The 51,874-nt window shown below is 44.9% G+C and overlaps 1 protein-coding gene and 1 long non-coding RNA gene across 3 annotated transcripts; one reads left to right on the forward strand and one right to left on the reverse strand.

The window, feature by feature from the left end:
- Positions 1 to 3,760: 3,760 nt before the first annotated feature.
- LOC135899223 (glutamate receptor ionotropic, kainate 2-like) lies at positions 3,761 to 49,333 on the reverse strand. 2 transcript variants are annotated; one of them, XM_065428490.1, is made up of 16 exons: positions 49,228 to 49,333; positions 37,317 to 37,456; positions 35,194 to 35,357; positions 32,878 to 33,142; positions 31,915 to 32,093; positions 31,003 to 31,056; positions 28,616 to 28,777; positions 22,622 to 22,780; positions 20,088 to 20,192; positions 19,714 to 19,827; positions 17,876 to 18,085; positions 16,409 to 16,969; positions 13,900 to 14,125; positions 11,015 to 11,286; positions 9,340 to 9,575; positions 3,761 to 7,864 (listed from the first exon to the last, which is right to left on the reverse strand). In XM_065428490.1, exons 2-15 carry the CDS (start codon positions 37,399 to 37,401, stop codon positions 9,390 to 9,392), a joined length of 2,742 nt encoding a protein of 913 aa, XP_065284562.1. In that variant the 5' UTR covers positions 37,402 to 37,456; positions 49,228 to 49,333; the 3' UTR covers positions 3,761 to 7,864; positions 9,340 to 9,389. The 2 variants fall into 2 exon arrangements, with proteins under 2 accessions (XP_065284562.1, XP_065284561.1); XM_065428489.2 differs by lacking the exon at positions 49,228 to 49,333 and adding an exon at positions 47,169 to 47,425.
- Positions 11,259 to 49,284, forward strand: LOC135899224 (uncharacterized). Its single transcript, XR_010563562.1, has 3 exons — positions 11,259 to 11,319; positions 35,164 to 35,368; positions 49,157 to 49,284. It is a non-coding gene; the product is annotated as an uncharacterized lncRNA (long non-coding RNA).
- Positions 49,334 to 51,874: the final 2,541 nt, after the last annotated feature.

Raw genomic sequence — 51,874 nt, forward strand, 5'->3', positions numbered from 1 at the left:
CCGGAGACCCTGGTTCGATTCCCAGCCCATCTTGCAAGAGTTGAACCAAAGCCACCTAGAAACAAGCGCAGCTGCTTATATACCGCCACGACGCCGCGAGCGACGGCGCGAGTCGGAGCCCCGTTTCTCCTCTCGTGACATCACGGTGTCACGTGGTCAGCCTTGAAGGCGACGCCGCGAGCGACGGCGCGAGTTGGAGCCCCGTTTCTTCTCTGTCGTGACGTCACGGTGTCACGTGGTATGGCATGGGGTCAAAGGTAATTGAAGGCGACACCGCCGCGCCTGAGGAGCTGGGTTGAGCTCTAGTAATATGCTTCGCATAAAACACTTGCATCATCCTGAACAACCCCATCTAGGGCCATAGTCCTCAATCCTCTGATGTCTCTATTAGCAAGCTTACTTTTATCTAGAAAGAATTAATTAATAAAACACTTTATTTAGTGAGCTTTTTCAGCGCATTCTGAAATTTGAGACCGAAATCACTGCATCGACAGGCAGTGGGCAAGTGCCGTCAGCGCCTTCGCAAAGAGGGAGGGGCCATATGGGAACGCTGGCATGATGAGCGGCATCGGAGCCAGCTCTAGAAAAAGACGACGACGAACACGAGGAACGGGCGCCTAAAAGCTGTGTCGTAAAGCGTGCAAATGATGTCTGGTTGTCATCCTCTAGCACTCAAGATGAACCGTCACCGCGCAACTTCACAACACTGGCGTCAGGCGACCATGGCGTGTCACAAACATGGCCTCGCTGATTCTATTGACTTGGCATAAACTATACTGTTCCTCGTTACGTCGCCAGATACGAACTCTGTCAGAGCTTGAAAATGCAGTCCATCTAACCTGATTATCTTCTTCACTTTGTTGACCTTCCTTACGAGCATCTTCATTTAGTTATTTTTCAATTCCCTCGGCTCTTTTTCACTTAATTTTCGCAAAGTGCGTGTCTGTTGCAGTGGTTACCAAATACGCGAAACGGTAAGCTACCACTCAAGCCTTACCGGCTGCCTGCGTTACTCATGTGGCAGGCGTTCTTCCACACGACGTGGACGCTCAATATGGCTATCTTCAAGAGCTTATCGCGGACTTCGCTCACCGCTTTCTCTCCAATGTAATCGCTGACACTGCTCTCTTGTGCTAGAAACAACACAAACACTCAACGACCTTGATGAAGTCTCTACCACACTTTAGCCTACATGTTGTCGGTGTACATTTCCACTGTTCACGGGAATAGGGATGTGACACTTCCTTTGGTGACATTCGCGAGCAATTTCTCGCGCTACGACGCCGCTCAAGAGTAATCACTCTTCCATTTTGTCGACAGAAACATGTTGTCCTTCCTCTGATTATATTTGCGACTTAAGATGCGACCGCTGAATATGCTGATGGTGGTGTCGACCTGAATGATCACACAGGTGGTACGAGCTCGCTCGTGCCCCACTTATCGCTTGACAGCAGCACCAAACATATTTATGCGACAGTCTCACCTGGATCGCCAGCTCATCACCAGACATGGTGGCGCTTGACGGCTGCCCTCGTTCCGCCCAGCACAATGTCGAGTGCTGTGACAACGTCTGCTTTATTTTGTGCGTCCATGATTTGGTGAGAGAGCACTTAAGGCATGACAGGGCAAATCCGTTTTTTACAACTTTAGTACGCTTGGATTAAACGTTTCGCAACGGGTTTGAAGATCTAGGGGAGTACAGCCAGCACTTCCCGGAAACGTCAAGGAAATGCCTAGAAATTGTACTGCGCTAGTTCTAGGCCATTCTGTAGTAAAATTTAACCCTCCTCCTGTTGCGTTAAAATTGATCGCTGAATGTGGTAACAGATTCAAATTCATCCCTACTACATTAAATCAGATAATTCTGTACGTAATAAAATACCTAATAATACGATCATCTGACGCATGCTCTAAATATGCGTCAATCTTGCTCAGGTATAGATCACCAAGGGTAGAGGCAACCTTGGAACGAATGCAAATTCCTTATTCTGATTCAACTCCTCTGTTCAAGTCGCTAAAGTTGAAGTTGATTACATTACTCCCCACAATGCTAAACATTCGCCCTATCCATACCTAAATACTATGCTAGAAGACTTCATCGCACGCCTATAAACAAAGACCATGATAGCGACTGATGCTTTCGTCTGTGAATAGAAGGCAAGTGGGGCCATTGTATCACCATACATGACTGTCTTTTTCCTATTAGACTACCCGACTTCGCGTCTATCTTTCAGGCTGAATTATTGGCGATTGTTTTAGCTTTACGTAAATTATCATCCTCTCTGTCACAGCCGTAATATAGCCGTAATTTTAACCAATTGTCTGCGTGTCTGCTCTTCGCTATCCACACCGAATTTGTCAAATGCCTTAGGAGAAGTCTATTCACCCGTCTCAAGACATTTACGTCTAGTTCGTTTAGTGTGGGACACAGGCCACGAATGTTTAGCCTCAAACGATTGCGCAGATACACTCGCAGTAGGATCCCATGATGTTCCTGCAATTCCAATTACGCCAACGTCGACCTTCATCACTGCGGCGCTATTCAGAAAATTTACTACCACAGGTGACTTTTCCCGCCTGGCTCCCGCCTTCACCTTCGCCTTATCTGTAGCCTATTGCCTGTAGCCTATGTATTTCTAGACACTGAATGGGCGTGGGTGGCGGAATACAAGGCGTCAGCGCCCTTTACTCCATGTGCTTAGGCAGCGTGAAATTGATGTTGGTGCAGCGCAAGAAACCAAGATTCCATCTACTAGTGACGCCACCCTTGCCCTACAAAATTTTCTTTCAGGTTACGAAGTGTACGTTAGGCAAGCATGTGGTTCTTCCGCTGGATGATTTTTTTTAGTTTGGAAACAGTTGAATCATTCTTAATTGTCGCTACGTGCTGATGGGGAAAGCTGCCTTACATGGTATGACCTCTCTTGTAGTTCCTGTAATGGGCGTTTTATTTGGACATGCTCTCTTAAAAGCGAATGACCGGAACGCCATCTTCATCTATATTACTCTGCTGGTGGACACTGGCAGAGATCTGGTAATGTTCGGAGACTTTAGTTGTGCTTGTCACAGCAGAGATCGTTCATACCTAACGAATCGCTATGATGCCGGTGCTGCTATGCTTCACCTATATATTGCATGACCACAAAATTTTAGACGTGGCAACGTACACGTTTTATTCAGTTATTTGCACACTTTGAAGGCGTCTTTTATGATCGACTTGATCGTTTGTATGTTTCCGCAAATCTCTTGTTTCGCATGGGCAACTATGCTATGGAGCCTGTATTTCTCACAGACCATTGTCTAGTAATCTAGTACATTGGCATCATTCAACTAGCTGCCAGCCTAATTTCATACTTAACATCAATTGTCATGTCTAGTTTGAAACACCATAAACACCAATTAGGGTTTTTATATGGTAAATTTATTGCTCTAACACACGTTGAGCAATAGATGTCAAATCAGCTGAAGTTTCGATTTTATTATTTCTATCCACGCGTTTCTGAGAAGCCGCAAATTTCCCACAATTTTCCGTCCGGCTTTCTACGAAGACAATCCCTGTACCCAAGAAGTGTAAGCAAAAAACCTTCTCCTGTAGTCATGACCAATGTCCTTACGTTTACTTCAAAACGGCGTTCCCCTTTGAGGCTTACTCACCTGGCCAAGTGGTATCCGCAATCGGTTCCTGAGTTGGTTAACTCCTGATCAGATGAAGCAAATATTTGAATGAATGGCATGCAAGTAAATGACTGCGTATTCAAACTGGAGTGAACGGAAAACTTTATTTACATTCAAATACAAAGAAAACTGAACAACCAGCTGTCATTGCCTTCGAACAATGAATCTCTTGAGCACAGCTTTTTGGTGCACGCGCCACACCTGAAGGATAAACCCGGCGCATTATATAACAAATTCGTTTCTATTCACGGCGAAATACGCGCAACTAGAAAGCAAACTCGGTCATACAAGCCGATGTTGGCTCAACAAGCACAAATAACTGCCGTGATTCACATCTGCAAGCAACTGCCGAGATGTGAGTGTAATCCCGTTTTCCACAACACTTCAAATTATGTACAGCGGTGCTTTGCTGGCACCATATTCGGCCGCTTTTCGCAGGTAGCACTAAGCTGATGGAATGGATTGAAAATAGACACAGCTTAGCACCGTACTGTGGTCCTTTCATATGGCGGACACAACACCAGCTGAAGACATCTACTCGACTGCGGTTTCCCTTCGGAAAACGCACGGGTAGCTTCATGCGAGAAAGGAAAACACACGTTTACACAGATTTCCAAAATAAGGAGACACTGGGTCTTCAGAAATAACAGAGCTATTCCTTCAACGTCGGTTTCCCAACGTGCAAAGTTTACGAACTCAAGCACTGCAACAGCGCACACATTTTTTTTTCATTACAATCACTTGTATCTGAGATTTTGCACCTATGGTAAACGATGTGCACTCAACACAACTGTTCTCACTATTTGTCACGCATGTCTGTCATCATGAAACTATCGGCGAATAAACAACAAAACGTCCACAATAACCAATTAATATCTGTTTCTATCGCTTTTTCCATCTCTCAAAGTTCTTTAGGAGCGATGAGTCAGACACGTAAGAAATTCACGTTTACACGAATCATATTTATAGATACGATAATGGTTGAAGAGAAACGTAGTTCTTTAAGCCAGCCATACTTCTGGATGTCTCACCTAATATTTCAAGAATTGCTAGTTCCAATGACAACTCCCTGGATTATCTGGTAGGGGCATATCGGCATTTTCGCATTCATTTAAGCAGTGATTGAAACTGCTAAAAAGTAGATGCATGTTCATCCAAGCAGCAATCACAACCGAAAGCTTCAAGGCAGCAGTTTTGTTACTGCTCCACATAATGGCACAACATTTTACGCTCCACCATGAACTACATAAATACCATGAACCTACATAAACCTACAGGTCTACATAGACATGTATGCAAATGCATGAAAACGAACAAGGTGGCAATAAAATGCACATTAGCATTCATTAAACATATGCTGGTAACAGAAACAATATAGGAATCATATGACATCATAGGAAAAGAATCGTAGATAAACAGCACTACGTACATCTGAAAACCACTGAATTACTTCCTTCCTGTCAAAGATATATATTACCTCCGTAAAAAAAAGGAGCTATATTTCCGCTGTCAATAAAAAGCTCGATGATGGTACAAAGACATATCCAGCAGCTTTAAACCTCTGCCAACAAATCCAAGCAAACTTACTACCAAATTTTAAGCAAATGATTTTTTTAATTAGTGGCGGAAAGCAATTTTCCACCATTTGAATTAAATACTCAGTACATGCAGTCCCTAGAACCAACATAAGAAATATCTTCTGTATTTTCGCGAGTGACGGCGAACACCTTTGTGTGAAGCTCCGCACTACAACTACAACCTTCGAACAACTTTAGTACGGTGTATAATAGACGGCCCCAGTTGAGCTGTCCTCAGATTTTTACTTCTTTCACACGTCGTGGAAAAGATTACGAAGGAACGATATGCAAACAACAACAATTGTGGTCATAAATCTGATCATTTCGAACTCAATGCTTTTTGAAGCATATTAGTGTCTAACCTAAAGTTTCTGTGCTGTTTAGTTCAGTATCGAGCTTTGGTCAGAGTGCTTTCATTTTCAAAACCAAGACCAATATTCGTATTTCATGATTAAATCAAAGCCCGAACCTAGCGGTATAGGATGAGGAATGTTGTTTCTCGAGTTCTTTGCGAGACCATTGTGACATTCGGAGACCTCTTGTCAAATGGCTTTCTCTTTGTAGAACTGCGCTCAAAGAAAGACAACTATCGACTGATGCTAAACTCATCTTTCAGTTCGCTCGTACAGCGTAAAAAACAACATGGATGACAGAGAAGCCCACAGGGACAGTGATGCTAAATACAGCGTCACCGTGATTCCGTAACTGAATATCACGGATACTTCGGTTACACCCGCATAGCCTTCGGAAATATCACCTTTTTTTCCTGTCATAAACTGTGGTCTTCTAGCGTGCCGCCCCCCAAAACTTTGCCGGAAAGTAAATTAAGTTCAAATAAGAATAAATGTTCCCGACGCACCATGCACGAATTAGACCTTTTGCTGTTAAAACTAGATATAACTACCTTCAGCTGGTAGAGTGTCAGTCAATAGCACTTGTATCAGTGCCTGACCTTTCACAAACCCATTAGCAATAAATGAAGTGAATGACTGAGCAAAATCTTTATTGAAGTGTTCATATTCGGAATCTGGCAGATCATTGTTGAATGGTTGACTTTCATATGCATGAGAAAATTAAAAACTGATTTTGTCATTACCGAGCGACTGAAAAACAGCTCGTAGAACACACTCTTAGGTGAGAGGGCTCGAAAGCCTAAAGGTGATGGCCGTGTCACTCCTAAAAATTCTTCCAGCGTACATTTGTTGCTTTGTTGCAGAAGAAGAATACATAGAAGGGGCAATGTCTTATCACTGGCTCTTGAACAACTTCAGTTTTGCTGCCTTAACACCACCAGCGCATTGAGCCCAATCGCGTTGAAATTGACTCATTCGCTTTGCCCTGCGGCTTTGTGTGCAACATTCATTGGTGCATGCAACAACGGCTGATCTTACCGATCAGCTCTTCCTTTGCCCCGATCAGACAATAGCACAGCTTCTTCCTTTTGTTGCCCTTATGTTTATAAGGACAGGCAGAGATTACTCTGCCTGTCCTTATACACACACAGGCCTTCACACATTAATCACACAGGCCTGCCTGGCCTGTGTGATTAATGTGCGAAAGCGGCGCTCATGCTGTCGTCACATTTTGAGCGTCCTGTGATACGGTAACGGTATACGCGCGATGAGGGAAACAGCTATTGCCGCTTGGGTAAGTATTTTCAGAAATAAATTAAAACAAAGAGAAAAAGAACAGTGACTTTCCCAATCCGACGAGGCGTTCCATCGCAAACATGCCTTCTTCCTCGTCAACAAGGTATAACCCCAAAGCAGCTGCGGAAATATTTCGTTGGAACAACGAGGGTCGTCTATTTCTCTTCTGTAGGTCACTTTTTTACGACCGTTTGCGAGTCGCATAAAATGAAGTAACAAGCACACAACAGGTCACAACAAATGTCTTTGTCAATTGTCGTATATCTGCCCTAGCCAAACCGTATGTTTTTGATCGATTGGTACAGCGCAGATGGTATCCTCAATATTCAGCACCTATAGGCCTTACGCAGTACTTCGCAAATTCGCTTCTCCATGCAGTGAGTCTGACCCAACCAAGGGGAGAGAACGTCGCGCGACACGCAAGAACAAAGCTAGACCGTGCAATTGATGGCCCCATTCCAGGCACGCCTCTATCTCTTTATCGCCTGGCTTGCAACTCTCAGCATCAATAGTCTGGCCAGCGCGGCGTCTACCACATCGATTAAGGCTCTATAAACATGTGCGAAAAACTGCTTGCAGAATTTCGCGTAAGAGCTGGCGTATAAAGATTATTTCTCTTACTCCGAAAATAAAGTATGCTTAAATAGACTCCGGACTCAAAACGCCAAAGTCAACCAAAAAGAAAACTACGCTTTTCGGTTCCCAGTGACAGCTGAAGATGCAGACGTAGTAACTCGAAAGGACTTTACACTACTGCGGCAATACGTAACAGTGCGCAAGTTCAACGTCGAAGTGTTGGATAAAGGAAGAGGTAAAGTGCGAGGCGCGCGACAGGCCCTAGGAGAGAGAGATAGAAGGGAGAGTACGCCGAAGTGCTAACGATGACCGCTACGGCTTGAAGTCTAGACTTCGGTACCGACGGTGTCCTCGGGTCGGTAACTTCTAGGGGAATCCCGGACAGGGCTGTGGTGAAGGAAGAGAGAAAAAGAAAAAGCTTCGTCATTTCTTTCTGATCTCGTGTTTCCGGTAGAACTGCTGCACCAGATCAGCGCGACATTAGTAAACAAATGTTATGACTTAGACTCAGCCTTGAGCCAACTTGTCAACAATTATGGTGACTAAGGAACGCCTTTGTGTCTGAACTCTAAGGCAAGGCCTCGAACAGGACAAGACTATAGCTGCAATATGTTAGCGACGAGTTGAGGCAGTGCACTCGTTCTCATCTGGTCCCTTACAACGTTCCGTACTACATGTGCATTTGGTCTAATTTTCGTTCTAGGAGGGTATGCACTTTTTGCGATCTACAGATTTTAATAATGGTTAAATTTTTTATATAAAGTCGAGCATTCATAATTATTTGTCTCTCCACCTACGTTTATCTAACTTTCACATTGCGATGCTGGTTTTCGTCAATCGACGCAAGTACATGCTCCTCCATTTCTTTCTTTCATTTAACTTTGACACCATTGCGTGTTAGTGCGACGCCATGTTTAATCTTATATTCTTGCTTACATACGCTCTGAGATGAGACGGTTACTGACACACGCACTAAAACACCCAGTCTGCGACTTACCATGTTTACCACATTTCGCATTAAAAATCACATGACTCCCCTGCCCCCAACACACATATACGCACGAACGTCCACCCACCTATGTTCAGACATACAACTAAAGTGCAACCAAGGTTGACAACCGCCGTCATAGCTAATTTCCGATTTTCGGCGTGCTGAACTTCTCTGCGAAAACGCACATGCGGCGAGGAGGGGGAACCAATAAGAACGCAGATCGTTAAGCACGTCAATGTGGCCTGCCAGCTTAACTTTTGTTTCGATAAGGTAATGAATTAACTCAAGCGAAAAAGCTTTCCCGGAAACAGTTTCCAACTTGTTTTATTTTGTTTTCACCGAAGCGAACTGACGCCAAGAATAATTCGATCCTCCGCTCGGTGCTTGCAAATGCGAAAATGCAGCACTCAGTGCAAGTGAAACGCTGGCACGAAGTTGGCATTTGCAAAACTCGCAGCTGCGAGAAACAACGCAGCGTAAAATCGCACCATGTGAAACAGGCTAGAAGAATACAGCGTGCGCCCGCGGAACGCGGAGGGTCGGTCCCTCAAGTGGGGCGATGAGCAAACGCCCTCACCGGTCATCATCATCAGCAGCAGCAGCAGCAGCAGCCTGGTTAAGCCCACTGCAGAGCAAAGGCCTCTCCCATGCTTCTCCAAATACCGCGGTCATGTGCTAATTGTGGCCATGTTGTCCCTGCAAACTTCTTAATCTCATCCGCCCACCTAACTTTCTGCCGCCCCCTGCTACGCTTCCCGTCCCTTGGAATCCAGTCCGTAACCCTTAATGACCATCGGTTGCCTTCCCTCCTCATTACATGTCCTGCCCATTTCTTTCTCTTAGTTTCAGCTAAGGCGTCATTAATGCTCACCCGTAGCAGGTGCTGAACTTCTCTTCGGGCGCGCCCCGGGGCTCGTCCTGTCAGGAGAAGCTGTCCTTGGAGACGACAGCGCCGTAGCCCGTCAAGGGCATGAACGGCAGCCCGTTCTCGCCGCTGCCGGCGCCCGGCGGCACGCCCCGGTCGTCGCCCTTGGTGCGCACGGGCTTCTTCCCGCCGCACGTCAGCGTGAACCGCAGCTCGCGGCACAGTTCCGAGCACAGGGGCTCCTGCGACGAGGCAGCGTTGTTACGGCCAGCAAGGAGCGATGAAATGTCCGTAGAGAAACAACGTGGAAACACTTTATCATTCGAGCCACGGATGTCGTACTGTGCTATAAACGTGAGGGTTTTCGCCGCTCAACTTACTTTCCCGAATGCGTTGGGTCGTTTGACGGCAACTATACTTTTTTTTTCTTGTATAGCGCGTGTTAAGAGGAAGCTTTAGCTCAGGCCCAACTGAGACTCCACATATTCAAGTACAAGTAAAACGCAGAAACACTTTTCTGGGATAACCAACTGGCCGATTTGAAGTAAAGTTATTGCATTTGAGAGTGAAAATACATTCTAGTGACTATTGCAAGCGGAATTTTGATTTAGGGCTTGAATGTTTTAAGAGCTTGAAAAAATTGATGATGTAAAAAATTGAAGCATGAAGTGGACGGATTTGTAGCTCTCCACCGAAAATAGACATCGCATTTTTGTGAACTGCATCGCATTTAAACTAGACAAATTTCATATCAATTTATATCTTAGGTGAAGTTGTTATATTTTTTACAAGCATGGTGGAGAAGTCTTCATCTCAATGTAGTTGTCTATTTGAGAATCACGTATAATGCATCATTTTTTTTTCGCTTTAGCTGTACTATTAGGTGCAATTTGCAGAATTCTGATATACTGTTTTGAATTGATGAGTTGCACAACTCTCAAGTCGTAAACTTGATAGCCTCGTTTTCTGGAAATTCGCGATTTTCAACTATGATTATGAAAAACTTAACGGCCTAAATAAGACCTTCGCTACCAGCAGTCACGAAAGCATAACATTTTTTCTAAATGATACAGACATCATTAAATCTGATGCAATGGTTACCGAGAAAACGAATTCTTCTTCCCCATGCCTTTGGATTGGAGCTCCCGAGATTCCTCTTAAGAGTTGCATGATAGCTAGTTTTTGCAAACCTCAACTTATCACGAAGACAACTAAAATTTCTCCAAAAACGTGCGAGATTAGATGTAGCGGGTGGTTGCCGGTTCTTTGTCTGTTAGGAGTCAAAGACGATTAAACATCCATGCCGATTGGTCGCACCTGAGTAGCCGAAAATCGCGAATTCCTTTTGAGCCACACCGCGCAAAACCAAGCAAGTTTGCTACCATTCTCGTTCGCGGTTCGCAACAAGCACAGTTCATTTTTGACCCAGGCGATTTCAGCAGCGAACAGTTAATTTCTTCCGCACTCGCACGAAATAATTTTTGTAACGACGAAAGACACATGACACCAGGGTGGCAGCAAGGAAATGGCTATGTGCGTTGATGTTGCAGAACCCCATTTAACGCTTAATGGCACTATGCTTGAAAGACGGTTTTTTTTTTTAGGAGCGTTGTGCTATCGTTCCCAGTAGCAGGATGCCTTCCCTACGCGGAGAGCCCCCCGAGAGGTGGCAATGGCGTACCCTCTCCTCGGGCAGCGCCTTGCTAGAGCGCCAAACGAACTCGACGATTGCCGTGATGCAGGCGATGCAGGATCCGGTCAACAGGACGACGAAGACGCCGCCCACGTTCGCCAGGCCCAGGGCCGAGGTGCCCTTGGACGCGCTTGCCTCCTCCTTGGGGCACTTTTTGACGATGTGCCGCTTCTTCCACCAACGCTCCTTGAGCACGTGCAGGGTGCCACTCTCCTGAAGCTGCAGGATCGCCTGGGACAGCATCGTGCGGTACGGGGACCCTGCACGCGCACGTGGCCAGCACACGTCACACGGTATCTGCGTTCCTCGCTAGCTGCGCTTGCGAAGTTAGATTCAGACGTTCGACGCACTCTTTGCAGAGGTGTTGTGGACTATTATTACATCTCTATAGATACTTCCTTTTAATTATGCATAGCACATAAGTATTATACAGAAATTATTATCGGAAACTTCAAGGTCATTATTTATTCATTAATTTATTGTACGCTCAGGCCACACAATGGATTAAAGAGGGGAGAGGCTGTCATCACACATTTAAGGAAAGAAACACAAAATAAAGCAGGAGAACGCAGTGAGCAAATAAACAATCATGTCATAAAATAAATTATTCCCACAACTGAAATGGTGCCTTTAGACGTACAAAAAAAAGGAGACACAATAGAATGCGTGAACTGGACCGGCATGAGCACAAAGAAATTTTATTTAGATTATGCTGGCCAGCGATCTGCGGAAGCGATCAGCGTCTGTAATACTGAGTACCGAAGCAGGAAAGTAGTTCCCAGTTGTGACATACATTAGGAACGAAGAACTGGGAAGAAGTGACAGTTTTATGAGGCGCGATGCTAAGAGAGCTAGTCTGATGCAATGTGCGTTGAATACGCTATTATTGTGATACATTTTATGAAAGAGACGCAGGCGTGGTAGATTTTGTCGAGTAGCGAGTAAAGGAAGGATTAGACTGAATTTCATGCTGGTTACGCTGACAATGCGATGACAGTCGGACATAATGAAGCGACCTAAGCGATTCTTCACCACTCCAAGTTTATTGGTTAGTGTAACCTGACCGGCGTCCCACACTGATGAGGTATATTTCAGGTTAGGGCGAATATAAGTGATGTATAGTTGCCTTTTGAAAGCTGCAAGAGCAAGCGAAGAATTCCGTCTTAGAAAACCAATCATGGGATTGGTTTTACATATGATTGAGTCAACACGTAGTTTTGAAGAACGATTGTCAGTGATGTGAACTTCGATGTGATAACCGTATAAAGACTGCATAGTCACACCATATAAAATCGGGTCGGCTGTATCAGAGAGGCAGCCGCAGTGGGGTACGACGTGAAACGTCTACTGCGTGCGTCAGAGAGTGTATAAGCACTAGGATGCAGAATAGACGTGATGAATTGCACAAGCTACATTTATTCAGTCACTGGAATGCTTACATGCTCATACTATATTATAGCTAGAAGGATCATTAGGGTCTAATTTTGCAACCGTACTCTCTTCCTATTCGTACTGGGAAGGTTTGCTTTGCAGAGGGTGTTTGGGCACTATGGTAATGACCGCCCCCACTGGTAGCGCCCGATATTGCCTCGAGCGCACTCGAGGCCGCCGCTGGACTTCTAGATGGTTGGAGCGTCTGCGCTTGTTCTCCCTATCGTTCCAGCGAGGTCAAGTGGGTTGGGGCTTGCTGCCTGAGTCCCTTCGTGCCATTTCTGGACCATGCGTGTCGAAAGCAGGAGAACCCTAAGGGAATTTTTTTTGCAGCAAATTGCACACTTAAATTCCTTATAACTCCTGATGTGCACGGGCTTGAGTTCTAGGAAATATACGGAACACGGGGGCATAGTCACCACTCTCTCAAAAGCGACCCCTCCTGCACGAACCGACAAACGTACTGCTGAGCTACGCCTCTGCGAACGACGACCGAGAGGCGAAATCTAGCTCTGATTGCGTCATCCGTGGCGTGATCACGGCGTCATCTGTGCACGCGACACAAGCATGATGGAGTATTGGCTTCTTTCCTTTACTCAACGATACCAGGGTGACGCATGACAGTTATTCGCGCATTAGAGAGCTTTCTTATTTATGATACTGTTCGTGGTGCTCCTACGGTCTAACCTTGCAATGGTGCTCGCTCCCTATTCTGTCCGTTTGGTCAAGTAGCTCTCTCTGTCTTGCTACCCGAGTCTGTTCATGCCATTTATGGATTCTACGTGTCGAAAGAGAGGGCGCCATAGCCGAGCAAGTGTGAAATTTCTGCAAAATGTTGCCCACTTGTAGGCTTAATAACTCCTGATAGGCACAGGCTTCAGGTTGATGGATTACGCCTACTGTAACTGAGTGAATTCTCTCAAACGCGACCACTTCCGCAAGTATCGACAAACGTACTGCCGAGCTACGCCTCTCTGAACGGACGAGCGAGAGGCGAAATTTAGGTCCGATGTGGTCCTGCGAGACGCAGCAAGAGTCTTAAATGGTGTTTACTTTCTTGCAGAACAAACTTATCAAGGCAGTGCGTTTCTTTTTTTTTACGATCTCGTCATTTGTGTGTGCTTAATTCTGCAAGAAAATGAATCCATACCAACTCGCCCAACTTTCTATTATACTTACATAGGATTATCTTTTCGATTACCGGGGTTGACTCAAGTTCACGTACTATCCAACCACAGACCGCTGCTATAAAACAGAACGGTTCAAGAAATAAATTGCGAGGAAGGTGAGAAAACTATGGAAGCGGGGCCAATACAAAGTAATACGAAAAAGAGCGGAGCTCAAAAGTGATGGTACGGTACGAGTTTAGCGCCGGGAACTATTTCGACGGCCCAGCGTTGGAGAGCCCAGTTCCAGCTGGGACACGCGCTGCGTAAGCTCACCAGGCGGCGTGGCAATGCCGTAGCCCTTGTTGTCGAGGAGCGAGCCGATTTGGGTGAGATCGCAGTTCCTCTCGATGGCGTACTCGATGGATGTGGACTCCATCAGGTAGGCGTATTTTCCGCGACGCACTCGTTCTATGCCCTTGTAGTTGGATTCGGTAAACACGCTGGGCCGTGCGGCCTGCATCACGTGCCACATCTTCTTGTAGGTGGGGAACTCGGATTCCTGCGCAAAAGTGAGAGGCAGTGCGTGCAAGTTCTCTCTTGAAGTAATCTCGCACAATGTATACGGAATGTGACATTGCAGTTCGAAAAGTGCCGTAGATTTATCGTGCACTTACAAAAAGGCTTCGTTTTGCGAAACCGTCAACGATGTGCTGCACTAGACAAATGACGTCAATGACCTAGCGGCATTTAGCCTGGCTGCCTTCGCACGAGTATATTGTTGACGTCCGTGAGAGTGCATCAGTGTAAGATTGTACCAGTGACGCCGCTTCTGCAGTCACAAGCAATATGGCCTTTTGTTGACTTACCTTTCTTTTCACAAGTAGCGTCACAATCACTAACATATACTCTGGTATCATATACGTTTTTTAGACATGCGACTTATGACATGAATATAAATAGAGCGATTGGCGATTTGCAGTATGAACAGCACCCAGAAGGACCTAAAAGCATTGAGCAGCAATCTCCACAGTGGAAAACTGCAATTTATAAAATGAAGATAGAGAAAACACAGATGGGAGCGCAGTTAGGAGGAGACAATTGACTGGTGCTTATTCATAAATCCAAACGAAGAATATAACGCAGAGTATAACGATAGGTTTGTTGTTTGAAATGAAAAATAAAAAGACAACATTATACGCATGCTTTTGTAACATGTACAGATATATACCGAGTGTTCAGCGAGTACTTTCATAAATGTTCAAAAATTGCCAATGCATATAGCACATTCTAGTACATGAGCTGCTTTACTCAAAGAGGCGGACATTACTTGCACAAGGTATTGAAATGCGTAATCGACTAATTAACAAAATATTACTAATATTTTCAACTAATTGTCTTATGTCACATACTGCAATTTACAAATTCTAGCCGGGGACTTCGCAAGACGGATACACTTGGAATGAATTCTCAGGATGATACCAGTTCCTAGATATTAATTCCCGAGCTTTGCTGGGAAATGCGTTGGCATTCCAGCTACTTTTGTGCCTCAGTGCATAAAACGACGTTTTGTTAAGAAAGTAAGTGGAACGATAGTGCACTTTTAGCGCCAATTTGACGGCGCATAATTCTTAAACGGTGTCATTCACTCCAGAGACGCCGACTACGCGGGGGCTCGGGGGCCTAGGGGCCCGAGCCCACTCCGAAGTTTTCTGGGTGGGGAGGGGGGGAGGGGCGAGCCCTTCTGCCGGAAATGCCGAACCCTACTCCCCCCCCCCCCCACCCCTTCCGCTCCCCTGAAGTTTTAGAGTTCTGTTACCCACATCATCTGAGGTTTCCTTGGAGTTGCCTCTACCTTCCCACTTATAATTTTATTGCGGCTCAAAGCTTAATGCATCGTTGTCGATGCGGATGTGCACAGCATTTAATTTATGCTTTGCCTTAATTTCTACGACTCCTGACAAAAAATATGACAAGCGCATTCGAAGCACCAGCGCAGGCTACCTCATCTGTATTTTTCACTTAAGCATGTTTTTAAACTTCCCCTGTGAGCGCTATGCACAGACACAACATATGTAAATATATGCACAGGACAAAGTTTATTATATTCGTAAAAAAAGAAAGAAGTAGCTAACTAATAATTATTTGTGATGGTATGGATAGCCTATGCCTAGAGAATGAATATGTTGCTGTATGTTCTCCTCGCTTCAAATTGCTTTGCATGCTTTTTTGACCCTGATAAAAAAACTGCAGGCTATACTGATCCCTTCAGCAGAATCTTTCATCAACGGCATGCGAAATGTACGTGAATGCTATGTCTCACTATTGCTTCACTTTCCGTCCGCAATGCTAACGACTCACGAAAAAAAAACTCTTCTAAAATTTGTAACCTTTATCGTAGGCACTTGCATGCAGAGGTTTTATACACATATATATATATATATATATATATATATATATATATATATATATATATATATATATATATATATATATATACGATGGAAGGGTTCGGAAAGCTGGTCGGGCCCTCAGCCTTCCCCTCCTCCGTAATATATCGAAGCTTTCCGCCTATGAACTATGAAGAGCACAATTCTTTCCAAGTGTATGTGTCCTGCATTCTCACCCGCTATAATTTGTAAATCTCAATATGGGCTATATTTAGCTAAAAAGTTAATTAGTGAATTTTTCATAAAGAGTCGATCATGCATTTCAATTTTTTTGACCAGCTCATGGTCTAGAATTGTGCCGTCTGCCACAGGTAAACTTTAAACGTTTCTGAAAGCGTTCGCCGAAACACCGCGCGTGTATCGAACAAAGCCCCTATACAAAAGGGCACACGCACCTTAAAGAAGGCCTGGGTGGATCCCGACTGCAGGCACCCGTACTGGATGCTCGTCTGCTTGGCCAGGTCCGCGACGCTTTCGATCGGAGATACGAGTCGTTCGACGGTCAGGAAGGCGGCCAAATTGGCCGTGTACGAGGAGACCATGATGAGCGTGAAGAACCACCACATGCCGGCCGCCACCCGCGTCGACAGCGCACGCGGGGTCACGTCGCATCCCTGCTGCATCAGGCAGCCAATGGTGAACCACAGGGTGTTCCATATGGTGAAACGGTTCTCTAGCTCGGCGGGCCTAGGGTCGCACGGGTGTGGGTTCACCCACTCGTACGGGCTGAACCGCGCCACCACAAAGAGAAAGAGGGAGACGCCCAGGAATGCGGTGGACATGTATATCCACACCTCCAGCGAGAGCGGCGCCAAGAAAGAGAACAGCCACGGAGGCTTCTTGTCCGCTTTCTTGTAGAGAATGCTGATGCCCAGGTTCATGAACGGCATCGTGAAGTCCACCACCTCCTCCCGTACGTACGTGATGGTCAGGTCGGCGATGGCCAAGTCTGCCTTCTGCAAGAGGGTCACAGAAGGGTGTCTTGGGGCCTCACACAAGAGACGGGGCGACATACTGCGGGGCTGCGTGGCGCCATGCTCGTGCGTACACAATGGGGAGCAACGCACTATATGTAGTTCGCAGTAAGAACGTTGAGCGACAGCTGACCAATTTGCGTCGTCATCGGCATGCTCATGAAAATTACACTACACCGACAACGATCCATTAGAGCTTATAATTAACATAATTCTGTAAATTATGTTTTTGTGACGCCTGTTATTCAGGGATAACGAATGGAACATTCAAATTAACTGTGTTGGGCGCCAAGATGTGCATTAGGAGCCAGGACTTGATCGGGAGCTGAAGTATATGAAGAGGTTGGAAAACAGGTTTATATAGAGGCATTTGGTGACAACTGCACAGTTATTCTTGTAACCGATTTTCTTCTTTACTGCCCTCTCTTTTTAATCCTTTGCAAATTTCCTTTGCGTATCTTTAGGCAGTTCAGCCACATTTTCATTTGATACTTCGCTACATTAGCCTTCACGGAGTTGTTCGCTATGTAGTGCTCGAACTCAGTTTGGTGTCTCTTGAGCTTCGCTGTTATGCGTACCGGGAGCGCTCTGGTCATTTTTTCTTTTCTTTTCGGAAAGGTACGGTATACCATGGCTTATAACTTTCGTTTCGTCGTAAGCTCATCTTTCTTTCTTACTCATCGGTTTAGGTATATTGTGGCCATGCGCCTAGTCGTTATTGTGTTAGAGTTTTTTGCGAGTACAGTAAATATGCTCCACGCATACAGATGAATACCGCTCGAAGGGACACTGTCGTCCCGTCACATGCAGTAGATTACAGGCTTCCCGAGACCGGTGGAAGAAGGCAGAAAGGACACTTCGCGGCCAACGTATATGCGAGGAACGAACCCCTTGCAGAAGCTCCCCGATCATGCCGTTCCACTCGTTCTTGTCGTCTCGCCTGCCATGCGCCTTGTCAGCCACCTCACGAATCTTGTACTTGATGTTGATGTCCGGCAGCTTGGCGATCTCGTCGAGCAAATCGATACAGTAGCCCTCGTACTTAGCGTTGCCCTCCAGCTCCTGGTGGTTCTCTTTCAGCATTGTGTACGGGGGTTGCTAGACACAGGGGGCAAAAAATGGTTTTCACTTATCTTGTATCGCGAGTGCACCTTCAGACAGATAGGGCACCGTAAAAGTGCTACATCGGAAAGTCGCTTGCAAAAGTATAATGATAATAGAAAAAGAAGGAACGTCGTTTTTGACAACGTCAGAAGACGTCTACTGGACGTTTGAAATAAATATTGACGACCTATTTGTACAGCAGGATGTGGAGGTTGTCTGGACGTACGTTGCAGCAAGTATGATTGCTATGCAAGTATTCAGCGCAAGCAGTTTGCGATATAGCATGAAGGCACATTCGAAGATAAAAGCACTGCAAGACGCTTCACCGCAGAAACGTTCTCTAAACTACACGCACATCATCGAAATAGCAAATTATTGTGATCATTGGACTTTTTACTTGTACCAGTGAATTTGTACTCGAACCTTATAGGAATATTGTTAACTTCATTTTTCTTAACATACGGCTTGAATGTAGTATTATGAAAGAAACACGACAGCAAACAACATTACATTGGTTCTGTTCAGCTACATAGCATTTGCATCTTTTTAAAGTGAGCCCCAAGTTAAGTCAAACACCCTGTATTATGCGAACTGCTACGCTTACACTAGTACTATCCATTGGGCGTTCTTTTTCTTCCTTCTTCTTTATTTGCATTTTAGGCAACTGTTTTCTTGCCCCTGCGTTATGGGTATGCTATTATCAAACCACCGCTCCAGTAATAACCCTGCCGAAGGGTTGATAGTATGAAGAAATAAAATAAATGGTGAACAAACAAATGCTTAATTCCTGGCATTAATGTCAGAGTTCTGTAATATCGTTTGTAATACTCCCTTTTCCTAATTTCTGAGCCTGAAATAGAAAGACTTTGCCTACGTGGAACAAGAATCTCTTCACGGCGTCGATTTGTCTCGTGGAGAAGAGCCGGAGATATCAAGCGGAATTGTTAAAGTCTATTCCTTTAATATGAGCCCCAATTATAATGCACTGCTTTGTGATATCTCCTTGGTGTTTCACCTGAAGCCATTCGTTCATTTGCACTGCCTATAAAGCAAGCTTTCAGACTTTTCATTAAAAGAAACGGTTAGAATGGCCCTCATCATATTTGCTCTTCTCCCATTTATATTGATACCGAGATTACTCAATTTCCAAAATGTAACAAACTTAATAGGTCCAAGGTTAACTCAAACCAGAGGTCAATAAAGTTAATCCGACACTACAATATAAGCGTGCGTGTCGGCTTTTCTTTGTAACCAATTATCGGCATTTTGTAGGTTTTACCGTAAATAGGTGCTCGAGCACCTTTCAGTGATTTTATAAGTTGACTAAGATGCTTCACTCACCGAACGGCGCTAAACTTGGTCTCGTGACCACGCAATTTATACCTCGCCACCATTCAGTAAATATAAATACGTTTCTCAAACATCTTCTCAACGGCTAGAAAACTGGCCGAAAGTAGCATTCATATTTAGCGACACGCAACAAGCCATAGCCACAGTGCACAAACAAGGAAAGCCACAGAGGGAGAAAAACAGGGCCACGTGTGCATTGCGAGGTTTTTCAGAAATGTTTAATAGAAAAAAGGAAGGTTCACTCATACAAGTGTAAAGAAAAGAAAACGTACCACGAGCGTGGTGACTATAAGTGTCTTGTTCATAAGGTGCAGGCGGGCCTCTTCGAGGTGCCGTGAGTAGTTCGTGGTGATGTTGATGCCGCCGTGCATTGTCCATTCGCCGGCCTGAAATTTGCACGGAGGTCGATTAAAACGCGCAGAGCGGACGGCTCGAGATGCGCATCATCATGAATATCTGCTATGAAAAAAAAATTCAACAGCTTCTGATTTGGGGTCCCTTGATTTATCTTTTCAATGTAATAGCCATGAAAGTAGCTATATTCAGCGCTTGCGAACCAATCATAAGATTAAAGCATTCGAAAAAGATGATTTATTACTATCAGCGATCCCGTCCGTCCCATGTACCCGTTTTGAGACGAACTTACCTCACGGAGCCCATTGTGAGTGATTTCCATGACGGTGAGCCTCATATCCGTCCGGTGGCCATTGGGATTAAATCTGATGTTGCCAGTTAGGCCTTGAATGTTAATCTGTAGTGCAAATGAAATCACGCTAGGTCAGCCAAACACAGGGCTATTTCTTTGTTCGTAGGGGGGGGGGGGAGGGGGGGTGCTGAAGCACGACCCTCACTATTGGTGCACAAAAAAGTACGGCATGCTAAGTCTGTGTCAAATACTGCGGCAAAAAAGTTTGTAGAATGTCAAAATCCGTTATATATACATATATTTTGTATGTGACCCTACTGCCTTTCTCCATGCCATCCTGTGACCCACGTAAAACATTATGCTCGATCGTAATGCGATAAGACATGACTCGTTATACTAGAGGCTACAGCATTAAAGAAATGCTGATGCAGTAGGCGCGTCTTGTGCCGAGCGAATAATCGGATAACACTGTAATCAGACATCATGACGCCACAACAAATGTGATATCTGGCGACTCAAATACCGCGCGCGGCTGCTGTCGCCCGCTCTAACCAATGAGACCTCTTATCTCCTGGCTCACCCACGCATGGGCTTCGCTGTGCGCTCTTTTATTCGCCCACTGCTTATTCTTCATACCCTCTCTCCTATTTACCCTCTCCAGTTTGTCGTGAGATAACGCCATCAGTTCAACCATCCGTAGTGCGTCAGGCGTAGACAATGCTGCCGCTAAAACGCTAAAGAAAAAAGCCCACACCATGCCCGGCAACTGCTAAGTAAGCCGTGCAATGTACTGTGCCGTCAGATTAAAGAAATTGCGCAGCCCGATTCGCCAAGAATGCTTTTTTCGTCTTCTAAAGCATGGGCGAATGCCCTGCCAGCCGCAGTAGGCAAGCTCACCCATTCTTACATAATCCCGGCCCATAAAAATACCGTAGTACTAGCGCGCACTGATTCACCGGCTCACTTTTCACGTTCAGTATGCTTTACAGCACAGGGTCTACGCCAGAAGTACGCCGATTTCTCATGTTTCAGAGCACCATGTGTAAAAAATACATAAAATTGCAATCGAAGAGCTCAATACACATTGCCACATTGACGCAATATATTGCAACTATTTAGCAACGGACTCGCAGTGAATATTTATTGGTCCTTCAAGTGGTGCATAGTTTCCGCGATATTGCTCTTGCTCAGAATGTTAACTCCTTGCCTACTCTAAAGGAAAACTTCTGTGCGAAGAAACGACACGTTTGAGCCAGCCGGCTTCCCTTCTACCATTGCCAGAAGGAAGCTATGAAACTTGAGTAATCCCGTTAAAGAAGAAAAAAATAGAGTCAATGCTCAGTACATTCATTCAATATTGTTCAAAAGCCGCAGGGACTGAGTGAACCGCCAATAGCGTTTGTGTGAATTTACGGCGATAAATTCCCCAAAAAGTGTTTTAGACAATACCGATAGTTTTTATTTTTATGGCCCTGACACACCTGTTGTCTTAGCATACGAGCTCTACGGCCAGGCGGAAATATCTGCCGCTGCCTAATTTACACTTAAACTACTATTTAACAGAAATGCATTAATTATCTTTGTATTGGTGTCTTAGGGACAATTGTTTATATGGCGAATTTGAATGCAGACACATTTTAATGTACTCTCATTTTTAAGGACCTTGAACACCTCGCATTATTCCACATATTTATGATCGAATTTCAAGGGTAAATCTAGGCAATATCGAGACTGAGCACAGCGGTGGCGCAGAAAAGGCGAGGCCGCTATCATGTCAGACCGGAACGCCCCGTAACGACAAGCGCTAGGAAGTTGGAAACCGAACGTCTCGGCTGGTCACACCAGCTACTGGCAGGCGCAACGCTTTGCCTGACAAACATGTGCCACTCTGTGTCGGGTCAGGATTGGCCGCGGCATGCGGTCACTCAAACTTCGCGCCGCACTTCTCAATGGGGCGCTGCCGTATTACGCCCAGCGGGACGCGTTCAGTCTCGAGTTTACTTCGAGTCAGCTTCGATTTTGATGACGAATGTCTCAAATTACGTGGGATCTTTTGTATCTCAAAAAAAGTCTATGCCACAATATGTGACGACCTACAACTTTTCCCTATAAACAACTGCCACCAAGTTAAATAAAGAAGTTACCAAATTTTTGTTAATTAGACTTTTTTAGAACGACAGAAAGCTGGGCTAGTTGGTAAGGATTCATAATGCAAAGAAGGGGTAAGGCGTGCAGACACGGACACAAGAGGAGAGAAGTGGACAACACGAACGCACACTATCAGCTGAAGGAAGCACTGAGGCGAAAAAAAGAAAGAAGGCACGAAACTCATCTGCTTTTCAGAGTAACTTGAGCCGCAGCAAAGTATTTCCGCCTTGCCGTAGAACAAGTATGCGAAGGCGGTAGGTGCCTAACGGCAATTGCTATTTCATTTAAAAAGATTTGTATTGTCTGAAAAAACACCGTATTTCATAACAGCGATTTATAGACTGAATGCCACTTATGTACTTCACTCGCGAGCTTGCAACACTCACCATTCGCATGTACTTCACGAACGAGTTTCCCTGCGACCACGGTTCCTCGGTTTCGCACGAAAGTGGCCGCACTTGAATCTTGGGTCCGTTATTCGGTTGCAGGTCTCGAAGCGCCGTGGCAAACAGCCTCACGGCGTCGTACATCAGAGCAACTTTCGTCTGGTAACAGGAGAAAATAGTGAACAGCCAAAGGCTGCTGTCAGACTTAAAGGCTCTAACATGGGTCCTTATCCACTGCACCCGATACGCAAACACTCGAGTGAAACAATCCAATTTAACCGCGTCATTTATGACTAAATGTCGAGATCCGCCATAACGGTAAGGTCAGACGGGATGTGTGAAGCGCACTTGAAGATTTTCCATATCATCAATTAAGTAAATGTGCCAGTAAACATAGACATAAGCGGTGTTTTCAAGTAGCGGCGTGCTGGCAGTAGTAAGCAGTGCACCTATTTTTTGCACTAAAAGTATAAATGATATGCAGTATAAAGTGACGATGGTTAACTGACACGCTCTCACGCACCTTCCCGCAAAAGCTGTCGGTAACGTCTCGTGATTGCCAATCAAATTGATGCCATGTCATAATAATTAGTTAAAATAGCCATTCTTTCAAAGAAGATTTGTTACTGCATAAAATATTAAATATTGTTTTAATTAAATATGATATTCCTTTTTCTGCTAAGTATTTCCTAAGCTTGACAAAACTTCCATATTTCCTACCTGTTTGTTGGCCAAGAGATTCTTCACATACGCATTACGAAGTATCTGTTTCACTAAATAAGACTATTTTTGTTTTTAGGCTTTCCTTCTAAATATATTTACCACCATGATAGTCGAGATAGTCTCGGTAGTGTCCAAGAATATTACCTAACAATATTGCAAATTACCTTGCCAGTTCTATTAGTACAAAGAGACTGCAAACAAAAACTCAGCTTAACGCATGTGAGGTAGTTAAATGTGCAAAAAGGCGGATCTTTGTAGATGGCAAAATTTATACGTACCGTTAAATTCTTGACATGTTTCCACGTGAAAGGAAGGCAGGAAGATGAGAAAAATTTCGTTTTAGATATTTCACAAGTACAATAGTTTACACCATCCATGCATCATCTTGACGCTTGTAATAATCTTTGAGGTGTCATAACGTATAAGCCTTCACAAGTTTTATCAATGCCACAGCTGGGCAACAAAGAATAGACTATAATATACTTTTCATCCTGCTGAACTTGGTGCTGTTCACGCACTTTAAACAGTACTTCTACGTAAGAGTTGCTTCTTCATAGGCACAGAAGGGCTGGTAACACTGCTGGTAACTTTCATCTAGTAACACAACGATTCGTTTATTGGTTCCCGCAACATCAGCAAATGTACGATATCAATTTTGCTGCAAGAATTACAGACGTGCAGATATTTCCTTAATATTTATGATTCGTGAATAATCAGTTGCAAGCTTGACAGTTGAGACCCCATTGGAATCATAATTTGCTAAACAGCCATGTCCAGTTTCAACGTGTAGTCGATGCTTATTCCCGACTATTTTCCACTCTGGTTTATAATTTACCCATTCAGACGCATACTTTAGAGCATTATGAAGTTCGCGGTGTTTTCCAGTGTTGCCTACGTTCGAAGTCGCTTGCCTCCTACTTTTCGGTCATCATCGCTTGCGTCTCGCCAATGAACTTACCGCCTGTGCTCATCACGTGGTCTAACTGCCTCAGGTCTAATAGTCTAATAGGAGTCTAATACCATACCATACTGCATCTGCGGTATGGTAACTTCGAACCCCATCTTGCCGAATCACTTCTCACATCCTCAGTACAGTCAATTGAACGTTCTTTTTTTTTACATCATAAAACATCCATGCACGAGAATACAGTTGACTTGACAAACGGGTAAATGCTTTCACCATGGCTAAACGCGCTGCTTGATGTAAGGCGGAGGACGGGTTAGCAACAAAAGGAAACACAGACAAGATGAAGCGCAAACCCACAACTATAGTCCATCTTTCATGTTGGCATTCGCCTTATGTACGTAAACAATAAAAAAAAACAGATACAACTGACGAAGCGTGACACAGTGAAATGAACGGAAGATTAAGACTACACAACTCACTTTATTACTAACACGTTCGCTTGAGTCGTTTCATGTGCTGCATTTAGCAATTCTATTTCTTTTTCCTTTCTTTTTTTTGAGAGGGCGATTAAAGGATCTCTTGCGCATCGGCCAGTGAGATGCATTTGAAACGCTTCGTTAATTTCCCTTTGTATCTGGTTCGTCTATCGCGTGATGACCTTTGTATCTTACCTCAAGCCGTGCGTTTAGCCATGATATTACACCATATAGCTCCTGCAGCAACCTCCATTACCAGAGCAAGTGTTTAAATAACATTTATGGCATCTGTTGCCAACTGGACACAAGAATATATTAAGATGGGTAGTACAAGAGAGAACACTATATTTTTTTTATAATCCGATTAACTGTAACGCGTGAATTCGAACCCGCCACGTGAACAAGTGTCAAGGATCTTTTTCCATTAAATGTTGACGTATATCTTTAACCTTATGGCATGGTGAATACAAAGTGGGGTGCTCCCATTTAATATCGCTCACTGGATTGCACTTCTCAGAAACAGAGTGAAAAGCATGAGAGGTAGGCACTAGTATACACTATGTCTCTGCTGTGGAGTGTAGGACAAGTGTAATACGTCGCAAGCTTGCAGAACGAGACACCAAAGCGACCGGTACACCTACCCTCTCCTGCGAAGAATAAGTTTAGATCCAAGCTAGCCGGACTAGTTTTTGTACGGACGTAATGCTCAGGCGGTGCCCTGCCATTCTACATGAATGAATTCAATCACACTACGGAATCTGCAGGCTAAAATACCAGTTTGGCTCACGGAAACTTGTGCAAAAAACTCTTTTAGAAATTTCCCATCGAGACCTGAACAAAGCTACCATTCTTGAATGTCGCGTACGTCTGCCAAGTGATACCTGATGCCCCAAAGTTCAGTGCTATGTCAATATTATTGCAATATATGCAGGACAACTACACGACATGCATCCTTAACATCGCAATGGCGACGGTTTAGGGGCGACTTTGATCATATTTCTTCAGGGAACACTCATAATGCATGCCCAGAGCTTTGGCGAAGGCTTTAAGCAATATTTAAAAATTCTCTGCGCCAGTTAGCACAATTATTATCCTTGATCTGGATGGCCCTAATAGGTGCACATTATTTGGATGAGAAATGAAAATCCATACTTGAAGAACTAGCAATAATTAACTAAGTAAGTTTTTAATTAATAATTTATGGCACATATCGCAATTTACAAATCGTAGCCTGGTAGTCTGGAAGGTAGGTCCATTTGGAACGAATGCTCAGGATGACACGTTTCGAGATGTTAATGGCCGAACTGTGCAGAGAAATGCATTGGCATTCCAATTACTTTGGTGCTTCAAACCATAAAACGGCATTTTGTTAAAAATTCAAGTGGAACGACAGTGCATATTTACAGGGAGTTTGGTGGTGCCTATGTCGAAAATGATGTTCTCCACAGAATCCTTTTCAAGCGGATAATATGCCTTGCAGTCTCACACGAGCTACGACTTATAAATTGGACGTCAGGTAATTGGTTAAAATTAAATTAGTAAATTATACATTTCGATTTATCGTGCAAGTAATGTCAGCCTCTTCGAGTAGACCAGCTCAAGGACTAGAATAGTGCTATCTGCGACAGGCGATTTTTAAAAATTACCTAATGTCTTCGCAGAAACACCTGGCATATGGAGGCGCCATATTTTCTTGAGTAATTATGTTGTATCGAGCGGCGGGACGCCCTAGAATACGAGTGTTGAATTATGCGTGTTCAATACTCGCTGACTGCAATGCGGAGCTAAAAAATTCCTGTGGAAACCATCGATAATAACTGGCACAAACAGTGTTAACTACACTGAAATAATCTGGTATTACGCTCAGCTGGGGTTTCGGCACGCACCTCGTTCTCCTCGATCACGACAGGAGTAAGTATCCTAAAGGACCGACGCAACGACAAACGTACATTGGGGAGGAAAACGGCGTGATACGCAGCGGCTCAAACAACTCAAGCGCTTACGCAAGCGCAAGTGAGGTGCCACCGCAGGTATCCGTCGAGTGCATGCCTCTCCGCCGCACATGATACCCCCTTCGCCAGTAGCGAGCACAGCTGGAGACACGCTGTTTCTTCCTCTCACTTATTTCAGCGCTCAGCCAGTGACGCGCGCACGCCTGCACCACCCTCACACTCTTCGCACTACATGACCCCTCTCCAGCTACACAGTGAGAGCCGTGAGTGACCATGCGTTTTATGATTGTATAGCCGGAAGGAAGCTAACGGTTAAAAAGATTCCCTGGTGTCCTTAGCCATCGCCTAAAAGATGCGAAGGCGAAAGTCTTGTAAAACCTACTGTAATTCCCCTTAATCCGCCTTAGTCCTCATTCGTCCACCTCAATCGAACTTAATCCACCATAATTCACCCTAATGCACCTTCATCCACACTATTCCGCCCCAATGCTCCTTCATCGACCTTAATCCAGCATAATCCACCTTAGCCATCTTTTATACACCTTAATACACCCTAATCCACCTTAATACAATCACTAATGAATAATTACTTAAATTTACTAATCATTAATCATGTTTTATACACGGCTGAAAACGCTTTGGTTGGCTTCTGGCCTTCCTTGGGTCACGTACTATTTTCTGTACCTCACAACGCGACCTTGAAACTGAGATCTAAAGCTTTCGCCTTAATGAGCCGACGAGCTGCTTTTAACAAGCAATTATTCTTCGAGTGTAGTGACAGTCTGGCGGAAGATTTTATCGCGCAATTTTTATAAGCCCATCCTAGGGATAACGCCGTCTAAAATTATGCGCCACTGGGGCGACTTGGTATGTGCACTAGTGCCACTGCCTCTGTGCTACTAGGTATGTGCCAATGGGCTTTAGCGTTCTTTCAATCTCTATGCAGACAAGACAGCTGAAGTTGCGCGTCCGCAACACCTCTGCGTACGCAGGGAGCCCGTAGGTGGCATTGCGCCTGCTCGGTACACGCCCGGCGTCTTGCGTGCGCGCCCGCAGCTTTCCAGGTGCTGTGTACAGCGTCCACTGCGCGCTATGCGTGCTCTGCGTTACGTTCTCGCGTGTCCGCGAGAGCGCATTTTTTCCAAAATGGTTCCGCACGAGGGCGGACGTGCGAGCTGGCCACTGCAGTTGGCCAAAGCAGCACGCGACCGGCTCACGCGGGTGCCAGTGAACAATCCATCTCTCAGCTGACGCGTCCGGCCAAGTATTGCTGCTTCGTGGACGCGCGCTTCGCTACGTACGCACGCACTCACGCACTCACGCGCTGCATACGTGGGTGGTTGCAGACGCGCAAATACAACTGTCTACTCTTTCTCACTTGCTGTATATATAGTAAACCTGCAGTAATCTCTCGTGTATTAATCCTAACATCTCTACATATTCATTCAATACATAACAGTTACAGTATTAATACAGCTACCCATGCTTCAACCGACCGTACAGAGTATCCTTTGTGTGTGTGTGTGTGTGTGTGTGTGTGTGTGTGTGTGTGTGTGTGTGTGTGTGTGTGTGTGTGTGTGTGTGTGTGTGTGTGTGTGTGTGTGTGTGTGTGTGTGTGTGTGTGTGTGTGTGTGTGTGTGTGTGTGTGTGTGTGTGTGTGTGTGTGTGTGTGTGTGTGTGTGTGTGTGTGTGTGTGTGTGTGTGTGTGTGTGTGTGTGTGTGTGTGTGTGTGTGTGTGTGTGTGTGTGTGTGTGTGTGTGTGTGTGTGTGTGTGTGTGTGTGTGTGTTGCTGTTCGTGGAATCCGCGTGCGCACACTTTTGTGTGAATGCTTCATATGCACCCGCAACAGACCGACAAGCCTCACCGCGGGCAAGACCTCAGTTCGGGTCGCTTTAAGTTAAAGGGCCCCCCTCCCCCTCTCTCCCACCCGCTCACCCGGTACAAATTGCCTTCGCCCTTCTGTCCATGGCGGAGCCGCCGCGTCATCCAGTCCCGCGCCACTTCATCGAACTCCTTGGCGTTGGTATCGACCAGGCGGAAGGCCGAGATGTTGGTGCCGCCATACTGGAAGTCTTCCATATCCACCGTGTGGGCATCCTGGGCGACAGAGGGGAAGGGACTTGTGGACACTGCGCACCCCTGCGTATCCTGTGTGCAGATCCCTGCCACCAAACTTACTACACTGACACAAGCGAAACAAACTAGCAGGCTCCAACGATCCATGTATACAGGACCCTGCGGCTTTCGCCCCTTTTCCTCTGCTGTTAGCCACATTTCACTTTAACGATTACCGCGAAATATTGAAGGCGGCACAAAAGATCAAGGCATGAGGCTAGTTCTTGTTATGCTTGCACTCATCAAAACAGAGCCGTAAAAAATAACAAAAAACATTTACGGCAACGTTGGGTGCTACACTCATGGCTCTGGTAATATGTTGGAATCATAGGTATGCTAACGACCATACTACCGTCTCTGCGCTCACGAAAGCGTCTACGAAGAGAGCCCTACCTCGTGGTCGATGGAAGGAAGAAACCCCTTTGGCAGTGACAAGGCAGCAAGAATATTTTCAAAACACTGCCTGCACAGTGGATTAATGCTTAAATGGCAAATCCTATTTATTTCTGTAAAATAAGTGTATTACGGCTCAGTTATATCAAGGGCTCGACGTTGTCATTTTATGGCTGCCGACGGCGTGATGTTCAATTAAGGATCACGTGCACACAGCTGGCGCGCTGGTCACGTCGGCAACTACGGGAGTTAAGCAGCGTAGCTGAGAGTGAAGGCTTTCAACCAAACTGTGTGAATCTTAACCATGCTGTGGTTCGCAGCTCAGCCATGACAAAATAATCAGACAAGGACTATCGCGTGTCCCCACGCAGGACGAATTTGCCGTAGCAGCATAACAATTTTTTTTCGAACAGATCTCGGAAGTTTTCGCTAAACTATGATTGCTTATGCCCTGTCAAATTCTCACATAATATTACCTAAAGCAAACAGCGCTGTGTAAATACGTATGAAACCACGCGTCCATGACGAAGAAAAAGAGAACTGGGGTGATTAAAGGACAAGGTTAGACATAACTGCGCCTAACTCTTTATTTTTCAGCACTTGTGGCTAATTTTCCGTGAACAAGTTACGCCAGCGATATCAAATTCAAACGGTATTAAAATACGCGCGTATATTCCATCTTTTATGTATCATATTTAGATAGAACAGGGTTGTTTTTTCGGATTGCTTGTCAAAACGCAATTCAGTTTCATAAGGTCGATTATCAGAAGGTGCAGACACTCCTTCCATGATAAATCGCAATGTGCAAGTAGCTAATTAAAAATTTTGGCTAACTAACTATTGAAATATTCAATTTATGTTTATGTTACGAGAGAAAATCTTGAAATTGACAGCAGCGAAGTCATGCCTGCTTAGCAGTAATACCGAAAGTAGCGTCATTTGTGTAATATCTTCAAAATGTGGCACGAAACATGTAATTGCGTTCCTTTTAACTGTTTCTTAAAGACCTCCCTCTAAGAGTTCGGCATATTACTGCAATGATAATACATGTTTTAGTGGGAGAGCTTTGGCGCCTCTGAAGGTTTGGACCTTAGAGTTTGTGGTGGAGTGCTCAGGAGGGATAACGATAACCTTCCCCTTCTCCCGCCTCCCTCTTCCCTTATGGTGACTGCGGGAGAGGAGGGTGGCAGTCGGCTCGCACGCAGGCGCCCGCACCGTGGGATACAGTACACATATGACGAACCAGCTTGTATGCTGTATAACGGCTCTGTTCTCTACGCAGTTACGCAATGAAACTAAAGCTACCTAAAGAATTGTGCAGAAACTATCCATGAACGAACGAACTAGCGAACATGCGGCAGTCCCATCTTGGTTCTGCCGTCCCTTTCATTTTTCTGCTTCACAATGCTGGTAAAAAAAATGATGCACAAACTACAGTCAATAAACGTGTTTTATAATGCCACCTTGCTGATGGCTCAACGTGCACACGACACGCGTTGGGATTGCTTCCCTACAGACTTCCTGCGTAGTCAATTATTGAACTGTTTTGAGTTGCATGGTGGCCTAGCTGATACTTTCGTTTGCCTCTATGTTTGTTTCGTTTTTGTTTTTGTGCCAGAGCGGCATTACCACTTTCAGTGAGGGCATATCCTTTTTTTACTTTTGTTCATGTAAGGAAACTGTTTTTCGCACAAATGGGTCAATTAACTACATCTCTTAGCGCACCATTCTCACAGGCTACGCCTATCTCAGCCCATCGTGACAAATCTTGCACTGCCTGAGCAGGTGCTGCTGCATGTGCAAATGACACTCACCAGTGACGTGATGAAGTAGTTGTGGTACTCGGACATCATGTCAACCTGCTGGGCCTGGAAACATGGAAACGCACGGAAATCGTTATCGCCAAAGCGCCTACTAGGAGATATCACCGAAGCTATAAGGCACGGCATACACGAGTACAAGAAAACTGGTCATTCTAACGTATCTTGTCCGTATATGGCATATACTCGGTGAAGGTGTGCGAATGAATGCGCGTAAACGATGCTGTGGAAAAGGATACAGTGAGGTGAGGTCCTTACCTGATCTACAAGGCAGTGAGTATTGCCGGAAATCGCTCTGCTGGAGCACTGACCACTATACCGACAACAGCTAACGACAGACGTTCAAGCTTAAACTACGAGAGTGAGTGGCGGGAGAGGTAGAACCCCACACTGACGTCAGCGGAGGGTGCACTGGCACAAATTAACTTTACAAATAAGTCAAGGGAAAAGGAAATATTAGATTTCTGTAATAACGAATTCGTCATTCGTAGCCAGAACGAACATTTTCTCAGCGGGAAAGTGACGAAAATGAAACAGACTATAATAGACTACAGTACCACTCATGTGCATCAGGTATGACGGACTCGCAGAGAGTGGCATAGAAGGAGGTCACGAGGAGACTACGTCAACTAGTCTGTTTTTTGGCGCATCCGGTTCAAATTGAGGAGCAGCAGCGGTACATTCGGTGGCAAGTTCCTACGCAAGAAAGTGTCATATAGGCGCCCAGAAAACGAATTCTGCGTGCAGCATAGACCACGAATTACGCTGTGCGAAACATGCCTCTGCATTCAAGAAACAAGCCTCCACTCCATCCCCGTCTTCGGGCCCACCGAATGAGGCACAGCGCCACGACATTCGGCAAGCTAGCTAAAGCCTAGCACCAGAGGAAGAGGTCAGGCCGCTCACGTGTTTGAGCGCCGTGTGCACGTGCTCGATGGGTACGTCGAGCACGATGTTCTTGATGCCGCTCTTGCCGACGTCCTTGAGCACCTTGCGGTACTCGGCGCCGGGCTCGAACTGCCGGACGACGACCTTGCGCTCACGCATCAGCGGGTCCTTCAGGATTTCTTGCAGCCGGATCAGCGCTGCATACGCCGATTGAGAGGACTGTTTAGCGTGTGAAATGCAACACGTATAAGTAAAGAAAAAAAACATGCAGCACTTGAAGTGACCAAAAGGTGGTAGATCAAGAGGAGTATCACGCTGGAGCCAACGCTCTTGTCTTCGTCAACTCCAAAAGTAGGAAGACAAGTACCCTTGTCGGAGCGTCGCCTCCAATTTGAGACATCCTTTGATCAACCACCTTTCGATCACTTCGAGTGCTGCATCATTCTGTATGTGATCCTCTGTCATGTGCGTATGCAGCACTTAAGGGTGGGAGTACGCGCAAATGAATGATCTGGGATCCAGGTTTGAAAAAACCTGTGCCCTAATAGGGGCCCGATAACGCACCAGGTTAAGCAGAGTTCAATGCTGGCGGAGTGTGGCAACTAAGCCAAAGATTTATGGGCTATTGCAAGCGCAATCAGATGTATCAGCTTATTGCAGTGGTTTGTCATAATTTTAGAGTACAGAATGGCTACGCAGTGAGAGCAGTTAAACTGATTTCTCAAATTATCGGTAGCTCTTGCGTTCTAGAGAGTCCACCCAAAGTGCTCTGACGTGCTTATTGTTCTTTTTGACGCACGACAGGCTTTAAATTTGTGCAATGTTCTCTGGTTCAAACGACTCACGTAAATTTCGATGCAGACGGCACGAGTGCGCAAAATAGAAATTTTCACGTATAGACAAGTTTTCTTGTATCCCTGTTTGGGCAGAAGACTATTGGCACCACCTGCACCTCGCCGTTAGCATCATCGGGCTCCTCACCGTCGTTCTCCTCGTAGAGGACGGCGAAGTTGCGCCAGTCCTTGTGCTTGATGAAGTCCAGGTACGCCTTTCCCAGGGCGACCGGGTGCGGGAACAGGTTGACCGAGTGGTTGTCGGGCCTCACGCGGTAGTCCCAGCGAGTCTCCATGTGCGGCACGTCGAGCACGGCGCATGCCGACCGAACCGCGGCACTCGCCTCGCCCGACTGGGGACCGAACACGGCGGCCACGCCTTCCTCGAGCAAGGCGCACACCTTGCGCGATGCCTGCGCACCGTGGCAACGCGTCATGCCAGGTTTGCATCTCCATCGGAAGTGTGGTGAGGTCAATTGTCCTAATGGGCATAGCAAATTGAGGAGGCACCCGAATCTATGCGCACACACGCAAGAGGACCTACAAACACAGTGGCAGCCGCTTCGCTGTGTGAGTGTGTCAATGTGCGCCCTTCATTTATTACTTGCGTTGAACCAACTGGCCCGACAAAAAAAAAGCTGTCGTAATGGACAGATTAGAAGTTGCAAAGAACATGCGGTCACACATTTATTTGTGTGACAAAGATAACATCCACTGCGTTAACCCACTGAAAATCTCAGGTGGCACAAAATTTCAGGTAACCAAGTGTTTGAATAAAAATTATCTCTACATATATGCAACCGCCAGTAAAATATGGCAAGTGCCAATTGTCGTTGGGGCCCATCTTTTTACGGGTATTCGGTTCTACATGGGCCACGTCACTGATAAAGGCCTTGGTATCGAGGCTAAACACGCCTGCTGCTACAACCGACCACCACGACCACTCATAAAAGCAAGCAGGCCATGTTCTTCCCGTATACGTATATGTATTCATTATCGTCACCATCATCAGCTAATTTATGGGCAGTGCAGAAAACGGTCTCGGCCAATCACCCCAAATTACCCTTACTATGGGCCGGCTTACCCCATCTTATGTGGGCAAATTTGATAATTTCATCACGCCACCATATTCTCTGCCATCATGACTACACTTCCCTACTGTTGCGTCTCAAAACGGCCGTGCGCATTCGTTGGATTCATTCGGGTTGCATTTGTTCGGGTCTCGACACCGACTGTGACGCGCAAACAAAGTAGCTCCCTCAGAGGTGACAACAACCACCGCTCGAAGCGGTAAGCGGTAGAAGCGGAAACGACCGCAAAGGTCAGTCTCATGACCCAGACAAGCTGACCGTCACGGAGAACAAGGAACCAGTGTCGACGACTTTCGCTGAAAGAGCTTGAACCCTTGTTTTCAGATCGCCTCGTCCTTGCTTCGAAGGTTGGACATCATGCAGAGGCGGAGTCCAGCAAGGTTGTGTGACCATTGGTGGGATTTTGCGAACAGCTCGACCATTCTGATTGGCCTAGACTCAGTCATCAGATTCCCTCGTCTAGTTTCCTATAGCGAAAACGACCGTCTTAAAGGCGGACACCTTTGGTCGTGATGTGTGTGCTGACACCTGTGTGCTCATACATGCAGTGAGAACTGACGTATTTTCTTCCGACATGCAGCGGGATTCCATATCTAAAATGTATACATGTATTTGGTATACATGTAAATGTACACACGTACACGTATTTTCTTCCATACGTAAATGTGTAAAATAAACCTATTTCTCGTTTCCTTCAACTTCCCTACCTCACCTCCTCACCAACAGGCCACTGCCGTTGATAGCACAACGGCGTGGGCCCGCCTAGCCAGCTCAGTGCCACGCCCCGGTATAGCGCAGGCCAGCTACCATGTTTTAAGCGCCCTGACGGCGTAGGCAAGCCACCCTCTGAGTGAGGCCCGAGTCTGAACCACGAACCCCAGAACCGGATCACAACACTGCTATTGGCATCCATTCGGCAACTCTAATGTGCCGTCTGTTATCCGCAGTACACATTACATGATGTGCCTAACTATTCGTTTCTGTTGACCTCCACTACAGTATCGGCTACTACGATTTTCTCTCCAATACAGACGATAGTCTTCTCGTCTCCTAACGTTAGATCAATTATTTTTCGTTCCATCACTCACTGCGTGGTCCTTAACTTCTCAAGCTTTTTTGTTACCCTAACAGATTTTCCCCTCAATTTAGTACCGGTGTAATGCAATGATTATACAATATTTGTTTGAAGGCTAGCGATAAGCTGTCTGTCGTGACTTGGCATAGTCTGGTGCATGCACTCCAACCAATTCTGTATTCTGAATTCTGCTTTGTACTTATTCCTCCGTAGTCTGACGTATCAAAGTTGTAGTTTTTTTTTTCATCTTTTTTTCCTTTCCGGTAAGAACGGAAAGCGATCGCGGTCCCAGACGTACTTGGAAGGAGTCAAGGCGCTCGGTGTGCTCGACGCGGGCTAGCAGGCGTGAACCAGGGGTGACGAACTGGGCGCCGGGCTCGCCCAAGCCCATGGTGTTGATCCGGTCCACGGCCGAACTGAAGGCCATTTCGAGCACGTCTTCGCCTGTCTCAAAGATCCCGCCTGTGGTCGAGGTGACAAACATCGAAAGAGCAATTGTCACTTATTTTGCAGTAATGACTCGCTAAATTATTTATTTTGTGTTCTCTAAGCAAAAATCAATCAATGAGTCAATCAATATATATATATATATATATATATATATATATATATATATATATATATATATATATATATATATATATATATATATATATATATATATATATATATATATATATATATATATATATTGAAACTTTTTTCGCTTTCAAGGTAAGTTAAATGAGCAAAACTAGGCCTCAATAACAATGAAAAGAACAGAACCAAGGATAAATAAGCACGTTCAAGTATATTTCTATGCGTATCTGAATAATGTAACCAGGGACGCCAGTGCCGAAGCCTAAGCAAAATCTACCTGCAGCCGAGGTTCAAGCGGCGACTGGGCGAGTGCGGTGCCATAGTGCCAGCTTCGAGTCTTACACAAATCTCTTCGCCTGGATGTCCACCGTCTTTATGCGATGCTCCAGAGCATTATGCATTTCTTTTTTCTAACTTTTCGTCAAAAGAATTCACGAAAGCAAAACACAAGATTCAATCGAATCGGCAAAAGATTGGTATGAATCGGCTACTAAAACTCTATCCGAACATTTCCGGCGGCAAGTTAAAATTATTTGCCCAAAATAGAGAGAGCAAGCATAAGTTTTCAATATAATACATTCTAAACACTGTTTACGCTCAGTAAGGCCGTATCTTTGTCCCAAAACAACAATCGTCTTCTGTTCCGCTTGCGTTTCCTTTCTTGAAAATTCTTTGCTGGCTACTTTCCTCTTAAGCATGCTATTCCACGTTAACAACGCGCATGTCATTCGTGACCTGGAAGTGCCGGGCGTGCAGCGTTAATGAAAGAAAAGACACGCAAGATAGATGACAATTATTGTCGTGGGATACAGATAAGCTCCGAAGCGTCTAAATTGTTTTAAAAAAGTGTACTAGTGTGCGCATATACTAAAGTCGCCTAAGTTTTCTATCTCGCTAGATTTTTACACGATATGCAGTGAAATTATTGATCATCGCAAAACGTGAGTGTTTCACGAAATAAAACGCGTCACGAACGTCCTATGAGGAGGCGTTTCAATACAAACAGCGCGCAAGTCCGCTATAATTTTTTAAACTATATTCCATTCAATATTACATATAATCTAAGAATCGATTCTCGCCCTTGCGGTTACGCGGCCATTACGTTCTGCTAAGGTTTCGTATTCGTTCCCATCCTCGCAGCAGGACGAAGGCCCCTTCAACGGCGGAATTTCACTTTCGGAAAGCCCTCATAAACCCAAAATAAGCTATCCTATTCTATACTATACATATGGAGGCTTAGTTTGTAGCTTCATGCTATTGTTTAGAAGATTCTGCTCTTTCATGAAACTTCTCCTACCTTGCGAATTTCTGCAGAATTGCTTTGTTAAAGCTGTTAAATATAACGTAACACGGTTCTATTCCTGTGATATCCCTTCTGCGTGTCGTCAGTGGTCCGATCACACACGTTATCAGTCTCTGCCCAAGTTATCACCACGATCGGCCACTCGTTAATGATGTTTGGTAGTAATAAATAAAATCAGCAACACGGAATGCTTACTTCATGCCGACTCTAGATGGTAGAAAAAGCGTATTTCGGGTGATATAAGAAGTAAAATACATGCCATCTGGCGGAAATATGCTGACGTGGCTAGTGATTTAACGACTCTGTCTTGGAGCTAGTGAAATTCGGTCAATAAATAGGGACAATTAAAACCTAAGGGTACCGGGATACGGACAGACGTCCCTGAATACAGGGTGATGGTTACCCATGGACAATGAGTTCCTGAAGGCACTTCAGGACTTTCGGCAGGAACCTGGGCACTGTAACGTATACTGCACTACCCTGCGTGACAACGCTTGCATTAGCAAAAGAAGCAAAATTAGGCTCGACGAGGTCCTTACCGATCTTGATGTCAGCCATAGCTGACCGGCTGCTGAGCAGCGGCAGCAGCAACAGCAGCACCGGGACGAGTTTGCGCTCCCGCATGGTGGCGTCCTGAGCGTTGATCGTCGCTCAGCCGAGCGGGGTCGTCATGGCAAGCCTACGAGCGGGAGACAAGACAAGCTGCCACAATATTATATACACTTTTTGTAGCTCAGAGTCATATTCGTTTTCCGAGTCGGTTATTATTACCGACTGGTTTGTAATACAAACCGATTAAGTTGGTATTATTCAATATTACTTTACATTTGCCGCTGTAAACTCCGTAATACAAACCTATCGAAACAGATCACCGACTCGTATATGTAACGAACATGAAAATTTCATTTTTGTTTATATACAACACTGAGACTTGAAAGAGCAGCGTCTCCGTGTACGAGGACCATAATACTATCTCGACAAGTTTGTGATAATAATATCCGCCTTTCTTTTAATTAAACAACAAGACTAAGATGTCACACCGTGCAATGAGTTGCCCCTCCCTCCCACCTCCACCAAGGCTGGTGCTGTATTTTGCGTTTTCCTGTCATCTTGCAATATTCGAAACGCGTTTCATGGGTGTTTTTCATCGTATGTGGCGAGAGAATGGTCTAGATCACATTAGTGTCAATTTTCTGGGACGTCGAAGGCAAGAATATGACTAAACCAATTCCATACAGTTCTGCCGGCATCTGACTGCATATATGGGATCGATATTTTACGTAATCACTTCGTACAGAAATGTAAAGAGGATTGAAAACATTGTGCAATAGAATGTATAATGGTCCTGATCAAGAGGACATTATTTTCCTTGGATACAATTTTTCGGGCGAAACATAGCTTCTGGTCTTTACTAACAACCTGCATCATTTGCTTGATTCTGTATTCGCCATAGGCTGCATTTTTTAAAACCACATTATATTATTTCACAAGGTTAGTCATCATTTACTACTTTTTAAGCTCGGCCAATTCAATCTACATCCTTATGTGTTTAACTGGATTCGAGCTTTCCTTTCTGGCCTTACTTAGTTTGTTTTTGCTAATATTGCTGATTCCCCAGTCCAGCCAGTGCTATTGGGTGTTCCCCAGGGGTCTGTGTTGGGACCCTTAATTTTCCTAATTTTCATGTCTGACCTACCCAATAACATTTCATTAGAAGATTGCGTATTCGCGGATGACTGTTTTAATTTACCGGAAAATATCTAACCAAGTCGGCTTACTGCAGATCGATTTAAATAACATGCTTGTCAGGTGTCAAAGGCGGAACATGGAATGAAACATTTGAAAATGCAAATCAGTGCACGTATCTCGCACCTCATTGTAGTAACCTATCATGCAGCCATCAAATAAGGTACATGATCGCCAGAGCTAACCTTTCACTCGGGTACTTTCTAAGAAACTTCTATGTGACACCTGCATCGCTTAAAAAGTTTCTCTACACTACTTACATTCGTCCGTCACTTGAATACGCATAATCTGTCCGGGATCCTAGCGGTACTACACTGATAAACGAACTCGAAAGAGTGCAGAATCGTTCCATTTGCTTTATCTTATTTTATCATGACCGCACAGCCAGTGTTACCATGATGAAGACACTGCTTAACCATCCGGAACTTACCATTCAATGTAAAGTAGCCCGGCTAACTTTTTTCATATAATTTATTATCACAGCAATCGTCTTCGTGAACAGTTTATAAATTCCCTCTATATCATATAGAATTGACCACGTCCAGAAAGTTGATGTTCGTCGTTGTAGAACTGTTACATATTCAAATGCATTTGTACCTCGAACCACCTCCGCATGGAATCACCTTTCAGAAACAGCAACTACTATCACGAATAAATCCTGCTTTAAGCGATTTATTTATTAACATCCTTAACATTGCCTGAATATTTGTACTGTATTTGTTCTTCTGTTTTAGCCGGTTTGTTTGTTTTCACTTTTAGATCTTCAAATTACTCTGCTGTTTCTCAGTTGTCGCTGCACATTTTTGTATTATTTTCTCCATTGTTCATGCTCCTTATTATTATTTTATGCACTGGTCTGTAAGCCCTCCACATCTGTAATGTACAAATCCTGAAAGTATTATATATATATATATATATATATATATATATATATATATATATATATATATATATATATATATATATATATATATATATATATATATATATATATGTATATATATATATATATATATATATATATATATATATATATATATATATATATATATATATATATATATACATATTACAACCATATAAAAGCCAATAAACCATGATGCCAAATAAAGCTTCGGGGACATTAACTGCGGTTGAAATAGAAGTGTAGAAGATAATGAAGCTAAGGCAAATGAAAGTCGAGGAAAAGATAACGTCATGTCATCTTTCCGTCTATATCATGTCACGTCCTGGTTAACCAAAAATCGAGCCCCTCGGTGTCTCTACTTCTTTCGTTTTATATTCATTCATTCATTCATTCATTCATTCATTGACACGTGTACTTATTTATCCTTTTTCCGAGAACCACGTTTCCACCGCTAATAACTTAATGTTATCACTCAGCGTAAGACTGCGAGCGCATTAACTTGCTAGCACATTGTGGTGTCGTCTCCCTTCTGTCCTTGTTCGCTGGCGCTAAACATGCTTTCCAAGTCAGTTTACCAACACGCCCAACAAATGGTAATTACTCGAATGTTTTAGTTCTATCTAGTACGTGTACTTCTACCCGCCAAGCCCTGCGTAATCAGATAGTATGCGTGACGCGAAGGGTGTCTTACTTCTGGGAGGTAGACGAGTCATCTATAAAAGCCGAGGTGCTTGACCTGTAGATCTGTATTTGACAATCGGCGATTGTGGTTGTCGCTTTCAGATAGATAGATAGATAGATAGATAGATAGATAGATAGATAGATAGATAGATAGATAGATAGATAGATAGATAGATAGATAGATAGATAGATAGATAGACAGACAGACAGACAGACAGACAGACAGACAGACAGACAGATAGATAGATAGATAGATAGATAGATAGATAGATAGATAGATAGATAGATAGATAGATAGATAGATAGATAGATAGATAGATAGACAGACAGACACACAGACAGACAGACAGATAGATAGATAGATAGATAGATAGATAGATAGATAGATAGATAGATAGATAGATAGATAGATAGATAGATAGATAGATAGATAGATAGATAGATAGATGGATGGATGGATGGATGGATGGATGGATGGATGGATGGATGGATGGATGGATGGATGGATGGATAGATAGATAGATAGATAGATAGATAGATAGATAGATAGATAGATAGATAGATAGATAGATAGATAGATAGATAGATAGATAGATAGATAGATAGATAGATAGATAGATAGATAGATAGATAGATAGATATTACGTCCCCTGATTGACAGGACTGGCCGCAGTAGCTGGCTGCCAGACTACCTGCAGAAAGCTGGGTTAAACCGCAATGTCGAAGCCAGTTTTCTTTAACAACAATATTCGATTGTTGGAAAGTACAGCGAAAAAAAGCCAGTGTGGGATTGAGAAAAGACTGTATCCCGTATATACAGCAACTGAAACATTGGATTAATCATTGAGCATAAATAATAGGTGTACATAACAATATATAAGGGGGAAAATACATAGGTGAAATGTCTACATAAAGTTGTAAGCAAAAGTCTGGTGTCTGCAGATCTTGCGAAAAAAACTATTTTTCTCGGCCTAGGCATGGAGCAGGAAATAAAGTTGTAGAGCGCACTTGTGCTTGTTTGACCAATGCAATGCACTGACGGATAACCACGTTGCGTGGCTGTGCCTTCATATAGAAGAAGAAGAAACTTTTTTAGAGAATAGTCCGGCAGTTCTTGCTGTGGTGGCCTCAGGGGACGGCTCAAAGTCCTTGGACTCGAGCGGCATCTTCGGCTTGCCGGACGGCCCAGAGCTGGTCCGCCAGCTCTGAACTTTTGATAGCCGCCTCCCAGCGGCATATAAATTAATTTCACCATGGTCTTCGAATGCCAGGGTATGGACACGAACGCTAGCTCCCGAGGGGCCAGTTGCTGCCGGAGCACAACGCCGCCCCCTGCCCTTCCTTGCCGCCCGTCACCTCACGTCCTTTCGCGCAACAGAAAGCTGCGCGTCTGCTCTCCGCTTTCGTCGTTCGTGCGCGCCAGATTGAGCCGCGAGCGTCGGCTTCCCTCGCGTGCTTTCCCGAGCAAATACAGCATAGAACGCGCGGCGACGGTGTTATCGCCCTTGGACTTTATACGGAACATCACGACAACGGCGACGGCAAAAATTAGCTTGCAGTGTCAGCGTAATTGCTATCGCAATAAAAAATGTACTGATACAAGTCACTTCAACTGCGCCGATGAAGCATTAGCGTCATGTTAGGTGCCAGGTGCCATGAATTGAAACCCACAATACTTTACCACTTCGATTTCCAGTATCGATTCTTTTGACCGTGTTGGAGGCGGCGCGAAGAGATAGCCGATGTCGGAGCTCCAAAAGATGACTGTCTAGCAGCTAGCGACTTGCGTGGAGACAGCGCAAGCGTGGGTCACTCGCGCTGTTGGCCTAGAAGTGGTTCTCGAGTTGAAGAAACCAGATGGTAGAGCAGCTCATGGAAAACTTCGGCGGGCCATGCATCCGCGGAAGGTGCAGCACAGAATATTGTATATTGAATATTGCTGTTGCTGGCGGTGAGATCTCAAATGTCGATAGTATTAGGGTTGCGGTGATCGTTCAATGCATCGCGAAGGTTGTGCTTGTGGCGTCTCCATGCCTGCGAGAGTGAAATTTGCGCCTAGTGGAGCCGGTTGGAGAACCTCTGTATCGGTGATGAGTGAGGTGCCCCCAAACGAAAAGCGGACAGCTTGCGGTAACGCCCAAGGAAGGATAGCGACGGGCCGTAGAGTAGCTGAAAGCGCTCGCGTTTGGCTAAGTGAATTCCTCGGAAAGAGTCGTCACGCAGCTGCGTTTGAGCTAGGAATGAGGCTAATGGACCGAGTAGAGGTTTGATGCTGGGACCGGCACGTGCTGACGATCGGCAGAGGTGGACACAGGCGATGAATGACGCCGATGAATGACGCGATGGTTAAAATGGCGAGAACTGTTGTGACTGAACGCTCTAGTTGGCGTAGTAGACAAGGAGGTTTGCCGCAAGTCTTCGTAGAAGTCGGGGCCGGTGAATGGCATGCAGCCGTAGCCTGCAATCTTGTCAATATGGAAATGGCTGTCCAGCTGGATGAACCAGATATCCGGCATGTCTATGTAGAATTCCCTGACTTCCTACAATCACGGTACGTCTGCCGGACCGCATGAGGCCACGTCACTCGCGCCTTGGTTGAGTCTGTGCGCTGACACTGGCATGGTTGGGCTTGAGTAGTCCGGTTCACCAATTTGTGGGGTAGCCGCCATGGTCACGGTTTATTTAGGCCGACCAGCCATGGTGCAGCGTGATCTCGGGAGCGCCAGATGCCGCGGCCGCTGAGGTCGCTGTTGTTGTTGTTGCCTATCCAGCGTGTGGCTCCTACCCACGATGGGGGATTGGCCGAGAAATGGGTCGAGCGCGCTACGTGCACGTCAGCCGTCTTCTTCTTCACCGGCTGTGGAGGCGACAGTCGCACCGCCGCAGCCTAAAGGAAAACCTACCTGTACAATAGGCTTTACCCTGAATTGGCGTTCATTGTACTGCACTTGCACTTGTCCTGTAATAGTGCGCGGTGGCTGTGACGGGCTGTGATCGTGGGTCGGCATCTCTTTCTCCCTGTGCTTTCTTCCTCTGCTTCTACCACCCATTCTTCCTTTACCTACTGTAGGGTAGAAAACCGGATTTCCCCTCTGTTCACCTTCTTTACTTCCTCGTTTGTCTCTCTGCCGTCGCGTCATTATCATGGGTAAAAATTAAAAAACGGCAAAGCTTCGCTTTGACAGCCGCTTGTGTTCCCATGTGGTCAGGCGCCACACTCACACCATTTTCACATTTATTGATAACAGCTCCAAACAGAACCAACAACACGGTGTAGAGAGATTGCAAAATACAAAATAGGAATAAGTCAGTGATTATACAAAAAGTTCACCAAATTTGGGCACATTAAGGAAACAATTACATACATAAGCCTCAGAAACAAATCTATGCCGTACTCTTTTCCGTGCATTAAATAGTAAATAATTTAAATTAGACATAGTTGAAAGGCAATGTTTGCTTACTATTCAACAACAATTGAAACTGCGAATCAGTGCAAATGCGCAAACTTCATTTCAAGCTGTGTTACCATGTTGTAATGTTTAGTGAGCATTGAGTGCATTTCGGGACTAAGATCAATGTATCGAAAATGAATGAAACATCTGTCAATTTTTACATGTGAGGCACGTAACAAGGAAGCAAATTCGAACAGGAAGAGTTAACAAATACGAGCAATCACTCAAACATTGAATGCTAAGGTAATAATTCAACGGGAGTGTATTCATGCACACCTACAGCCACATGACGGCTGTATGTGACGTTCGTTAGTGAAGTTGCTCATTAGTGAAGTTGCTTATTCAGCTTACATCCACTGAACTATATACTTCAAAAAATTGGCTTCCAAAAAAGGAGAAACTAAAGAATAAGCAAAAGAAAAAGTAAGAAGAACGCTCTTGGAAAGCAAGTGCTGGGCATGACGCTTTGTCAATTCTTCTCTTCGAGCACAACAGTGTTCTTAGTCAATTATAGTGCGTTCAGAAGAGTCGAACATAGTTTAACTGAATGATCAGGCTACACAGAGGAGATTAGTTGCCATCATCGTAAAATTAACCCAGTTTGCCAAGCACCGCAAGAGCTTGGTAGATTAGTAAATATCTCGGGATTTCCATTTCAAATTCAATTTCAATTTCAAAAACAGCAGAGCTCAGATTTTTGTTCTTTTTTTTCATTGATTCACTACACAGGTTTTCTCTGGTAGGCTTTTTAACACCTTCATTCGAAGTGTCTGTTGTCATGAACGTTTGATGAAGCAACATCGGGCTCAACAGGAGAGTCTTTTTACACACCATGATCACCTTTTTCGCTCTCTCTTTCTCTCTCTCTTTCTCTCTCTCTCTCTCGAAGCTTATTTTTTACTCCTGTACCAACCTTCCCGCTTCTGCTAAGACATTTCTGTCCTTGATCGCTTTCCCTAAAGGTAAGCAAGGTGAAGGTGATCGCGGCATTTTCCCCCCTCTCCCCCCCCCCACACACACACAGACACACGGGGACAGATGAAAAAATCCTTACTTCTCGCTATTCCTCATGTTATTAGCGACATTAAGAAAATGGCGCCTTCGACATAGCCGCAGTAGAAAAAATCCCGTTCGACCTCGAACAGTTGTTACGACGAAGCTGTGTAACCGGCCCACATTAAACAACGCAGCGATCTTAGAATCTACGCGTAGCGTACATTCTAAAGTTGTTCTTGCACCAAAGGCTTCGTTAGAAGCGCCCGTCCTGTACTTCTCGTACGCGCGCAGTTTTCTTTATTTGCTACTCCCAGGTTTGAGCCACGAACTAAGCTCAGCAGTACGCTTCAAGCAAAAGCACGCATGTGCCTCATTGCACCTGACAAAACACTACGAGCTCCAGTTGTGCTACTAAACAACACAACTTGCGTTCGACACGCATTTTGGAGTATGTACGGGCAGAAACATTTCGCACTTAGCCGCTGTTAATGCGCCACCTATCGCTGAACTCACGAAGTCGCTACATCAAAGGACACACCAAAAACAACCGCGATGCAAATGAAAGAGTATTATTTCTCTCTTTTCATAGTAGGCTATACGCGAAAAATAGCGACACAGGCGCTCTTTGTTTCTTAATTCGCACGCACCATCCCATACAGCATCCAAAAAATACACAAGTGCAAGTTTTACAGCATCTTTTTACATGCTATGCACATAGGAAAACGAGAACAGCTAAGCCTGGAATAATCATATAAACTTATTTCATAACTTATACTCCGCGCTACGAAGCATAATTGAAAGGACGCTTATACCACCGCATTATTTCTTTTCGTAGATGCTTCCATAATTTCCACTGCCACGAAGTCACAAATTCATTCGCGTATTCTTTATAGTGTATATATAGCTTGCTGCTCACAAGGGCATGCGTCACTGTGTGCAGGTAAATGGACCTTTGGACCTGTGTCGCTTTCTTTGACATGTAGTATCCTTTCGCGCAATGGCAAAAAAAAAATTTTTTTCTTTCTTTTACGTGCCAAAAACCACCAAATGATATGTAGTGGCGAATTTCTTATTATACTTGACCGCCTGAGTTTCATTAACGGGCACACAAAGTGCGTACTGCACAAGTGTTTCCTGTTTTCCTCCACCCCTCCCCCCGCCCCATGGGAATGTGACTGCCGTGGCCGGGCTTCGAAACCACGACGTCGTACTCGACAACACAAACGTATACATCCACGGCGCCACCATGTTGGGTGATGTTAATTTATGCGTCATTTCATAGTGATCTACGATTAAGGTAGCTATCGAAGTCGCGCGATTGAATCCCTGCCACGGCGACCACATTTCGATTGGGTCGAAATGCGAAAACACCCATGTGCTTAGATTTAGGTGCACGTTAAAGAACCGCAGCTGGTTCAAACTTCCGGAGTCCACCAGTACGGCGTGCCTCATAATCAGATCGTGCTTTCGGCACGTAAAACCCCCTAATTTTTTTAAGGTAGCTTTCTTTTTCTTTTACATCTGACAAGTTCTTGCGCCAGATAACAATGTTGGTAGGTATACGTAATGTGCGTGACGCTAACTCTGCCTATTTTTAATGATCGTCATGGACAAGCCAAAAAAGATGAGGAGACAAGATTTTTAGAAGCGCACAGAATACAGAAAGTTGTGAGATATAAATTATCAGTGACACTGCACAGTGCCAGTTGGCGCAATGAATTATCATAGATGGTGTAATTGTGAAGGCCGGCCCAAGACAAAGTTGGTACAGAGAATCGACGCAGAGCGGGTGCTTGCTTCCCCGTACAGGAATTCCTTATTGAGTCCACCCGATTGCCCAGTTCAACTTTGCCTCCCTTTTGTTTTCTTTCTTTCTTTTTTGTACTTTTCAACTGATGATTACTCATTTTGCTGTTCTCATTTTTACTCGCCGTGGCGTATTAGGGTAAATGGCCTTGTGCTGCGAAGCACAAGGGTGCGGGACCCAAACCCGGCCGCGACGGCTTCTTTTCAATGGTGGCGAAATGAAAAAAATAATAAGAAGAAGAAAGAAAGAAAAAAGAAAGAAAAGAAAACGCGCACGTGTGCAGTGCATTAGGCGCACCTTACCGAATCCCAGGTGGTCAAACTTCGTTTTTCCCCATTATTTACTATAATTTGTCCTGAAAATTTATTTCCCATAATAACTTGGAATAGTGAATCCACTTCTTTTCCAGTCTCCCGGTGTGTCTCCCGATGTGTATAGAAGCCATATATGTTTGCTGAACAACAACAACGATTACAACCACAGAGTTTCCTTCATTATTTTTGCATGAGTTTACTTGGAACTCCGGGATAGCCCGATCTAAAGAGGCCTACTTTTCAATTTTGTACATTTAAAGTGAAAAAATAACGGTAAACAGAATTCCGAGAACTCCTAAGTAGAAATAAAGTCCATGCAGAAGCAGTAAGAGAAGCGAAGCGAGCAAAAACAACGTCAAAGCACCAAATTCCTGGCCGATAACGCACGGTGGGCATATGTGTCACTTGTGGAGCGGAGACAACAGCAACGTCTTCAAGCTAACTGCTTATGGCAGCGAATAAATTAAGGCTGCGAAGGCTTTACGCACCTGTCGGTTTCTTCTTCTTCTTCTCTCTCTCTCTCTCTTCAGACTTTAGAAGAATAAGTACAGCTTCAGTGCCGCCTCACTAGTCGCTTACATTATATGAGGGAAGCACTTGCCGAGCCACAGTGGCGCGAATAGCACTCACCATTTGAGAGCGCGTTTCTCAGCCACTCGCGACTACAGAGGAGTTGCAGAGCTGCGTAATACTGTTCCGGCGCAGCTTTTTTTCGCGGGACTCCGTCGCTTTGGGTTTGTCGTGAATAGCAGATGTTCGGACTGTCAAAAGAGGCGCTCGCATAGCAGAGACATCGGACTAGGAGCGGCATCTCTGAGACAAAGGCGCTTTGTGCTGCGACCAGATGCGACGCAAGACGCACACAATGCGGATCTATAGCACCACTGGACGTCCGCCCGTTCTTTTTTTTTTGTCGAGATTACAATGTAAATAGCAATACCACGGCGTAGAAAGGTTCGCAGTTTTCTCCAAAGTGCTAAGAGAAGCAAGTGATTTCGGGTGTTTTGTCGCTCAGTAAACCGAGTCGAAAAAGCAACAATACCTAAATCAAACACCACGTTGAAGCTCCGCTCTGTCCCTAATTTTATTTCATCTGAGAATAGAGGTTTATCACTTCATGAGGGAAACTCAGGTGGTCTAATTTTCTGACGAGATGATAAGTTTCCCAAGAACAATACAACTTTATAGTATCTATCTATCTATCTATCTATCTATCTATCTATCTATCTATCTATCTATCTATCTATCTATCTATCTATCTATCTATCTATCTATCTATCTATCTATCTATCTATCTATCTATCTATCTATCTATCTATCTATCTATCTATCTATCTATCTATCTATCTATCTATCTATCTATCTATCTATGCAGCTAAGGTTATGCGTCCAATGAATTAACGTTCTATTATTCTATGCCGCGACAGGTGGTTGGCGTCATCAAACAACTATGTGTACACGTAGTAAACGTAGACAATGCTTGATTACGTGGAGTTAAAGATTCAAGTCAAACTAGTGATCTTTTAGAGGCAGCTGCATGGCACCCTAAAATTAGTATAGCTTATGAAGTGCTCATTCAAAAAGTACTGTGCAAAAAAGGTTCGTAGTGAAAGCCGTAAGGGAGGTTGTCGCATATTCGAGAACATTGCGATATGGTGCAATTTATTTACCATGGTGTTTTATCTAATCCCTACATTAATATTTCTGAACAGCAGATATAGTGCCCTGGACATATTGATGCAGTAGGCATGCAGATACCATATTTATGCTTCATATATATATATATATATATATATATATATATATATATATATATATATATATATATATATATATATATATATATATATATATATATTAGTCAAATATTGGGTCCCTCGGTTAACCCCCTTTCTTCTCGTTTATATATATATATTGCTCTTGTTAAAGCCTTCATTACCTACTTTCATTTATCAGTGCGTGCATTACAAGAGGCAGTGTTGTTTTAACTAGCCATTAATTACCCGCAGTAGGACACTCAAGCTCGAAGACCTTGACGAACCTCCGATCTGAATACGATTCGAATGGCTCCGTAGCTTGAAAATTAAAAAAAATAACTGCATTGGCTAAAGTCATGTGCGCTCCCTGCAAAGGTGTGTTTCCAGGCGGAGACGGGAAGCTGAGGATTCATAAAATGAAGGTATTCTTAAAATGTTTCTCCAAGTACTTGGTATAAGCGATAGTTAATGTTTCTCTCACGTCCCGAACGTACAGTGCATACAGCGACGCACACTACAGCAAACGGCCTTATCTAAGAATACCTGCATTCACAGAGAAAAGGGACAGAACGTTTTCACAAAGAAGCGTGTGTGCGCGACACAACTTATTGCAAGCAGACGGGGACGAAAGAAGCAGGGGTATGCATAGTGCCGTCGGCTTTGGGACGTCGTCGGCGTCCACTGCGCCGCATAAACGCCTTGACGTGCTTTCGTTTCAGGCAAGTGTCGGAACACCTTAGTGCACTTCCAGGCTGCGCCCCTGCGCAGGTTGGACGGCGTGAAGACTTACCTGTCGGGTGGTGCGTCCCAGTCCCCGGGAGGATTCACCGCCGGAGCACGGGGAGACTACGCTGAGGCGCCGACGCAGCCCGCCGCCGATCCAAGATGGCGCGGCATCGATCGGTGCCGCAGCATCCCGTCTCCCATCGCTCCTTTCTCCCTCCCCCCTTAGCACTCCCTGACCCGCGGCGGCCGCCGCCGGGGAAGGAAAGGGTTCGGAGGTCGAAACCTTGATAGACTCTGCACGCGTCGCATCTTCGCCCGCGAGCCGCGGAAAGAGTGCTGTGGCCAGTGTGCTGCTGTGGTGGTGGTGGTTTCACGCCGGTTTCGGCTGCAAAGCAACGCAATGCATGGCACCAAAACGGGCAGGGCAGGTGCGCTCGGCAACAGGCATCGAAAATATTTATTGCACCTGGGAAATATTGCTATTGGAATGGAATGGAATGAATGAATGAATTAATGAATGAATTTTGGGGCACGCTTGGCTCACTAACCGTGTAAAGCTAACCTTGAGGTATACCTTATACTAGAATGTTAACTATTATGCTACAGTTTCGACGTTCTGGCTACTTTCGTGATGTTTTAACGCAGCATGGATTATGTTTATATAGTTAATATTATCAATCATATAAACATAACATAAACTCCACAGATGCACAGACAGAAAGAGAAGCAGGCTGACAATTGCCTTCTGGAACGGACACCACGTTCACCGGCTTGAAGAAGCAAGAGAAGAAAGAAACCGAAAGTGAAGGTGAAGACACACTACCGCACGTCCGATCCCACGCGGAATATGAGCGTGACAGACGAACGCCGAGCGCCGTAGCTGACAAGCATAACGCATAATAAAATTCTCACACGAGAAACTCGCATGTGGTGCCAGGCGTCGTGATTAGAAACTTTATGACACGGTGCATCGAAATTTTTGCCGTGATAAGCGGCAGCCTCGGCTTTTAATAATTTTAATCGACGGGATAGTAGGTAGAAAGAGGAGACAGCGAATGCGTATAGACAACGCCCGGACGAAAAGGGCGAAAAACAGCCTTGTCACTCTTCCCTCGTGGCACCTGCATACATGGGGGCACCGTGGGAGAAGGGAAAGACTCCGTCAGAAAGCATGCTTCGTTTGGGGTCTCTTCAATAAAAGAAACGCAGCTAGTTGACATGGGAACAGTTGCGAACAAACTGTAAAAATTTTAATTCAACGTATGGTATGGCACGTTTCAGCTATTTCCGAAAAATAAACATCGTGCAAGTTTACGCGGTCAACTGACGTAGGGCGTGCCGAGGCAAAGCCGTATTAAAGCACCGGAGCGCCAAGAAGACAAAGTACAAGCGGCTGTCCAGCAAATCAACACTTCAGCCACGATGCCATGCGCCCGTGTGAGGGAACGACAGTGCTAACTTTCTCGCAGGCTAAGAACAATGGCGCACAACAACGCCTCGGGGGAACACGTGTCGCGGTGGGGTCTGCGTACTACGTGTAGGAAAACGCAAGTGGTTTGCGCAAGGTAACATCTAACATAATATCACATCACGACTGTGGGACTGTGGAGTGCGTGGGATCTGCATATCTTTTTCTTCAAATTTTTTGCCAAGTTTTTCTTGTGTACATTATAAGGGCGGGGAATATGCACCCACTGTGATAATTACGGCGATGTTCAACATTGTATAAGGTTCCTGTTCTTTTTTTTTCAATTACTACTGTGGCTGTTGCTTTGTGAAACGAGGCGAAACCCATGTCAGGCCTTAATGGCTTTCTGCTTTCACCCCGCAGCATCACTGTTGTGACTGATTGTACGTCTGCTTTGATGTTAGAATAAATTGATTGATTGATTGATTGATTGATTGATTGATTGATTGATTGATTGATTGATTGATTGATTGATTGATTGATTGATTGATTGATTGATTGATTGATTGATTGATTGATTGAATTGGCTTCACTGTCTGTTTGCTCGTATATGGCTGTTAATAACACAAAACGTGAGCCCTTCAGATCCCCGTATTCTTTTCGCTCCCTGCATGGCGACAGCCTCAAATTTGGCAGCCTTGATGCCGTGAGGTACAGCGTACGAGGGTTGATTAGCGAGTTGAGTGCTCCTAGGCATGCGTACCACGTGACGCCTGCTGTCAAAAGGATGTCCCTCATTCTCCGGCTTGGCCATGAGGGGCGCTGGTATACACTCCCAAAGTCAGTCTTGCCCACATACCCTTATATCTGCACAAAAGAGCGGAGGGAAGGATCGTGCCACGGCAGATAGGTGCAGCCACCGACGACGTCTGGAAGCGCTGCTATGTGACGCTGGTGCTCGCAAAACAATGCGCGTGGTAAATAGAAATAATCTACAGGAGGAAGCATTACGTCTCCCAGCCAGCCTTGGCAAGCGAACTCTTCGTCAAGCCGTCTCCTTCGCTTATTCCCTCGCAGTCGCGGCCCGACACATGACTTCTGAGAATCAGCGTATTGGCGATGAAAGCCTGGCTTCCGGTAGTTTTTAATCGATGCGCATTCGTTTGGCTGCCGTGCCGTAGCTCTACCTGCAGAGCGGCACCACTAAAAGCTACCGCACGTTCTGACGTGGCGATCACGTGTTGAGCAGATACGTTTGGCTTCGATGGGTAATGGGTTGGGTAATGCTCTCTCCTACTTCTTT

The sequence above is a fragment of the Dermacentor albipictus genome, chromosome 5, assembly GCF_038994185.2.
Source record: "Dermacentor albipictus isolate Rhodes 1998 colony chromosome 5, USDA_Dalb.pri_finalv2, whole genome shotgun sequence".
Classification (NCBI taxonomy): Eukaryota; Metazoa; Arthropoda; class Arachnida; order Ixodida; family Ixodidae; genus Dermacentor; species Dermacentor albipictus.

Coding starts and splice junctions, on each gene's coding strand:
- LOC135899223 (XM_065428490.1), bottom strand. CDS start 37,401: ATGCGGGAGCGCAAACTCGTCCCGGTGCTGCTGTTGCTGCTGCCGCTG. Junction 28,778..31,002: donor ACTACTTCATCACGTCACTG/GTGAGTGTCATT, acceptor TCTGTCGCCCAG/GATGCCCACACGGTGGATAT. Junction 18,086..19,713: donor TTATAGTCACCACGCTCGTG/GTACGTTTTCTT, acceptor CCCTGTGTCTAG/CAACCCCCGTACACAATGCT.